The sequence below is a fragment of the Lotus japonicus genome, chromosome 1 (genome assembly GCF_012489685.1).
Source record: "Lotus japonicus ecotype B-129 chromosome 1, LjGifu_v1.2".
NCBI classification, from domain to species: Eukaryota; Viridiplantae; Streptophyta; class Magnoliopsida; order Fabales; family Fabaceae; genus Lotus; species Lotus japonicus.
In genome coordinates, this window is record NC_080041.1 from 948,646 (window position 1) to 1,018,584 (window position 69,939).

General features: G+C 34.5%; 6 protein-coding genes and 2 long non-coding RNA genes across 15 annotated transcripts; 5 read left to right on the forward strand and 3 right to left on the reverse strand.

The window, feature by feature from the left end:
* Positions 1-2,983: 2,983 nt before the first annotated feature.
* LOC130732887 (NAD(P)H-dependent 6'-deoxychalcone synthase-like) lies at positions 2,984-4,370 on the forward strand. The gene is made up of 3 exons (XM_057584889.1): positions 2,984-3,404; positions 3,494-3,737; positions 3,903-4,370. The coding sequence occupies exons 1-3, from the start codon at positions 3,082-3,084 to the stop codon at positions 4,272-4,274; spliced, it is 939 nt and encodes a 312-aa protein (XP_057440872.1). The 5' UTR covers positions 2,984-3,081; the 3' UTR covers positions 4,275-4,370.
* Positions 4,371-10,201: 5,831 nt separating this feature from the next.
* LOC130731483 (uncharacterized) lies at positions 10,202-11,917 on the forward strand. The gene is made up of 3 exons (XR_009016694.1): positions 10,202-10,478; positions 10,647-10,725; positions 11,574-11,917. It is a non-coding gene; the product is annotated as an uncharacterized LOC130731483 (long non-coding RNA).
* Positions 11,918-14,295: 2,378 nt separating this feature from the next.
* Positions 14,296-15,729, forward strand: LOC130732889 (NAD(P)H-dependent 6'-deoxychalcone synthase). The gene is made up of 3 exons (XM_057584893.1): positions 14,296-14,709; positions 14,799-15,042; positions 15,199-15,729. Exons 1-3 carry the CDS (start codon positions 14,387-14,389, stop codon positions 15,577-15,579), a joined length of 948 nt encoding a protein of 315 aa, XP_057440876.1. The 5' UTR covers positions 14,296-14,386; the 3' UTR covers positions 15,580-15,729.
* Positions 15,730-16,107: 378 nt separating this feature from the next.
* Positions 16,108-21,579, reverse strand: LOC130732888 (nuclear pore complex protein NUP96). Of its 3 annotated transcripts, none has more exons than XM_057584890.1 (6): positions 21,429-21,579; positions 18,647-21,224; positions 17,939-18,062; positions 17,382-17,530; positions 16,802-16,899; positions 16,108-16,603 (listed from the first exon to the last, which is right to left on the reverse strand). In XM_057584890.1, exons 2-6 carry the CDS (start codon positions 21,131-21,133, stop codon positions 16,384-16,386), a joined length of 3,078 nt encoding a protein of 1,025 aa, XP_057440873.1. In that variant the 5' UTR covers positions 21,134-21,224; positions 21,429-21,579; the 3' UTR covers positions 16,108-16,383. The 3 variants fall into 3 exon arrangements, with proteins under 3 accessions (XP_057440873.1, XP_057440875.1, XP_057440874.1); XM_057584892.1 differs by having other exon boundaries at positions 18,647-21,117; positions 21,429-21,563; XM_057584891.1 differs by having other exon boundaries at positions 21,330-21,548.
* A 1,906-nt stretch (positions 21,580-23,485) lies between these two features.
* LOC130732890 (uncharacterized WD repeat-containing protein C17D11.16) lies at positions 23,486-28,339 on the forward strand. The gene is made up of 16 exons (XM_057584894.1): positions 23,486-23,679; positions 23,755-23,951; positions 24,050-24,129; positions 24,213-24,308; positions 24,416-24,539; positions 25,083-25,141; positions 25,245-25,316; positions 25,951-26,021; positions 26,120-26,216; positions 26,668-26,742; positions 26,924-27,022; positions 27,255-27,407; positions 27,493-27,522; positions 27,609-27,671; positions 27,783-27,860; positions 27,943-28,339. Exons 1-16 carry the CDS (start codon positions 23,567-23,569, stop codon positions 28,009-28,011), a joined length of 1,476 nt encoding a protein of 491 aa, XP_057440877.1. The 5' UTR covers positions 23,486-23,566; the 3' UTR covers positions 28,012-28,339.
* Positions 28,340-29,147: 808 nt separating this feature from the next.
* On the reverse strand, positions 29,148-31,753 carry LOC130732892 (polygalacturonase-like). The gene is made up of 6 exons (XM_057584896.1): positions 31,575-31,753; positions 31,128-31,442; positions 30,836-30,965; positions 30,603-30,690; positions 30,204-30,504; positions 29,148-29,705 (listed from the first exon to the last, which is right to left on the reverse strand). The coding sequence occupies exons 1-6, from the start codon at positions 31,695-31,697 to the stop codon at positions 29,487-29,489; spliced, it is 1,176 nt and encodes a 391-aa protein (XP_057440879.1). The 5' UTR covers positions 31,698-31,753; the 3' UTR covers positions 29,148-29,486.
* Positions 31,754-33,025: 1,272 nt separating this feature from the next.
* On the reverse strand, positions 33,026-42,203 carry LOC130732891 (FBD-associated F-box protein At5g60610-like). The gene is made up of 7 exons (XM_057584895.1): positions 42,104-42,203; positions 41,874-41,910; positions 41,774-41,792; positions 40,433-41,180; positions 40,116-40,256; positions 33,578-33,890; positions 33,026-33,323 (listed from the first exon to the last, which is right to left on the reverse strand). Coding segments are annotated over exons 3-7 (1,302 nt in total). The 5' UTR covers positions 41,776-41,792; positions 41,874-41,910; positions 42,104-42,203; the 3' UTR covers positions 33,026-33,225.
* A 9,894-nt stretch (positions 42,204-52,097) lies between these two features.
* LOC130732893 (uncharacterized) lies at positions 52,098-55,708 on the forward strand. Of its 6 annotated transcripts, none has more exons than XR_009017180.1 (8): positions 52,098-52,286; positions 52,373-52,467; positions 53,138-53,178; positions 53,330-53,378; positions 53,469-53,605; positions 53,789-53,882; positions 54,354-54,449; positions 55,269-55,708. It is a non-coding gene; the product is annotated as an uncharacterized LOC130732893 (long non-coding RNA). The 6 variants fall into 6 exon arrangements; XR_009017177.1 differs by having other exon boundaries at positions 55,272-55,708; XR_009017181.1 differs by having other exon boundaries at positions 54,354-54,444.
* The last annotated feature ends 14,231 nt before the right edge of the window (positions 55,709-69,939 follow it).

Sequence of the window (69,939 nt, forward strand, 5' to 3'; positions counted from 1 at the left end):
GAAAATTCAACATAAAAATCGCATGGAAGGGTTCACACTTGCAGATCAAGCACTTTCGACCTTGATGAGACAAATCTGAGCGCCGTTGTAGATGGAGGGGGCGCAAAACTCCAGATTCAGCCTCGTGGGTTCTATTGTGACGAGAAGAAGAGAAGATCAATGGTGGCTACGTCAACAACAAGGATAAGAGAAGAGAAGAGAAGAGAATGGTTGAGAGGTTATCTATGAGAGGGGAAGAGAAGAGGCATGGCAGTGGCGGTGGTGGTAGGGTGGTGAGGTGGGGTGGCGGCTAGGGTTGGCTCATGGTGGGAAGGGCATACTGATGGAGAGTGGCGACTAGGGTTTCTGAAGATGGGAATGGAAGATTGATGGAGGCTAGGGTTTGTTGAAGTTAAATGAAAGCTGGTGAGGTTTTATGTTTAAAAGGGCTGTAGTTTTTTTCCCATACCTCTCTCTTTCTCACTCAAACTGGGTTGGGCTGTAGTTTTTTTTTTTATACTACTTCGGTCGGTTTTGAGCCCAAACCCAAACTTACCAAACCAAACCACGGTAAACTGGTTTCTTTCAACCGAGTGACCCGAAAACCGGCCCGACTGAAACGATTTCATGAAAATTGACTTGGTTTAGCCGGGTCCGGTTCAGACCGGTTCACCCTGGACATGCCTATCGTCAGGGACCTAGCCTATCAAAGGTCAGGCGCTAGACCAGACTTATGTGCTAAAAAGGTCAGACTTAGGCTTTTTAAAAAGCTTGATTATCTAAAAAGGTCAAGTCTAGGCTTACAAAAAAGTCTATTAGGCCTGATAGGCTGTCCTATTTACCTAATTTTTTTTATAATTTAATAAATATATTAATAAATTTAATTGTAAAAAAAAAATATTAATAAATATAATATCATGTCTAAAAAGTAAAAAAATACAAAAACAAATAAAAGAGAAGAAATACTAAGATGAAAACCTACATTAAAAAACATTCTCTTCTAAGAAGAAATCCTTTTAGTATTGTTGCGAATGGGTTTTTTAATTGGATTCTCCAATATTCAAAATAGAAATTCAATGATAGTTGTGAAGGCTTATAAGTCTGTTGACCTATTACCTCACGACCTATTAGACCCAAGGTTGATTAGCCTCTTTAAGAAGTTATTTTTAGGTAAGTAGGCTTTCGAACAGGCTCGTAGGTCAGGCCTCCTAGAAGGCCGGACCGAGCCTTAAAATTTGACCTATGAAATTCCACATGCTAAGGCTTGGGCTGCGAGTTTCGAATATAGGACAGGGCTAGGCCTCGCAAAGCCTAGCCCAGCCTAGGCCATTTCCACCCCTACTTGTACATCGTTGAATTTAGTATAACCATGTTTCATATACATATATTGTGAGCAAGTTTAATTATAAATGTATGAAGTTAATATTTGTCCGCCTGTAAGACTTAAATTGTATGTAATTAATTAAGTAAATATATGTCTTATTTATATAATATTTTATGGTTGAACTAAAATGACTCTTTTTGATAGGATGATATGTTTTTTTGGTGAGAAACTAATTTTTTATTTTTTTTACCTCTTGATAATATTGTGATCCTTACTCATCTAAGTTTCGTATTACTATTGCGAATAATCATAAAATAATTATCATTTCATTAATGAAATGGTGAAAATTAGTAATAGGATGCAAGTTAAATTTTAAATTTTTTATTCATATCAACTTAGCCTTCTAAGATGATATAAATAATAAGTTTGTAAGTCTTTTGAGGCTTAGCCCCATCATGTAAACAAAAGAAAAATAAATTCCTGAGACTTAGCTCAAGTGGTATGAGTCAGGGGTCATAAGGGTTGGATGAGATGAAAGGTGAAGGGTCTAGGATTCAAACCCCGAGGAGAGACTAATTCATTAATATTACTAACAACTATCATTTGTCTGTCGAAAAAAAATGTAAACAAAAACAAAATTTATGTATCTTTAAATTTGATTTGTAGCCCATTAAGTAATTTTCATCATTTTATTAATGTAGTATCTTATTACAAGTCATCACTTGTTTTGTGGTACATTTGAGAATATAAATATGAATACAAAATTTACTTATGTGATTGATGATTGTAATATTGTAACAAAAAATAAAGAAGTAAAATTGAAGTTTTTTCACCAATGAAACACATTTATCACTAACAAATAGGATTTTTTTTTCTATTTAATTTCCCATGAATTACTAAGAGCCTCTCCAATGGTAGTATCTAATGTTAAATACATACTCATATGAATATCTATTACCATTGGATTACATATTCAATTCCAACATGGCAAAGATGAGTATGTGGGAATAGATACTCCACACTAGACTTGAAATGTGAGCTTGTATTTATTACAAGCACTTACTATTAATTAAAATGTAGATAAATAAAAAAAATATACAAATGTGATGTTGATGGTGGGATCAACTATAGAAACTTTTAAAAGTTGTTGGGTTGGAGTAAAAAGTTAATAAAATAGGGTAGATGATGTGGCATTATGGGAAATTAAAAAAATAATGTATAAATATTTTAGTGAGTATGATAGATATAGATGCTCTAATGTCACCAAATTGGGGTTATGCCTTCATCGACATAAATCCCTCGTAAATGGGTTCTTGCCGATTCCTGTTACTCATTATTGATGACTTTTGGCATTCGGTAATTGATCATTTCCAAATAGTATTTTTTGGAATATTTTGGCCCTATTTGTGGACTGGATAAAAAGACTCAATATATCATAAAAGAGTTATTTTATAGCAATTTATTCGATTTTTGTTCCCAAATGAAAACTTAAGAAAGATACAGAGGAATGAATGGTGAAGGCTGGGTGGTGGGTGAGTAGTGTCCAAGTCCAACATACAAAATAGTCAATTCAAAGTATTAGCCAAGCCGCCAAGTCATTGCAACAAAACATGATAAAAATGGAATTGAACTAAGCAGCCTTCCACGCAGGAACCCATTTTGGGGTATAAAAAGGGTGCCACCCCCAACTCATTTCATCAAACAACACTACACTACTACTCTCAACTCTCTCTACTCTAAACAAACTTTCAATACTATCCAAACACAGTTCATTCAAAATGGCTGCTATTATTGAAATCCCAACAAAGGTGCTTACTAACTCCTCTAGCCAACAGAAGATTCCAGTGATTGGAATGGGATCAGCTCCTGACTTTACATGTAAGAAAGACACTAGAGATGCAATCATTGAAGCCATCAAACAAGGTTACAGGCACTTTGACACTGCTGCTGCATATGGCTCTGAACAAGCTCTTGGTGAAGCTTTGAAGGAAGCACTTGACCTTGGACTTGTCTCTCGTGAAGAGCTCTTTGTCACTTCCAAGCTTTGGGTTACTGAAAATCAACCTCATCTTGTTGTTTCTGCTTTGCAAAAATCACTCAAGTAAGTATATTATATTCTTCTTTCAATATTGTTTGGTTCAATTTCAATCAGTGGTTTCATGAAGCTCATCATGGGCTTATTCTGTGCAGAACTCTTCAATTGGAGTATTTGGACCTGTACTTGATCCATTGGCCTCTCACTTCTCAACCAGGAAAGTTTTCATTTCCAATTGTTGTGGAGGATCTCTTGCCATTTGATGTCAAGGGTGTGTGGGAATCCATGGAAGAGTGCCTAAAAGTTGGCCTCACCAAAGCTATTGGAGTCAGCAACTTCTCTGTTAAGAAACTTCAAAATCTGCTCTCTGTTGCCAATATCCTTCCTGCTGTGAATCAAGTAATTAATTAACTAACTCTCTCTTTCACACACACACACACAATTGTGATGTTTGAATTCCTTTGTTCTCTTCCTGAATCTTTATTGTGTGTGTTGTACTGTTGTTCATATGAATGATCATGAGATTGATTAGTTTTGACTAACTCAAATTAATCTGTTATATAGGTGGAGATGAACCTTGCATGGCAACAAAAGGAACTAAGAGCGTTCTGCAATGCAAATGGAATAGTCCTGACTGCTTTTTCACCTCTAAGGAAAGGAGCCAGCAGGGGACCAAATGAAGTTATGGAGAATGATATGCTCAAAGAGATTGCTGAGGCTCATGGCAAGTCTATAGCTCAAGTTAGTCTAAGGTGGTTGTATGAACAAGGAGTCACATTTGTGGCAAAGAGCTATGATAAAGGGAGGATGAACCAAAATCTACAAATCTTTGATTGGGCATTGACAAAGGAGGAGCTTGAGAAAATAGATCAAATCAAGCAAAACCGTTTGATTCCTGGACCAACCAAGCCCCAGCTCAATGATCTCTTTGAATGAGCTCTGTCATTTTGTTTTGGGTTTAAATATTTGATGTCGCAACCTATTTTATACAAATTTGTTATGAATAATAATATTCATTATTTTCTTTCTCAAGACACTTGTATTTGATACTTTATATTTTCTTTTCTCCTCCAATTTTGAATCATGACATGAAACCACAGAATGGGTCAACTCCCCATACTTGAGGGTCCAGTTTGTTCTTTTGCAAGCAGGAGATCCAAGTCTCTATATGAAATGAAAGGAAATAGCACACTGATAATGATTAAACGACCATGAAATTAAAGCAAATGAAAATGTGGATTATCCTCCTCCCAGACTTGTTCGTCCACTAGCTGACAGCCCGTGTGCAGTATAAGAAGTGATGATGCAGCGCTAGGACTGAAAAAGAATTAACGTTCCATGATTTGTTTGTGTTTGTTTTCATGTTTTTGTTGACGGGAAATGAAAAACACATATCCTAACTCAACTCAAGGAGAAGTAATCTTTTGACATGTTAAGCAAAAGGGCAAACACATCTCAACTCAATGAGAAGTAGGATTTTGACATGTTGAGTTAAACGTGGATCAACATTAAATTCAACAAAAATCTCACTATACACTTTAGTGTTTAGTGCTCATGATTAAGTTGGCAAACAAATAAAAATAATTATTGTGTTACTATAGCCATATTTAGAGCAGGCTACTCAGACTTATCATGGAAGACCACCATAAAAATCACATTTTTTCTCGGATCACACGCTGATTAAAATCCTGCCTTGCAAACACAATGAAGTAGTATTCCGATTTTACTTAAACACATTGAAGACCACTATAAATGAAAATATAGTGCATTTCGTGGTTAGTCATTTACCGTTTCATGTGAACACGCGCGATAAGGAAGTTGATTAAGCATAAGTGTCATCGTAGATACACTAAAGTTAAAAATGTTAATAATAGATTTCCAAAAGAAAATCAAGAGAAGTGAGAACAAATGCCAACCTACCCTCATGTTAAGTCGCAAAAATTAGGGGAAATATGTTAGGAAGTTGGTGGGATGGAGGAAAGCTCCTCCCATACCCCGACTCGACGGGCCGATGCTAGAGTTTTAAGTGCTTCTCCACAAAAAATCATTTACTGACTACAATGACAATCGGTAAGTGGCACAAAGACTTGGCGGGAAAGATTATACCAACAACTAAAAACATTTGTAGATGGCAGGAAAAGTAGAAGGGGAGAATGTACCGACAGTCATGACCGTAAGTAATGTCACTGGTCATACCCTCGACCAAACCGCTTTTACTCCGACGGAAACGGCTGCCGGTAAACCCTCAATTGGTTTTTTAATTCTATCGTCCATTTTACAGACAATTTAAATCATCAGTTTGTTGAACTTTTTATATGTTACCTGAAACGGCCCTGTAAGACCCAAGTTTTTAAGCTTAGAATAAGTGGAAGAGATTTCCATTTACGATTAGGCTTGACGTATCGTGAAGGAAAAACCTGAACAAGAGTTTATCGAAAGGAATAAATTTATGAAGGAGAAAGTTCAGGAAAAGTCTAAGGATTTCATCAAAGTCGATAAAAGGTATAACACGATCGATATACGCTTAAACCTAGGGCAGAAACCCTAGTAAATAGCTAGTTTTCACTTAAAGGCACAATGGAAGCTAATTCCAAAAAAAATCTTCAGAGAAATGTTAGAACTTCTCTTAATCCTTATATGACAATCGTTTCAAGGCGAAACCCTTGAATCTACGAACGTCCGATTCCAATCCTCGGAAGTTTGCCGAAACTAGAACCCTGATAGTTCAAGAACCCTAGAATCAACCGACGATGAAGACTTTTTCTATTCGGAGCTTCAAATGAAGATTCCACACGCGTACACCCATTTCTCTTGATGTTTTCAATCTTTCTTCAGAAGGAAGTTTCTGCATCCGAGGTCAAAACCATAAAGTGCATTTGAAGCCGGTAAGCATTAAAAACAAGCCTCGAAAACCAAAAATCATACTGATATTTCTTTGAAGAATTAGAAGATTCAGCGGGGAGAATATCGTGTCTAAAATACGTTGGAATCAGTAGGAAAGAATCGGAATCACTCTTATATTTTTATCTTAACTCTATGAGTTAAATCCTCCGATATCTAAACAAATCTGTACCGGTTTACAAAATATCTTCTCAAAATATCTATTCAACCTTATCCGATCTTTACAAATATTTATTCATCCTTATCCGATCTTTACAAATATCTATCCATCCTTATCCAATCTTTACAAAATATCTTCCATTTCATTCACTATATATAGGTTGTGGTAGCTTGAAAAATGAAAAACAAAAACCTCACAAACACACACACACACAACCCGCGGCTTGGAGAGAAGAAGGAGGAGGAGAGCTTTTCGCCGATTCTTGTCTGATCGTCCCACAGTTCGTTGCTACGCGTAGGCCTCAAGGTACTGATGCTAATTTTTACTTCTGATCGTAATTTCTGCCGCTTTTCTCTATGTTTTTCTGTGCTCTAAGTTTTGAGCTTTTTGCAAAACTATCCTAATAACTTCATCTTTTTATCTAAACTTATTCCTTGCGTGCCCCTGAGCATGTTTAGCGGATTACATTTCGCCGATTCTCGCCGAATTGCCGCCGAGTTTCAATTCTGCTCATAATACCCATTTTTGGCTAAAGTTCCAACCTTTGGGCTTAAAACCCTCGCCTGAGCTTAGCGTTAGTAAGATTAGTCGTCATAATCGTCGTTAGTATCAACCCCATCTAATTTGTTTTTCGAAATTTCCAATTTTGAAATTCTGAGCTGAAAATAATGACCAAGATACCCCTGCGACAGTTTTCGATCCGATAATTTTTCCGAGTTTAGATTAACCTTAGTTACGGCTAATGATAACCTAGGAACCAAGTTTGATCGAAGAAAAATCGACACACACAATTACCATGTGTGGCCGAGAGCTACCCTAGGAGGAGGAAGAAAATTCTTTTTCAAAAACTTGTCCTTTCGCGCTAGATTATCGTACCTCGGAGTATATGCTACTTCGTGTAACCTTAGTGAGTATTGATTGCTGAGTTTCTGATAGATTTTGATGGAATTCTGTGGTTTTTACTCTAAGGTTATTTTGAGGAATTTCCTGAAGAACAAGGAGCTGATTGTGTAGGAGCATTCGAAGAGAATCCTGGAGAATCTACAGGTGAGGGATTCTCACTGAACTATTAGTTAATGCTTTAGGTGTCGACGAATTCGACTTGATTTATTGTTTATGCACTTGTTTGTGTTTGATTGGGAAAAATGTTTTCTGAGGCTTCGGCTGACAATGTAGATTATTCATCTACTGACTGTTTTTTTTTAGTTTTGAATCATATGCTATGTGCTACATGGTTAATCTAGGATGTGTGATATCTGCTAATTATGCTAAGTGCTACGTGTTTAAATTAGGATATGTTGATACATGATTTATGATTGTTGGACTGTGCTAATTTAACTATGCCATTACACCTATATCTGTTATGCTTCAGAGTGAGGATAACGGGCATGTCATGCCGATTTTATTTTGAGATTTTGGGGAAGTTGATGGGACGGACCGAGGTTCGTACCCTATTATTGTTTTATGGATCGAGACCTTCTCAAAGGAAAAATTGAGTTTGAAAACGATATTGGAAAAACCCCATTTGAATTCACGTAAGAACTTGGGTTGTTCTGTCTAAGGCAAGAAGGGCTTTTAATGAGGCATTGTGCCCGGCCAGCTTACCTGGGAACTTCTCGGGCCATTACTTGGGTGATGATGGACCTTTTGTTTTGAGACCTTCTCCAGGGAATCATTGGAATTATAGGATCTTGGAAACTAATAGGATTGGAGACGAAACTTAAACAATTTCATAATGAACCTCAATAATGTATTAAACAACCTCAAAACCCTTAATATAATGATAAAATACTCAGACGAAAGTTTAGGGCTTGAACATTAAGTTTTGAAAATGAGAAGTGTCGTCGAGTCCAAGAGTTGAGAAAACTAATAAGTTTCTGAGTATGTTGATACTCCTTCGCTCTTTGAGCAGTTTGTTTAGCCATCCAAGGGATGAGCCGAGATTCTTCACTGAGGCGTGAGACCTTGTGAAAAGCATGGATCTTCACTGAGGCGTGAGACCTCGTGAACAGCATGAAACTTCATTGAAGCGTAAGACTTCATGCAAGTGTGTAAATTCACTGAGGCGTGAGACCTTGTGAAAGCATAAAACTTCACTGAAGCGAGAGACTTCGTGATTGTATAAGACTCCACTGAAGCGTGAGACTTTGTGTGAGCATTGATGACTCGAAGAGTTATCGTGAGTGTTTGCACTCATTTTACGATTAATTGTATTTTGTCGCAGAATCGACTTTTACCTTAGGGTATTCTTTTTAGAGACAAATAAGTTGGTTAGAACACGTGGCGACGTGTCGAGTGAGGTCGGAGACGTTGTTTGGCTAATCACTTTGCATTCATGCACTCATTTTGAGGTATTAACACGAGACGGACTTCGGACCTCGGTGGATTCCAAAATGGTCATAAGACCCGGATTTCCATATAAGAACACTGCAGTGATTCTTAGTAGCAGACGGAAATGGCAGACCTTCGGGTTCACTGCTGATCTGACTACACTTTGTGTGGTGTAAGAGACACGCAAGCGGAAATGGTCCCACCGTTGCTGGTGCTAGGATTGACTCGTTAGTGCCCATCCGTTCCGGAATGCATTTGGTTAACCGGCATTGCATTTCATGCAACATGCATACTCACTTAGTTGCTGAGTGTGATTGATAATTGTTAATCCTATTTGATGCATGCTAATTGTTATTATCGTCTTTTATAATCATTGTGAACTGTACAACCCTAGGATACTATCTCTAACTTATAAGCCTAAGTGGCTACTCCTTATCTTTACCTATTGGATTTATTATTTACATAATTCTTTGGAGTTGACCCTCGCGTCTTCTGTGTGTGCTTTGGCGGACTACGCCCTTTGTCAAATGTCTTTGGCGGGCTGGTTCACGACGGTTCACCCTTCGGGGGGAACTAGGGTTGAGATGCTGGAACAGGAGCGCATCGCGGTCGCGAGAGGAGGACGGATGGTGTACATAGACTAGGTCGTTCTGGATTTCGAATTCGGACGACGATCATGCTAGCATGTAGGTTTTAGGGCTGGTGTGAGCTCCTCGAGATGGGATTAGTGTAGGAGTAGAGTCTTAGCTCTGACAGTTATGTTTTCTTTTGGGAACAGGGTAGTTTCCCGCCGATAGCTTTTTGTGTGGTTTCTCTACGGGAATCACAGAGAGTTGGTTGGGCTAGGAGGTCTTGTTTTAGGCCATCTGGGCTGACTCATTCTCATTTTTGAGGGTTTGTGTTGCGAACACTTAACCTTTTCTTTTGGATTGTACATTTTGCCTACGGGCGTTACACTCTTTTACTTTCCGTCACTGGAGGCTACTCATGACGAGGTTTGCTACTTGCAGCGGGGGCTGTAATTATTATTATATATTAGTTTTGTTATCTTTCGTTTTAGAGTTTTATTTCTTTCAGTCTTGCTTATATTATCAAAAAAAATATATATTCACGTTTTTCCGCTTTAAGTTTCTTTTTGGTTACTAAAGTGACGTCACCGAAATCGGGGTGTTACAGGCCCGTTTTATATAATTATAATAGTTATTATTTTTTTATTTGAATATTGGTAAAGAAAAAAAAAAGTACTACTAACCTATCTTTAAAATAACCCACGCTGCACCCCCACTCCATTACTTTCCCCACAATGATATATACACACCTCATTTTTTAAACACTTCATTTCCACCTATTTTTGTTTCTACCTCTCTCCTCTTATCATCTATCACATCTCATACTTTCTCTCTCTTACTTTTTCTTTTTTTCCTATCTCTCACCTCATTCCACCTCTTCCACCTCTTTTTGAGGTGTGTAAGTAACATTTTCCCTTTCCCCACTCTCTCGATCAATTCCTTTCTTTTCCCTCGGCGCAGACCTAAACCCCAGCGACTTCGTCTTTTCTTCATTTTCTTGTTCCTCTTCACAACTAAATACTACATCAAATTCCACCGTAAAGTGGACACGTTCATGAAGACAAGTTTTGGCATTCACGTGGAGGGCTTTTGGGACAATTTTGGGAGTTAACGTTGGTGCTTCAAAGAAGGGGAGTAGGGTATTCATTAGATCAGGATGACACTATTGATTCCATTGAGGTATACCTTCAACCCACAAATTTCAATAATAATATCGTAGCATAGTTTAGAATTAAGTAGAATTATTTTAGGGTTTTAGTTATACATTTGAGAATTTTATGGTTGCTCATGGGTAGTATGTCAAAAGGGTAATAAGTGCTGAAGGTTTGAGGTTAATTTTGTGTTCAGATTCGACGGCGAGTGGATCGTTCGGTGGTCGCAGGATTGCTTGGATTGCTGAAAGCAATCGTGGTTATTCTTCATAGTTGTGAGTGATTTTTCAATCATTGTGGCTTATTTTTGATAATTACATAACTGCTGATTTGATTATTTTATCATATTGCTTATTTACTTAAATTGGGGGAAACATGCTTTACAATTCTTTAATTATCTGAAAGCTGGTTTGATCTGAGTCTGATTATGAACTGACATGAGCAATAATTTATATTGCTTTGATATTTTTGGAAATTATGTTAAACTGAGATTGTGAACTTGAAAAGTTGATTTTGAGATTTTTGATGAGACTTGAACTGGTTTCAGAAAACGGTTTTGGGGATCCTTGATTGAACCCCGTAGCCGTTAACGGAGGTAACGGCCTAGGTGCACCTAGCTAGATTGATTCCGGGAGGAGAGGGCTATCTGTTAGATGGAGCCGTCAGTGCACGGAGAGGGCTATCAACGAGATGTAGCTTCCCCCGATGATATGATACGATGTGACATGGGATATGAGAGAGGAAAGGGCTATCCGTTAGATTAAGCCGCCCCTATCGGAGAGGTCATCCCTTAGGAGGAGAGGGCTATCAACGAGATGGAGCCGCCTCACGGTTCTACATGTGTGACCCTATTAAATTATATTTCTGATTTTGAAATGGTTTGATATGATTGACATGATTTTTATTCAGTTTCATTGAAATTGTTATTTATAAACCTGACAGTTTGATCATCTCTTATTTGAAATGATTCTTATTAATTTGATTAATATTATAAATATATTATACGCTCTGAATTGATAGTGAAAAACTCGTGCTTCATATGTTTCCCCTTTCCTGTTCATGGTGGTTGTTAAATCCTCACTAAGTCTTTGTGACTTACCCCATTCCTTATTTCCATCCACAGATTTTCAGGAAACTGAGGAGCATACTATTGTCAGATCAGGTCGTTCGGCTTATTTCATTTATAGGCCTCATTTGGAAGGTTGTCATAGTTTTGTCTGTTGTTGGTCTTTGTCATTCTGCAGCTATAGGGGGAGTCTTTGTGGGAATTCAGTTTGATTTATTATTATTCGTTTTAATTTAAGAATTAGCACTTTAGTACTGGATTTGAAGTTTATGTATTCTTGGAATTCTAGTTATATGATAAATCTGAATTGATAGATTTTATTATTTTGGAGATATTGATATTACAGGAAAGATTCCTTTCGATTTATATAAATTATAGGAAATATGTATAATTTTAGAAAATTGTTTTGGGGAGTGGTTTTGGTTAAATAGGCTTGCCAGGCTATGGTCATAGTATGTGCGCCGGTCATGGCTTAGGATTTTGGGTCGTGAGACGTTGTTCCTAATCTATATAAATAAATGTATGCAGCACCTCATTTTCCTCACATTTTCTCTCAATTTTATTTTTGATTTCTTAATATTTATTATTTTCTTACTTTTACTTACTTTTTTCCCTTTATTTTAAAGTATAAGTATTTGTGATTTTAAGGGGCATATTTATAAAGCCTTGTATACTGTTAAAGTTAGTATAGGTGTCTACTAGGGTGGACAACTTTTTTTTTGGTCCACCTGTGAACTATCATTTACCATCGTTAGATTTGAGAATCTTAGAATATTCTTTCATTGAATGGTTCAGATTGGTTGGATGATAAAAATGGTACAAATATAATTTCCTACATCCCCTCCTCTTACCAGCTCTTCTTCTATCTCCGGTGATGTTTCAAGCTCCATAGCTAGCCACACCGCATCCATCAAACTCGTTGATGTTTCCCTCTATGTCACCCTCTGCCTTCTGTAGCCTTTGGGAAAACGAGCAAGCTTTTGGAGAAGCACTGCCTCCTCATCTCTCTAGTGGAAGACACCGCCATCACCTTCTTCTTCCATGGTCGTGCATCCCTTGCTGTTGAGAAGCACCAATAGCCTTCCACGCGACCAGCCACCACCGGGGGTCCTTCTTTCGTCCGGCGAACACGAGGCAGCAAACACCATGGTCTCTGCACCCTGGTACCAGTGAGTACCGCCGCACCACCACCACCCCCATGGACGACGTAAAACAGAGACGACAGAACACTAACCACCGCCACCTTCAAACCTTGATCTCCGGCGAATCACTCATCATTTGGAGAAACCAACACCACCATTGCACTCCCATCATCGCCTGCAACAAAACCCCTCAACCAATTTTCCACCCTCCATTGTGAGTCGCCGCCGGAGGAGATTTCCAGCGAGCCCGCCGACCTGCAACTGTGTTTTCTAGGCAAACGAGCAAGTGTTTGGAGAAACAGATGCCACAACCGTGTTCCGAAGCTAATATTTATGGAGTAGCCACCGCCTTTGGGGAAACGGAGGTGTTGAGGTGGGGAGGGGTGGGTGAGGTGTGGCTGAGATCTATGGAGAAGCTTGTTCATTAGATCACGAAGAGGTGCGGCGGTGCTTGAGGTGGTAGGCTCCAAGATCCGTGAACTACTTCTGCAACTCGCGGCCTCTGTTGCTCCCTTGCGAAATCGCTGCCGACCACCTCCTCTCAACTCGCGATCTCGCGTCACCTATTGGCCTCCCTCTCCGCCGGCCTTCTCTGACGCTCCATCTCCGGCCTTCTCTGATGCGTGAGTGAGGAATGAGGAGAGAAGGTTTTTTTTTTAGAATTTAATTTTTTTATATATTTTTATTTTGTAAATTACTATTATGACCCTTAGTCCACTGGTGGACCAATTTGTAAATTGCCCAGTATAACAATGTTTCATAACATATAATGTGAGCAAGTACAAATATAAATGTATTAAATTAATATTTGTCAGCATGTATGTAATAATTAAGTTAAGTAAATATATGTCTTATTTATATAATATTTTATGTTGAACTAAAATGACATTTTTGGATAGGATGATATGTTTCTTTGGTGAGAAAAACATCAATCTTTAACTTTTTACCTCTTTTATGATAATATGTGATCCTCACTCGTCTACGTTTCATATTACATTCTTTATTGCGAATAATCATAAAATAATTATCATTTCATTAATGAAATACTTATATAATGCTGAAAATTATTAATAAGATGCAACTTAACTTTTAAAAGACTTTCAAATTTTTTATTCATGTCAACTTAGCCTTCTAAGATGATATAACTAATAAGCTTGTAAGTCTTTTGGGGCTTAACCCATCATGTAATAAAAAGTCTTTTGTAGAAATTTATTCGATTTTTTTTCCCACATGAGACACAAAAAATGGATTGGGATTCCTCTCCAGCCCAAAATCCTCTCCAGCCTCTACGGCTTATTTATAGCTATAGATCAAAATAATTAATGGTTGAGATATGTTGAAGTGAAAAATGTAATTTAAACACTAAAATTTTTTAAGTGTGGTATACACTGCTGGACCCTGTAGCAACTGGAGAGAATCCAAATCCAAAAAAAAAATATATAGAATGAATGGTGAAGGCCGGGTGGTGGGTGAGTAGTGTCCAAGTCCAACATACAAAATAGTCAATTCAAAGTATTAGCCTAGCCGCCATCTCTTAAACTCTACTTGCAATAAAATATGATAACAAATGGAATTAAGCTAAGGAGCCTTCCACGTAGGAACCCATTTTGGGGTATAAAAAGGGTGCCACCCCCACCTCATTTCATCAACCAATACTACACTACTACTCTCAACTCTCTCTCTACTGTAAACAAACTTTCAATACTATCCAAACACAATTCATCCAAAATGGCTGCTATTATTGAAATCCCAACAAAGGTGCTTACTAACTCCTCTGGCCAACAGAGGATTCCAGTGATTGGAATGGGCTCAGCCCCTGACTTCACATGTAAGAAAGACACAAGAGATGCAATCATTGAAGCCATCAAACAAGGTTACAGGCACTTTGACACTGCTGCTGCATATGGCTCTGAACAAGCTCTTGGTGAAGCTTTGAAGGAAGCACTTGACCTTGGACTTGTCTCTCGTGAAGAGCTCTTTGTCACTTCCAAGCTTTGGGTCACTGAAAACCACCCTCATCTTGTTGTTCCTGCTTTGCAGAAATCACTCAAGTAAGTAACATCAAGTATATACACACTTCTTTCAATATTGGTTGGTTCAATCAGTGGTTTGATGAAGCTCGTGTACTTATTTTGTGCAGAACTCTTCAACTGGAGTACTTGGACCTTTATCTGATCCACTGGCCCCTCAGTTCTACACCAGGAAAGTTCTCATTTCCAATTGCTGTGGAGGATCTCTTGCCATTTGATGTGAAGGGTGTCTGGGAATCCATGGAAGAGTGCCTCAAACTTGGCCTCACCAAAGCTATTGGTGTCAGCAACTTCTCTGTTAAGAAACTTCAAAATCTGCTCTCTGTTGCCAATATCCTTCCTGCTGTGAATCAAGTAATTAATTAACCAACCCAACTCTCTCACAATTGTGCTGTTTGAATTCCTTTATTATCTTCCTGAGTCTTGATTGTGTGTGTTGTTCATATGAATGATTATGAGATTGATTAATGTTGACTAACTAAAATTAATCAATTGATACATATTATATAGGTGGAGATGAACCTTGCATGGCAACAAAAGGAACTAAGAGAGTTCTGCAGTGCAAATGGAATAGTCCTGACCGCCTTCTCACCTTTGAGGAAAGGTGGCAGCAGGGGAGCAAATGAAGTTATGGAGAATGATATGTTGAAAGAGATTGCAGAGGCTCATGGAAAGTCTATAGCTCAGGTCAGTCTGAGGTGGTTGTATGAACAAGGAGTCACATTTGCAGCAAAGAGCTATGATAAGGAGAGGATGAACCAAAATCTGCAAATCTTTGATTGGGCACTCACAAAGGAGGATCTTGAGAAAATAGATCAAATCAAGCAGAACCGTTTGATTCCTGGACCAACCAAGCCCCAACTCAATGATCTCTTTGATGACCAAGCATAAGTTATTTAAGTTTGCGTGGGAATGACTTCTCTTTTAATTTTAATTCATGAATCTTATCCTGAAAAGTAGAGCTTTGAATGACCTGCCATGTCGCATCCTATTTTACACAAATTTGTTTTGAATAATAATATTCATTACTTTTTTTCTCAAGACACTTGTATTTGTTACTTTTTATTTCCTTTCCTCCTCCAATTTAGAATCATGACATGAACCACAGAACGGATCAATTCCCCATAACTCAGGGTCCAGTTTGCTCTTTCAAAAGCAGGAGATCTAAGTATCTATAAGAAAGAAAAGGAAAGATCACACTGATAATGATTAAACAACCATAAAACTAAAGCAAATGGAAATTGATTAACTTCCTCCCAGACTTCTTGGTCCACTAGCTGACAGCCCGTGTGCAGTACAATAAGTGATGATACACCACAAGAACTGGCAAAGAATGTTCCATGATTTGTGCCTGTTTGGTTTCATGTTTTTGTTGACACAAAAGGGAAAACACACATCCCAACTCAAGGAGAAGTAAGATTTTGACATGTTGACTCAAACATGAATCAACATTGAATTAAATTCACCAAATATCTCGGTATACACTTTAGTGTTTAGTGCTTCTTCATGATTAAATTGGCAAACAAACAAACTTAATGAATATGTTACTATAGCCATATTTAGAGCAGGCATCTCAGACTTATCATGGAAGGCCACTGTAAAAAATACATTTTACAGATCACATGCAGATCAAAATCCTGCCTTGCAAACACATTGAAGTTGTACTCTGATTTTACTTAAACACATTGAAGACCACTATAAATGGCAGATTGTGGAATTACGTAGAGCAATTTCTGACAAATAGCTGGTATACAGACACACTGCATCCTGCAAGTGACCAGAGCGTAGGTCTTCTGGAATGGGAGCACTGAAAGCAGTGTCAAAACAGTTAAACTGCTCATCACGGTTAGCACCCTCACCTAAAGTAGATAGCAGAAAATCACATATCTCGCCTCCCATTTTTGAATATACCACCCTGCAATAAGTAGTAAACATGAATATAGCAATTAAAACACTATCTAAGCATAGGACTAACCAATGAATAGCCCACATGTCAAAAGATACAGGTGCTGAACTTATTGGACAAGATGCGTGATTCAAAGTTGCTGCTAAAATGCAGGTCAAGCAATTACTGAAAACAATTTTTCCAGGCCTAGTATAGGACAACATATACCTTGCATCAACTGGTAATCTGACACCCCAAACTGCCAGAGATTCATTTAACTGACTGACAAAACTCTGACAAGCAGCATTTTTACTTTGAAGAGAATCCTGAAACAAGAAATTATGAGATTTAAATTGATTAGACCAGAAATGGAGTAATGTCTTAATATTTAAAAACTGAATTCACAATATGAATGTCTACTCTGCTGGTCTAGCAAACAAACACTACAAAATACAACTACAACATATATCATGGCTATCCAGCTTTTCATAAAAAAAATTTGTTGCATGAATCATACATCAGAAACAAATCATGACAGTGTACCTACGAAATGATCATCTCAGTAAAAGTTATCAACAACTTAAAATGACTGTCTAACAGGCATTAGTGTCTTTTGCTACTTGTGCGGATGAGCCCCTAAATATCACCATATGGAATGATAAATTCATAGTAAAGCACTTCCATGTTTAAGATTCCAGTTCAAACTTGTTCAAGTTTTAGTCACACTTCACATTCAACTACAAACCATACAAGAGAGAAGCAACCAGTAAATGATGATAAGAAGAACCTATTTTATAACTTCTCATACCATTTCAGTCATGGCATCAGCATCTCCCTGAAGTGAGTTTCTCATCAAATAAAATGAAATATAAATTCCAGCTCCCAACTCCCAGTTTTCAATTTCAGATTTATGGTCCTCCATGTAAGTTGCAATCCGCCATATCTCAGTGTGTTTGTCTGCACAATATATTAAAGAAGTTAACTATAACCCATTCATTTAGAATTAAGAACAAAAATTCTGGTAATTATTTTTCACTATTGAAAAGAAAAATGATAGTCCCTTAATTTCAAATACTTTTGTTTTTACAGCCCAAACCTTAGCTGCTTATCCTTGACGATGTAGCATTTGTTTAACTAAGAACTATCAATGCAACAGCAATATAACGGGTATTTGTGAGAGAAGTTCAAATACTCTTAATAAGTCTAGCTCAATTATGATTTCTTCAAAAATTGCAAAAAGCATTAGAAAAAACAATAGCTCCTCAGAAATTGCCAAAAGGTAAAAGAATAAAGCTTGCAAGCATTCAGTAGTAAAAAAAAATTACAAAGAAATATACATACATATAGGCAAAGCACATGACTTACCTTCCAAGAATAACTTATGTGCAACTGAAGTTATAAAAATGGTATGAGCTTTCTGCCAATTAGCACACTGAAGAAATTGCTCAAGGGCTTCTGAGAGATTCCCATTATAATTATGATAAATTGCCTGCACCACAACAACAAAGTCATTGAAACAACAAAAAGATTCTCAATGAAAAGTTCAGAACTCCAAGACACCTCAATCATTCGCACAACAAAGGACAAGAAATTAATGAAGTTTTAATCAGAAATTGATCCAAGCGCCCCTATGAATTTCATCAGCTTTTATTTGTCTTCAATAAATATAAATCTCATAGGTTTTAAAACTCAAGCCAATAGAAAACATAATAACTAAACTGAATTCAAAGCATCACCACAAAATACTATGTGTTTGGATGTTTTTTCATTAATGGAATGGAAAGGAACAAGAGGGCACAGGCTTAAAAGTAAAGGGAAGGAATGGAAAGGAACAAGAGGCCACGGGCATGAAAGTATAGGGAAGGAATGGAAAGTAACCAGAGGGCATGGGCTTGAAAGTAAAGGGAAGGATGGAACAAAGCTACCATTCCATTCCTCTCATCACCTGTTAAGTTATCCAAATACAGTGCAGAGAAAGATAGAACTAAAAGGGTATAGCAACAAATTATGCACATATCATTAGACTCTTCCGCTATTAAAATATTAAAAAGAAATAAATAATAATATGCATACCAAAGCCTCATGCATCCATTCTGTGGGAATGCCTAAATCCTCGATGAAACGATATTGAGATTCATCTGAACTCCAAGTTTCACAGTATTGGAACAATATTTCCCGAATCAGATTTACGTGAAGATATGGATAATCTTCACGAAGGGGCAAGTGAAGGACCACATATATGGCCCAATGGCATTTGCCTAAGCACAGAAGCTGAGACACAAATCCCATGTCTAGAATATGAAGATCATTAGAACTGATAACACCAACTGCTTCCAAGACTTCGCGTTGATGCCAGATCATATGATAGTCAAGTGGATCAGGGGTTGACGAGAAAGCACTAAACATAGCCTTCAGAGAGCTGAATTCCTTCTCTTCACTAGCATGAAGAAGCATGAGATAAAATGAGATGTCAAAGTGTTTATCTGCTTTCCAACTGACAGCCTCCTCTGGTGTTCCTTCATCAATAAAAAGGGGAACAGGATATGGAGCTGCTCCCTCATCAAGAAAATGCTTATAAGTCTGAAAAGTGATGGATAATGAAGTATCAGGTGGTAATTTGTACCACGTTAATAAACCTAAGAACCTCCTCCAGTCAATTTTGATATCATGCAAAGCATCATGAACATTTCCAGAAAGCAATTCATAGAGTCTCAATCTGTCCTTTTCAATGAAACTAAAATCAAGCCCTTTGTTTCTCCAGACATCAAGTTGCCTTGCAATATCAGAGCGATTCACTGTAGAACCACCGGCCTGACTTAACAAACAAGCCAACCTCACATCTCCTTTCGAAACAGCCAGCTGCACTGCTTCATCCAGTTGTCGCCCAGTCAAGAGCAGAAAAATATGTTCTAGATAATGAGAGTCATTTAGAGAGCTTATTTGATTTTGAACATGATAGGAAACACTCTCACGCAACCAATAACTGAACTCTGCCCTCCTCATAAGAGGGAGTGCTTCTTGATCAACATCTTGACTAACTTCCTTCGTATCCTGCATCATATCTTCCTCATTGTCAGCACCCAAAGATTCTACTGGACTTTTTGGTCTTCTATCAGCAAAAAGAACTCTAATTAACTCCCAGGTCATTACTTGGTGAGTCAAACCCAACCGGGCAGAGGAAGATAGTCCAGGAACACTTAATTGTCTCTCGATGACATCACAGTACTGATGAGAAATCTCTGACAGGGTTGTACGATCAGCTTCAAGCTTTTGAAGTGTCAACTTGCAGTGACCAATTTCAACTTCTTTCATCACATGGTTTATTCCTTTGTGAAAATTTAACGGAGAAACCAGAGCAGAGTCTACAAGTTCCTCACTCACTTTTTTATTTTCATCCCTGACCGAATTGTCAAAAGCAACTTTCTCCAAATTGATAACAGATGATAATAGCGTGTGACTGCCACCACTTCCTACAGGCGCACCAGAATGTACGAGAACCCCATTCGGTCCCCACCCAACTCGAAAGGACTTGCCCATAAACAGACCAGCATCCACTATGTTGTGAGCATAGTTTCCAGATACTGGAGTTTCATGCTTGAGGTCTAGCTTAAAACCTTGTGCTTTTACTGTCCTTAGAGGCATGCCCTTATGTTGCTGAGCCATCAAAATGGCTCCAGGGGAATCTGAATCAAAATTCCCGCGTTTATACTCAAGTAATGGAAATGGAGTTTTTCGAACAGTTGGCGGAGTAGATCTATGGGTCACTTCCTGAGCAGAACGTTGTAAAGGCCTCACATACTCCTTACCAGAAGATGATTTCTGATCTGAGTCCTCCATATCCTCTTCTTCATCATGAAACATCAACAATCTCATTTCTTTCATCTTAACAGGATCAAGTCTAAGATGAGCAGGAAGAGAATGAGAAAGCTCAAGCCCATCAGTATCTATCGGAGATTCCTTCTCAGCGTCATATATCTCAGCATCATTCATAACAATGTCTTCTTCATCATCGTCACCAAACCCAAACCTACTGAAATGTTGAACCATGAATTTCCACTCACCAGTCACAGCATCAAAGGAAACAAACTTTGCTCCTTGCCTCTCTGCAATTTGTTTCAACTTCTTCACCAGAACATCTTCGCCCCACTCCCTAGACTTCAACATTCCACTGTCCAGCACCAAAACCACTTCAGCCGCCTTGTTAAGCCCCTCCCCAACTTCAGGCTTATCATTCTCATCACCATACACAACTACCTCATGCCTATGAAACTCCACAATTTCATCTAGACCTAACCCTCTAACATCAGTTTCACTTAGAAACCTCACGAATCCATAGCCGAATCTTCCAACCGTAAAATCCGGCACACGACTGCAGTAACCGGGATCAACAAGTTCTCGCGCCCTCAGTTCCTTCAACGACGGCTTCGTGTAATAACCAGGCGACAACAAAACAGGCAAGGAAGCTTCAATTCCTGTCATGACGCAGCATTCAGAAACCCTTCTTTTCTTGCAACTGTGCAGAACGAAAGAATCAGAAATGTATCCTGCACCGCATTCCATCACAGAGCTAGTTCAACGCGACACCGTAGCATCATATATTGTAGTTTGAAAGTTGAAATTTCAACGCCAATTCACGAAACAATCTCTAAAACTGAAAAACGAAAAGAAGAAGATCAACTAATAGCTAAGACATAGTATTAATCACTACAAAAAGCAAATCAATCCGGTTTTGAAGAAAAATCGATTTGATCCTAACCTAATGCAACTTAAGTAGCTTTGTAGTGAACTTGCTGAGTAAACGAAAGAGAACGAAATACACAGTCACAACATCGTGATTTCAGAGAGAGAAACTCACAGTCACAGCGGCGGAGCAGGAAGCACTATCGGTGCCGGCGCGGTGAGAACTGAGAACTGAAAACTGGGAGAGAGCGCGGAATGAACGAAAGAGAAAGAGGTTCAGTGTGTAGTTGGGCTTTTCTGAGGCCCAATTGAATTTGGGCATAAATTTCCCACCCATCAACCAATTTCCACTCCACTTTAAAGTGGGGATTGTCCGTAATGCCCCCGATTTTAATACATTCCAGGATTTATAATCCCGGAACCCATACTAAGTTGCATTCCGGGAGCCGATAAAAAAAAAGTAACATTCCAGGAATTTAAATCCTGCAATATTCCGAGATTTATTTGTCTGAAGGTTATGGAATTTAAATCCGTGAATGTTTCAGGAATTTAAAATCCAAAAAGTCACTCAACATGACTTCCAACTATGTAAATAAGTCTATTTTTGTGTTATGGTGTGTTTGATTGTGTTTTCAATTTTTTTTGTTTTCAAAACTGTTTTCTAAAATAGTTTCTAGGAACTACTTTTCAAAACAATAAAAGAAAAAAATCAGTTTGGTAATATGATTTTGAAAACAGTTTTAGAAATTAAAAAACAAAAAAATTGTTTGATAAATTTCTTCCATAAACATGTTTTAGAAATAAAAAACATAGAAAACTTGTTTGATTGTGTGCTAAATTCTTCTGCATCTGAAGATCCATGCCCAACCATTAAATGGAATGGCAATTTTAGTCCTAACCTTGCAGTACTTGTATGCGAGATCAGAAGCATAGCTACCTACCTTCAAACTTCAACCCATTTATAGGAAATTAAGCATCAAGAAAAGACACTCATATCCATGTATTCATAGTCAATTGAGTTCAGATCTACTCTAACTTATGAGTTTGTGGGAGATGTGTGATGCCAACATAAAAAACAGCGGCTCTAATTCCACCGTGCTTTTTATAATTGGAGGGTTCATGTCCATGAGTTATTTGCTGGATGACTAATAGGAATTAAAATTTGGCACCTTACCCTTTCTCATTTTCCCTTGTCCAATGGAACTGAACAAATTATAAAAATACTACAAATAAACTTAGATCAAAATTAGTCCAGATACTTTCAAAAATTTTTTTTTAGCCCAGATGGCATTGTGAACTGTAACCGGAATGGGATGATGTGTTGAAAGCATAGACGGGAATTATGGTGGGCGAAGGGGACTTTTGGTTCGGTGGAGAAGCTTCACGTTCCATAGAAATAGGGAGAAAAATCAAAGAAGCAAAGCAGAGGAGATGAGAAGAAGGAAGAAGCGTTCATTGGAAACCCTTATTTTTCTAATTGCTAATAATTAAATTTGTGCCATTAATGAGAGAACACAAAACAAGTTGTTCTCCGTGTTTTCTCCCTTCCAAAACAGAAATTAGAAAATAAAAAATAAAAACAACTTTTTTCTGTTTTGGTTTATTTGTTTTTAAAACAGAAAAATAGAACAATTTTTAAATTAATTTAAGAAAAACAGTTTTATCAAACAGGTTTTTTTGTTTTTTCATTTTATAAAACAAAAAACTCTTTTTAAAAACAGAAATCAAACAGGCCCCGCTTCCGGTAAATAAATTCCGAAACTAAAATTTCAACATTCAACTTTTTTGGGCCTGTTTGATAGCAGATTTAGTTTTCAGTTTTTAAAATAGTTTTCAGAAACAATTCTTAAAAACAGTTTTCAGAAAAAGAAAACAGTTTGAATGACATGTTTTCGAACATTTAGAAAACTGATATCTGAAAACTAAAAACTGAAACTGAAAACATCTTTTACCTGTTTTGGTTTTTTAGTTTTAAAATCTGAAAATGAGAACTGTTTTCAAAAAGTGTTTTTGAAAACAGGTCTTACCAAACAAGTTTTCAGTTTTTAAAAACTGAAAACTGTTTTGAAAACAGTTATCAAACATGCCCTTTGTATTCCAGAAAATGGAGGGTATTTTAAGGTTTTAGTATTTGGTGTGCAAAATTTAAGACCCATTGAATTATTCAAGGAAAGGTTGGGCTGAATTGGGCCTGGGCCTCTAAACCCTTTCTCTTTATTTTTCTTCTTCCTTCACTTTCTCTCACTTTATTCCAAACCCTCTCTGTTTCTCTCTCTAACTCGCCGCTGCCACCGTTTCCTTGCGGCGCCAATCATGATTGCGGCAATTTCATGGATACCGAAAGGTGCATCGAAGGCGGAACCCGTTCTCGCTGCACCTCCTTCCAAGGAAGAAGTTGAAGAACTCATCACCCTCCACGCTCAGAGGTGAAGCCCTTACCTCATCTTCTTCTACTACTACTACTTCTTGTTCTATATTTATATTTGTATTTTTATGTACAGTGTGATGGAGGAAGAGAGTGATAATGAAGATGAGATGGTGGATGAAGGTGATACCAGCAACAACAAACACAGTGAAGAAGTTGCGCAGGCATTAGCCGTCGCGAATGCTATTGGCAAAACCTCCACGGATCAATATGACGATATTGCCCTTGCCCTCAAGGCCCTCAACATGGATAATTATGATGATGAGGAAGATGGTAAAATCTATCTATCTATAAATAGTGTTTGTTCATTTTGATTGATGCTGCTTTATTTATTATGTTTGTTGATAATTTGAACATTCTGGTTATATTAGGAGTGGAGCTATTTAGTTCTGGGGTTGGTGATCTTTACTATGGAAGCAACGAAGAGGACCCATATATCAAAGATAAAAATGTGCATATTCCCAACACTTACTTTATTTAACTTGTCTTGCACTTACCCTTTTCATTCAGCATCAACAACATTTGTTTTTTCAGGATGATGATGAGGAAGAGCTTGAAGATTTGATCATTCATCCGACTGATTCGGTCATTGTTTGTGCGCGTTATGAGGATGACCTCAATCTTCTTGAGGTAACTGCTTAAATTGCCTGCTTTTAAGTGATTGGTGGTGTTATACTCCAACCTTCTTATCTATCCTGTTACTAGGCTTAATAACTGTTTTCTTTCTGCCCTGGCAGGTTTGGATACTAGAGGATGCCGGTACACCTGAAATGAACACGTATACTCATCATGATATCATAATTCCAGCATTTCCCCTCTGCACTGCTTGGCTTGACTGCCCCCTTAAAGGAGGAGAAAAAGGTCAGAACTATGGGTGCTTCCGAACCTCTGGTGTCTATATTTGTCTTGATTATGTTGATTGATTCATTGCATGTTTTGTCCAATTGTATGTTTTCTTCCTTTTCATGCTCCTGTGAACTTTCTAAGTGATGTGCTATGATAATTTCTACCTTCATTTTAGTGTGCCAAAAACATGATCAGTACATTTTTCACCGAAAGGTGAAGCCAAAAAGCTTTAGAGAATGTTGGTTTATGCCATGGTATTAGAGCCTCTAAGATGATCTGATGAAGTGAATTAGAGTTTCCCCATATTTCAAATAAAAATTAGCTAGGTGAGCCAGTGATAAAAGATATTTCAGGTGTCTTTACAATGCAACTTAAGCTTTTGAGATAGTTGATTCATGACAAAAAGATTTCTTCCAGGGTTGGCTAATTGTTTCTGTTACTGGGTTGCCTAAAATCACCTCCGTCACTCTTATAAATATGTGCTTAAAATTTGTCTCGATATTTACTTGATGCCTTGCATTATCTTATTATCCTAATATAACTTCATTATGATAGCAGGGAACTTCTTAGCTGTTGGATCAATGGAACCTTCCATAGAAATTTGGGACCTTGATGTTGTAAGTAGATTTAGAACATAAATCTAACTTCACTGTCTGCAACTTCATTTACGCAAATAGATATCTGTTTGCAGAATACCTTACAACTTCTCTTTGTTCTCAGCTTGATGAGGTTCAGCCATGCGTGGTGTTGGGTGGCATTGAGAAAAAGAAAAAGGGGAAAGCAGGGACAAAGGTTTTTTCTACATTCTTGTCAATGTCAATTACCTCTTTCATTTTCAAATGGCAACATGCTTAATTATGATTTATTTATAGAAGTTGCTTGTGTTTTGCTATTTGAAAATTTAACTGCAGCAAGTTGCTATTAACTGTTCATATTTCCAAGTCATAGACCCATTATTTATGGGAATTATTTGGTGAATGGTTATACATAATTGAGAGCAGCTGCATGCTATCTGTGCATGTATGTACATTTTTACTTTTTAGCCTATTCTTTCCAAAATAAAAATGTGATTCCTGAATTTCCTAACTATATAATATTTCAATTTGGGTAGCATTAGATGAAACTGAAAATATAGATGTCTTATGCTGTTGTGTATATGAGGATCGAATTTATTATTCTCAACTTCTCTCACTTGCTTTGCTTGACAATTTGGTTGTACCTTCTAAATTTAGACACCCGGCATGTCCCATGTGAAGCTTTCAAAGCTATATTGATTAACATTTTGAAAGAATCTGCATTCTTCATGATTTTCTTTAATCCTTTTAGACTTGAACCAAACTACTCTGCCCATTTCTTTTGATTAAAATTTGAGTTGAAGCCTTTATGTAAACCTCTTTTTCTGATTCTGCAATTCGTTTTGTGGTAGAAATCAATCAAATACAAAGATGGCAGTCACACTGACTCAGTACTTGGTCTTGCATGGAACAAGGAGTACAGGTTTGTTAAATATTTAAATTGAGTTCTGATTTTATTTATTAATTTCTTTTAACTATCTTCCTTGACACTTTTCTTGATATCATTCTTAAAATATCCAGGAATATACTTGCAAGTGCCAGTGCTGACAAGCGAGTAAAGATTTGGGATGTTGTTGCTGAGAAGTGTGATATTACGATGGAGCACCACACTGACAAGGCAAGAATTAAGCTAAAGCACATATCATTTTTATTATGAGGTCATGTTATTGAAAAAATAAAAAAAACCTCTTCGAGTGCACATGCTTTTTTAGAATCATTACACATGTGAACTTTCGAAACAGGATTTACACATAAATAGATTTTGGTGGTCTTTTAATACACAATTATAAAGCAAGCTTGAGCAGTTGTGGTATGTAATCATCAGCTTCAATTTTAAAATGATTTATCAAATATGGATATGTAAATGTGGATTAAACAATTTTTTGAATTTATCTTCGGGCTTTGTTGAGCAAAGCTCCACAATGCTGATAAGGGAAAATATGTTGCATTTTCTTAATCTAACCATGAAATGTCATATTTTTTTTCTGTCATCAACTAATTTAAATTATTTGATTCAATATGTTTAATGATGCCTTTCAAGTTTATCTCATGCCCACTTGTCCTCACAGGTTCAAGCAGTTGCTTGGAATCATTTTCAACCCCAGGTTCTTCTTACTGGTTCGTTTGATCATACTGTTGCCTTGGTAATGATCCGTTGGTCCTTGGTTACTCTGCTTTTCTTTATATTCCTCTGGCATTTGATTACTTATTATACATTTATAGTGTACTCTTTGTATATTCATGTGCGCAAAGAGATATTCCATTTAAAAATGAATATATTTGAACTTTAAAAGTCTTGGCTTTTAATTCTACTACACTTTGCAGAAGGATGGAAGGATGCCATCACATTCTGGCTATAGGTGGTCAGTCAATTCTGATGTAGAAAGCTTGGCATGGGATCCTCACACAGAACACTCTTTTGTGGTATGTTTTTGTAATTAACACTAACATTATTTTTGTTTTTCAATTTCTGATGAAGCATACTATTTTTTTTGCTGCTTTGATAATAGAAACTGCTTTCATTCTGTTGGCAACTAACTTCCTCATATGTTTTTTTAATTTACTTATTCTTATTCTGTCATATGAACTCTTTATTTTTTTCTCTTGTATGCACAGGTATTAGCTTTTACTAATTGTGATTTAATTGTTCTGTTAGGTGAGTCTTGATGATGGCACTGTCAAGTGTTTTGATATTCGAACTGCCCAGTCTAATCCCACATCTGAGCTGAGTTCTGCAGCTTCTACTTTTACCCTCCATGCACATGACAAAGCTGTTACCTCAGTATCCTATAATCCGTCAGCACCCAATGTATGTATCTTCAACATTTTTGTGATAATAGCTACTTATTATGAACTTGAGATTAACCCTTCCCTATTCACATGACCCCATGCAGCTTCTTGCCACTGGATCCATGGACAAAACGGTAATAGTCTGCTCAAATTACTATTCTCCTTTAAAATGCACTGTGGATTGTAATTCATCGTATTTGACTGCTATTACTTCTCACAGGTAAAGCTTTGGGATTTGTCGAACAACCAACCATCTTGTGTAGCATCAAAAAATCCGAAAGTAGTAAGTTTCTTTCTCTACCTAACGGATGCATGTATCTCTGATGGGAAAGTTTTCTACGAATCATGACTTTTTTACTTGATGCTGATGACTTTTTTTTATTTTGTTTGTTAGGGGGCTGTGTTTTCTGTTGTTTTCTCACAGGATAACCCCTTCTTGTTGGCTATTGGAGGCTCGAAGGGAGACTTGGATGTAAGTGAAAAGGGTCAATGAACTTTTATTACTTTTGTATCTCTTTGCATGAAATTGACTGCTGTAACTAATCATTTTGTAGGTATGGAACACCTTATCTGAATCCGGGGTCTCTCAAAGATTTAAGAATAGAACTCAATCTGCGTCTTGATTGATATTGAGTTTTAGTCTCCCTTCCCGCCCTGACCCTGAAAGAAAATATTCAGGCTGATAACTGCACAAGTTGTGTTGTAGGTATCAAAATTTTGGAACTCCGTAAAATGCGACATTTGCACTCTCCTTAAGAGAGATATGATGATTTATTATAATGGTTTCTATTCCCTTATTACGTCCCTTAGTGCATCTAGTAGTTTAGAATTACTAAGTTTTATTAGTAGTAGTTGTGAAATAGGTTGAATGGATATAATTAATGGAGTGATACTGTTTTCTTGCTATATTTCCACGTCATTATAAATTCCAATTTTCTGTTAATTTTTATTTATTTACTAACCAAAGAGGAAAGAATTTAAACCTTTCTCCATCATAGCATATGCCTATCGGCTATCATCATAGCTCTGTTGACAAAAAATAAATTACCTTAGAATTCTTTTTAATGTTATAGAAGTCACGTTGATTTATATAATACATAGTGCTATTTGCTAAAAATTAGGAAGGCCACATAGAAATTTTAACTAATAGTAAAATTTTGTTATTTTATTTTTTGAAATTATAATCTCAAACATTTGAATTTTTTTAAGTAACTCAGTCTTAAGTAGTGTAATAGTGGTTTTAGGATCTATTGGTATAATTGGTGGGATAACACTGTCTAGTTTTTGGGATGAGATTGTCTCTAACATGTGTTTAGCATAAACATATTTATAATTTTGTTTGGTTTATTCAAATTTGAGTGAACTATTATCAAAAGGTTCAAATTTATTATCAACGAGTATTAAATAGTGGGGTTATCAAAAGCATTATTGATGTTGATTAAAAAATACAAATAGAGTGAAAATGGGTGGTACATACATAGAATGAGAAGATAGGATGTGGGGAGAGGAAATCATCTCAAAATTGAAGCAGAGAGTCGAGTTAGTATGAAGGAGTTCATTTAAACATGTCATATTTTATTAAATTATTAATTGATTAATTAAATAACATATTTTTAGTTTATATAATATAATATCAAATGGTTGGGCAGGAAGAACCCATAACGATTGCAACTGGCATGGATTTTTTTCTTTATTTGAAATAATTCTCAAATATTTGAAACACTTCATATTACAAGAAAATTAAGTAAAAGAAGTGAAATTGCTCTAAAACAAAGCCTTCATACTTAATGTGACAATACACTAGTCATTACCCAATTGATTATACATAGGGATAGAGATTACAAATAATAGTAACATTCTAAGGCTAGCTTACTTTCAAAAAAAGGCTAGCTTGTGAATCTATAAAGAGTATGTTTGGGTGGACGTTTAGAATTTCAAAACTGTATTTCCACCGCTTGAATCCCAACGCTTCAAATTATAACTTTCTTTAGAACATGCAACGCTGCCACAGCTAAAGCAAACATGCACTAAGAGGGGCGAAATAAGAAAACAAAAGGCTAATATAGTAAACCATAGGACATTGAGTCCATCCAAGACTTCAAGCCCTACAACTAGGAGCTTTTCCTATAATAATGGGTTTCACATTTGCACATTTAGCAACTGCTGGAGCTCCATCGAATGTAAGAGAAATATCACTTAGTTCCACACCCTCACATGGAACCCCACTGCTACAATTAAGAATCACTCCTTCCTTGGTTTCTGATGTGCCCTTAATGTTCTTGAATTTAACATTGCTTATCTTGATTTTTGATGGACTCTGAGCCATCACAAGCATGGACAAAACAAACATAAAATATGTATTAGTTTCACTGCATCGATTATTAGATGCTCAGACAAAACGGTTTAGCACATATTTGAAAATATTTCTGTAATTAATTGTGAAGTTAAAATTAATTATGTGAAGAAAAATTTAGATGCCAGATTTGATTCTCAGGACATAAGTTGATATAAACATGTTATAACTTATAAGAGTTGAATAAAGGTTAGTGATTTAGATGATAGCATCTCTATCATGACTGTACAAAATGCAATAAAAGGAGGATTAAGATTCTCTCATGTGGGTACTTCATCTTATATTTTCATGATAAAATTTTGTGTTTATTTCTCTCTATTAATACCTACTAAATATGTGGAATGCTTTAAATACTTATAAAGAGAGATAAACACAAATTCTCACATAAAACACTACCATGTAACATAAGAGAATCCTAGAATAAAGATATAATTAAATTTAGAGTAACTTTTGACTAAATACCTGTTTTGAGCATATCTCAAAAGGACAATATTGTTGATCTATGATCACCGGGTTATAGACATTAACCATGGTAATGTCTTCAAAGGTCAAGTTTGTAACAGGAGAAGTTCCTGGAGCATTAGGCCATGTTTTGATCCTCACACCATTTTGGGTATTTGTCAAAGTACAATTCTTGACTATTAAATTCTCAACAGGCTCTTCATTTGGGTTCGTTCCCAAGCTTCCAACACTAAAGCCATGTCCAGGTCCACATTTCACATTTTGGATAGTAATTTGTTTGTTGCCATCTCCCAATGAGACGCAGTCAATTTTTTTATGGATTCCACAGTGTTGATGCTTCACCTTAAACAAAACCAGAAAAAAAAAATTGGAGAAAGTTTAACCATTAATAAAAATACACAGTCATCTCCGGTGGCAATGTCGCTGTTAAGAATTTTCACATCAGTTGATTTTGCAATATGGATTCCATCAGTGTTGATGCTATCACCTGTAAGGACAAAACCAGAAAAAAAAATATGGGACGAAAGTTTAACACATTAATAAAAATATCACTTATTTTAGGAGTTTTTTTTTTTCTCTTAAGAGGGACGACTGCCCCATTTTAAAACCTATGGAGTTCCAACCGTGGTTACCTGGAGCACTGATCTTGAAGTCATCAAATGTGAAGTCGGTGCAACCCAAAAGGCTAACATGAAAAAATTTGCTGTCCTTTGAAGTTACACTCCGAACAACTGAATGTTTCATGAAATTAAAACCAATGTTCTGTTGTATTCACAAGAAACCAAATTTTGTTAGCATTGTTTTGGTACATGTACAAGTTAGGCCTACAAGTTATATATATGACATGACCTCTTTTTAATAATACATTTTGTTTTATAAGAGAAGAAACAAGTTATATGACATTGTAAAGGCCACATTAATTACCATGGAACGCTTCGTGCAAGCTGGGTTTGTTCCACATTCTTCTTGAAGTTTCCAAGCAGTTGCACCTCGACCATCAAAAGTACCTCTTCCTGATAAGGTAAAGTAGTCAACATATCCAATTGTAACCCATTGGAAAGCCCCATCAAGTGCAAATGGGTTTGTTGGTGCTTGAATTGTGCCATCAACTTGAATCTCTATGGGAGCCTTACAAGGACCTTTAACATCTACTGCATTCATCTCGTATGTCCCTTCAGAAATCACAATTTTGCTTGGTCTTGTTGATGCACATGCTTGTTTCCAAGCACTTAAGAAAGCCTTTCAAAAGAACATATAGATACAAATCAATTACAAAATAATAACATTTTTTATAAGCTACAAAATAATAACATGATATGGGGAGAATATTCTGCTTCAAGACTTTTAGTGGTAAAGTAAACATGATATTACCTGTGTTATGTCCGAATTTGGTGCTCCACCAAATGTTGTTATATCAAAGACAATGGAATGAGCTGAACCAGAAAGCAAAAATAAGAATAGAACAATTGCTGTGGGGCTCAGTCTCATATCCATGTTGTTTGTTATTGAAACTTTGTCTTGCACTTTCTAACAATGAGTGTTGTTTTCAAAATACGAAAGAACAATATTTATAATGGAGTTTGCCTAGCCTCAAAAGTCAAAACCATTAAAATTAAAATGTGAATAAATTACCATTTATATTTTTCTATCAAAACCATGTATACATTGTTGCACTAAAATGGGGTTAATGAGAAAATCTAGAAATTGACCCTGTATGGTAGATTAGATTCATTAGAAGGCCAATTAAGGCAAGTTCGATACGGTTGATTAAAAAATTATTACTACTATTAATTTAAATTATATTATTGTTGTATTACTTTATATTAATTAGAAAAAATATTAAAATTAATCTGAGTCAATTACAAAATTGCTGAACAGAAATTATTGCTTGATTGAAGATTCATGAAATCCGGAGCGATCAACGAAACTGAGGAGGCGTGTTGGTGAGAGAATCACGGCAGAACAGAAAGGGTATGCGGCTTGTAGAGTTTTCTCAATTAAAAGGGTATTTTAGTAAAAACGGCATGTGAAGGTGTGTTGAAGATAAGAGAAATGCCAGACAAAACATAGACGAATGAAAACGATCGAATTGTTTCTATTGGTTACTTTTTCCTAAATTTTCGGGAGTTTACCATGTATTCTGCTTGGTTACACATATTTGAGAGACAAGGTGTTGGTTCTTGCAATTTGTTTCGTAAGATAATCCCCATTACTCAAACTTATTTGAATGAAATTAAGAAAAACATGGTAGGAATTAATCAACTATTGGTATTTTAAACCTAATTCAATGAAACAAAAAGCTAGGGGGTTCACAATATTTATATTTTCGAATGGTATTACACAATTAGCAAGTGTCACCCCAAACCATGGAGAATGATTCAATGATGGGAAAGCTCGTCCCACAATACCAACTAAAATCATCAACAACATCAAAATATTGGAGGAGCAACTCAATTTTCAGTTATGATATAAAACTTGACAACTCTCAGCAAACCACAAGATTGTTATATATGCAACTAATTGACAAAAAAATTAGTATTTATTTATTGAGTTCTGAAAAGAACCGTCTTCAATAATTAGTGTTGCTTAGTAGCAATAAACATGAAACAATTGAGCTAATTGAGGACATTTGAAATGAAAGGTTGTCTTGCTGATTTTTCAGTTTTTATTAGTGCACATTGTTATGTATCCTAAGTATTAGGTATAGTTCTTAATATCATGATATATGTGATAGGATATGTTTAAAAGCAAGTGAAATTTCCTGTCAGATAACAGATCATTAAAGAAACCTTGGTTGAAATTTTCAACTGATGTACTGAGGATAGAAGAAAATAATGAACTGTGATAAATGTGAAGTGTCTCTAATAATACCCAATAATTGTAATTTTTTTTTCTCACCAAAGTAACAAGGCGGGATCCAATTGCACCATGGCTCTTCTAGGATTTTCTCATCTGGGATTTAGGGGAAGAAAATTAAGCTGACCCTAACAAACAACTTGATGCACTATCTTCCTTCAATTCTCTATCTTTGAACTAAATATAGAAAATATAACGAAGCTGCTATAAACATAAAAGGTCTATCCGGCGCCCACCATGGGCTAGCTTCATTCTCTTTATTTCCTACATCAAACAAAGATGAGGCACAAGAGATGCTTAATAAGGGTTGAAAATGTGTGAAGGATGATTTAGTATATATATAAATAGTATTAACATGTTTTTTCACTTTATTTTAGAAATGGATTAAGCCAAGTCAACCTTGACATAATCTATTTTCACCCGTAATCATGTGCAGTGAATTTTCTTTGTAAAATTTTATCAATAAATAGAATATCTTCATTATCATCATGCATGATATGAGAGGTGAGTTTTTTTACCTTTAGTAACAACTGAAAGTTCACATGCATGAGAGATCTTTGGGTAGGAGGACAATATTTCAACAAGTCGGCGGTGATAGCTATTACAGTAACACATATCGAAACAATGGATTGTCATGACCTGTAAAACCCTCGCCTTTTGCAGGATGTATGCTGCAAATCGAAGATCATCTTCCCAGCCTCCATAGTCACTAAGGGAAATTATTCTCAGGTGTGACGAAACACATTCAGGAACATAAGCCGGATATTCCCAATCCTCGCGGTTAGGACCCTCATATCCCCAATCAAATATCCAATCCTCCTCACGTTGGCCCTGTTAAAAAAACACGGTCTTCATGCAAATTAATTTTAGCACATTTAGAGTATATTGTAAATAATATCCACTAAATGTTCATAGTAGTAGAAATATATGGTCGACCATGGGTGAGTAAATGACATAGTTTTATATTAATTTGCTTTCATGCAAATTAATTTTAGCACATATACAATATATATTGTAAATAATATCCACGGAATATTAATAGTTACAAAGTTGTTAAATTCTTGAATAGACTCTTAAACTTGACGAGTCTACGTATCGAGGTCTCCAAAACGATTTTACACGAGTTTGACATTTTACATTATGAGTCTACGGGTTAACTCTTAAAAACGAGTTTACCTCCTCAAAACGAGTCTGCTAAACTCTCCAGTCTGACGACCTTAGTTGTAAAAACATATGGTCGACCATGGGTGAGTAAATGACATAGTTTTATACAATATTATTCTAGCAGAAGCATTCCTAAAAAGACACTTGGACTTAAAGTGTGAAAAATGCATATATATATATATATATATATATATATATATATATATTGACATAATTCATCTATCATGGGTTTGAAAGAAAGTACTGCAATTTTCTAGAACTAGTTAATATAAAAAAATAGATAAAAAGAAGTTAGTGAGTGTGTCATGATAATTCCAAAATTATCAGGTCTAGATAGTTCTAATTATTAAATATTACTAGCCGACATTAAGATGTTGGTAAGCTCAAACCTAAATAGGCACACTTACAATGTAAGTAATCATCAAGAAATCAATCTCGTTTCCTCCCGTATGCTCCTAGTCTCTATTTCAAATACATCCATTTCCAACTAGTTCTATACTTCCACAAACCACACAGTTTCCCTTCCATATCCAATACAATTTCCATCTTATAACTAATCTAATACCCTTAGTGGTACATGTGCTAAGTTCGGTCATACACTGAGCGTAGTAATATTACCTCCTCTTTCTATTTCAAAATTATCTCAATTACTTCCGAAATAATTAGCCATAGGCCTCTAAGACTTAAACTCACACAAAAGGAGCACAAGCCTACAAAGGCCTTTGAGGTTCCGCTTGAGTATAAGTCAGGCAGAGAAAAATTAGCTATGGGACGCTGAGACTCAAGTTCACACACAAGGAGCACAAGCAAACCATGATGGCCTCTGAGGTTCCTCTTGAGTACAAGCCCACACAGATAACATATCCGACAAGACAAGGTCAGTTGGACTTGAGGAGGAGGATAAATTAAAATTACTAGAAACTATGAAAGGTAGATGGAGCACTAGATGCATCCCAACACGGGAGTTAATCAGTCTTACTGCTACACGGCAGGACCTCATGTGTCTAATCTATCGGATAGCTACACGGCAACATATCACGTGTCTACTCTATCAAACAGGTACACGGCCATACATTATGTTTGTAATGAGTTTTCTATCAAGATTCATGCGGAGCTCAATTCAAATATCACTTCACTAGATAAGCTGACAATTAAAGAGATAAAGCTCGACTACCGCAGTGTTGTTAAATAGCGGCTATAGCGGCCGCGACCTGCTATAGCGTAGCGGGAATTTGCCTCACCGCAATCGTTATGCCGCTACATCGCGGCCACCGCGATAATCGCGATCGCGGCCGCGAACGCCATAGCGGCGTTATGCCAGAAACGGAAATAACGGATTTTTAGGAATTCAAACGTTTTCTGGCTAGTTTTTAGGATTTTAAATAAGGAATATAATGGGCCACCGTCTATTCCCAATTTCCCATTAATTACCCTAATTCCCTAATAACTACTCTCTATATTAACGCTTCAACTCTCCTCTCCTCTCTTTCAAATTCTCTGATTTCTCTCTGGTTCTCACTTCTCAGAGACTACACTCTGACTCTGCAGCACGGTTGCAACTTGCAAGCAAACCTTCTCAGAGTTTCTGCTTTATGGTGAGTAGATCGTTTTCCGCATCCTATTCCTCTGTTTTTTGTTGAAAACGTATACTCTGTTTTTCATTGTTTCTTCCTCCTCTACCCTGTTTCACGGTTTTCTTCTCTGTTTTTCAATGTTTTTCCTCCTTTAACAGTCATCTTCTCTTCTCTTTTTCTTTTATTTTTGTTCAAAACTCATGCTCTGTTTTCCATTGTTTCTTCCTTTACTAAACTTATAATATCTTCCTGTTTCACAGAATCACAGTTTACTTCTCTGTTCAAATTTCAAAACTCATGCTCTGTTTTCCATTGTTTCTTCCTTTACTAAACTTATAATATCTTCCTGTTTCACAGAATCACAGTTTTCTTCTCTGTTCAAATTTCAAAACTCATGCTCTGTTTTCCATTGTTTCTTCTTCCTTTTCTCTTAACTTATCTCTTACGTAATCTTATCTCTTACATGTACTGTTTTATTTTGAAAACTCAGAACCATGGCTGCACAAGGTTCCAATGCAACCCCTGAAGTACCTCAAAGAGCTGATCCTGGCTGGAAGTTTTGTAAGCCATATGATGCGCATGATACCAGCCACTGTATTTGTAATTTTTGTGGTAAAATGACGAAGGGGGGAATTACAAGAATGAAGGAGCACTTGATGGCTAAGCCAGGGAATGTTGCACCTTGTCCTGAGTGCCCGAAAGAAGTTCGAGATGAACTGTGGGCAATTTTGAATGACAAGAAAAAGAAAGACAGCGAAGCATATGAAAGGGTTCGCCTTAATCTTCTTGATGATGACTGCCTCCGTGGTGATAGTGATGAGGAACGTGCTATGGATGAAGGGCTGGAGATTGCAACTAGAGAAAATAAAAATAAAAAGGTTCTGAAGGGCCAGATTGATATGTACCTCCGAAAACCAGAAAGTGCCATTGCAAAGAAGAAGAATGAGAAGTTAAGGCAGGAAAGCATCAGAGCCTCATGTGATAAGGAGTCTACAGCAAGAGTTCATCAGTATATTGCCCGCTTTTGGTATCAAGCAGGCTTGTCTTTTAACATGGTTAAGTTGCAAAGCTTTCGTGACATGCTTGCGGCTGTTGGAAGCTTCGGACCTCATTTAAAACCGCCTTCATATCATGACATAAGGGTTCCACTTCTTGCAAAGGAGGTAGACTACACTGAGAATTTGTTGAAGGGCCAGAAGGAGCAATGGAAAAGATTTGGTTGCTCTATTATGTCCGATGCATGGACTGATAGAAAACAAAGATCAATTATTAACTTCATGGTGAATTGTTCAGCTGGAACAATGTTTCTTAAATCGGTTGATGCCTCTGATTATGTGAAAACTGGTGAGAAACTATTTGAGCTGCTTGACTCCATAATTGATGAGGTTGGGGAAGAGAATGTAGTTCATGTTATAACTGACAATGGCAGCAACTATGTGAGTGCGGGAAAGATGCTAGAAGAAAAAAGACCCAACTTATATTGGACACCATGTGCAGCTCACTGCATAGATTTAATGTTGGAAGACATTGGGAAGATTCCTCTCATAAAGAAAACAATTCAAAGAGCCATATCACTTGTTGGTTTCATTTACGGTCACACTAGTACATTGAGCTTGTTGAGGTACTATACCAAGAAAAGAGAATTGGTAAGGCATGCTGTTACAAGATTTGCAACATCCTATCTTACATTGAAAAGATTGCGGAAGGAGAAGGGGAAATTGAGGGAGATGTTTGTGTCACACACTTGGACAAATAACAAGCTGTCCAACGAGCCAAAAGGAAAGCAAGCCACAAAAACCGTTTTGATGAACTCTTTCTGGAACAGTGTGTGTTTTATATTAAAGGTAATTTTGCTGTTTTTGTTTTTCTATTTTTTTCACATTTTACTGTTTCTGTTTTTCAGTTTTTCTATTTTTTTCAAATCTGAAACTGTTTTTTCACTCTCTTTTTTTCCATACACTCAAGGTCATGGGTCCATTGGTATGTGTACTACGCTTAGCGGACAGCGAGAAGAAACCCGCTATGGGTTATATCTATGAGGCTATGGATAAGGCCAAAGAAGCAATCAGAGCTTCCCTTCATGATGACAAAAGCAAATATCAAAAAATCTGGGACATCATAGACAATAGGTGGAATAGCCAACTACATCGACCATTGCATGCTGCTGGCCACTTCCTAAACCCAGAGTACTACTACAATGATTCAGAATTGGACTATGATTTTGAGGTGCAGAAAGGAGTCTATGATTGTGTAGAAAGGTTGTCACCTACTGATGAGCTAAGGAAGAAGATACTCACCGAGCTACCAATTTACAAATCTGGTGGTGGTATGTTTGGAAGCAAGTTTGCAATTGAACAAAGGGGCACAATTGCACCAGGTGAGCAGAATTGAATATCTTTATATGTTAAATTGTTAATGCATTTGGATTGCATAACATTTGACTTATAATTGGATTTTGAACTTATGCTTTTGTAGCTCAATGGTGGAGAATGTATGGACAATCAACACCAAATTTGACAAAGTTGGCAATAAAGATTTTAAGTTTGACTTGCAGTGCTTCAGGGTGTGAACGGAATTGGAGTGTGTTTGAGCAAGTAAGCTCTTCAACTAATCAACTCTACTATTTGCTAATATTTATTCTTGTACTTGCTAACTTTTATCAACTCTACTTTAGTTTAGATTTTAATTTTATTACCTTATCATCTTTATAGATTCATACAAAGAAAAGAAATAAGTTTGAGCATAAGAGACTTGAGGACTTGGTGTTTGTCAAGTATAATCAAGCACTAGTAAGAAGGTACAATATTAGAGATGAGTTGGACCCTATCTCCTTGGATGACATTGATGAGAGCAATGAATGGCTAGTGGGGACAATGGAAGAGGATGGAGATGATGCTGGAAATGATAGGGTATTTCCGGAGGACGACCTCACTTGGGATGTTGTTTACAAAGCTTCGGGAATTGGAGAGCCTAGTACTAACACTAGGCGAGGAACTAGAAAGAGAAAAGAGGTCACAACTGCTGCAGGTAATTCATCTAAGAAGAAGAAAGGTGCTACTGCTTCCAAGAACGGAAAAGAGCCGATTGTTATTGAAGATGAAGAAGAAGAGATTTCAGATAATGATTTGGAGGACTCTGAAATAGAAGCTGATGGATATGTTTCACTTTCTGATGAAGTGGATGATGAAAATTCTGGGGAGGAGGAAGAGGATAACGAGTAGAATTGACTTTTGTTGCATTACTTTTACTGTTTTGAGGCTTCAGTTTAAATTTTGTTGTTTTAAGTACTTCTGTTATTTGTTTTGAGCTGCTGGGCAGCCTTGAATTATGTTCTTTTGAGACTTGCGTTAAAATTGTGTTGTTTTAAGTACTTTTGTTATCTGTTTTGAGCTGTTGGACAGCCTTGAATTATGTTGTTTTGAGACTTTGAGTTAAAATGATGTTGTTTTTAGCTGTTTTTTTGTATAATATTGTACTTATTTTAACCGCTATGCGGTAACGGCTATTTGCCCGCGACGCGATCCGCGAAACGAAATAGCGGATTTTTGCCTCGCCGCGATTTTCCGCGATCGCGATTTGACAACACTGGACTACCGTAGCATTGAAGATTAAATTGCAGATATATTTACGAAGGCACTGCTAAAATCAAGATTTGAAGAGCTACACACTATGTTTGTAGTTTCAGAAAATTGCATCAAGGAGGAGTGAAAGAAGGTGCTGCAATTTTCTAGAACTAATTAATATAAAATAAAATAGATGAAAAGAAGTTAGTGAGTGCATCAAGATAATTCTAGAATGATCATGTCTAGATAGTTCTAATTATTAAATATTACTAGCCGACATTAAGATGTTGGTAAGATCAAGCCTATAAATAGGCACACTTACAATGTAATTACTCCTCTTGATTAACAATCCCGTCTCCTCTTGTATTCGCCTAGTCTCTATTTCAAATACATCCATTTCCAACTAGTTCTATACTTCCACAAACCACACGGTTTCCCTTCCTATTTCCAAATTCCAATACAATTTTCATCCTATTTCCAATACAATTTCCATCTTATAACTAATCTAATACTAACAGGGTTGAATTTTATTAGAAATTAGGAGGTATAACTCAACCACAAAAGCTAGCTAGAGATTTAAGGGTTGCACAACCTTTATAAACACTTGATTGGCTTTATCTCTAGCCAATGTGGGACTTCTAACAAATTTCAACTTTTTCATTAGAGCACAATAGGGCAACAAGGATTGGAATGAAAATGAAGAGATAATTATTTTCTAATAAAAAAAAAGTTAGAAATATCAATAGACGACAAACCGTTCTCATGTTAAGAATTTGAAGCTTGGGACATTTCTGTAGCACATGCACTGCCAGATCCCATCCACGAAATGAAGTTTCGTAGATGTTTAAGTGGATTAAGTTGTTAAATGTTGGGAAGGCATCGCCATTAAATGTACCCTGCATGCATATAAAAGATAAATGATTTAATTAAAAATATAATAATGGAAAAACATGGGTATGTAAGAGATAGAAACGTAAGGATTGGGGGCAGAATGGTACTAATTTACTAACTTTTTTTAGAGTAATTTAATAACTTTACTAACAACTAACATTGACTTATAAAAAAAATATACCTTGGTTATGTCAAGAAACTCGAGATTTAGAAATGCGGACATGGGAAGAGGAAGATGGGTTGTGGAAAATATGTTTGCTTTGATCAAGTTTTTGTTGGGTAAGGGTGTAAAGTATGTTGCATGATCATGTTGTCTAAAATAAAAGTGTGCAGCGTGGAAATCCTCTAGAACAGGACACAGAGAAAGAAGCCTGAGTGGATCATGAGGGCTGTCGAAAGTAATTTGTTGCAAACGAAGGGTTTTGAGGGACGGAAGATGAACGGAAGATGAAGGTTGAATAAATAAAGAAGTGAGATCGAGGAGTACGAGAGTTTGGGAGGTCAGAATGCAAGGCGGCAAGTGAAAGCTTGGCAGTGAGAGTGTCAAATCCTGAATGTGACGTTGTTTCGCGGCGGCCATCCACTGGTCGAGTTTGAACCGTGACAAAAGATGTGAAGAACCGTTGTATTTGAGGTGCAGGGATGTGATACTAATGTGTTGGTTGTGATGGGAGAGCATAAGTGTGTCCACTAGGCTTATGAAGGAACGGCAGCGTGTGGGATTAGAACCATCTTCATCAAGGTGAAGGACTTGCAAAGGCCGGGGTAGGTTAGCCCACCTCTTGGAAAGAACTCCGGTGGCCAAAGCTTGTTTCGTTGGGAGAAAAGAGAGTATGTGATACAATAACTCATCTGGTAAGGTGCTGATAACATCAACATCAACCATGTTTCGATCACCACCAGTGGCGGAGCCAGAAATTTTTTTAAGCCTGGGCAAAAAAAATTAAATCGCAATTAAGCATGTTAACTACAAAAAATATTAAAGCACAGTAACGGCCTAGGTGATATTAAAAGGTAAAAAACAGTACAGTAGGGAAATCAATTTGTTAAGCATGAAGAGAGAAATGGGTAAAATTAGAACTCTAGCAACAAAGAACATTTCCCTTCCATATGATCTCAACCAACTACATCATATAATGGAAACATAGATACTAACTTGAGGCTTCCAAGTTTAACAGATCATTTTCTGTTCACAACCTGCAACCCAATCTAGGCGGAAAGATCTAGCTAGACATCATAAACTAAAATATCCCTGGCTAAGCAAATGGTGAAACCAGATTTGGGGGTGTTCAACAGAAATTCCATAAAAGTACAACATTCAAAAGCGTACAAGCTCTCACTAAAAACTAACACAAATGGAGCCATAACACAGACAAATTACAGCAGTCCAAAGATTTCATTGTTTGCATGGTATTTAAAGCATTAGCAAAAATGGTAAAATTAATTAAGATAATACACGAACAAATTGCATAAATGTATACAGAAGATGGAGAACAAGCATTAAAGGGATATAAGAACTTACATCTTCCTCCATTGGGCGGCTTGAAAAGAGAAAACAAAATGTTAGTATATAATTAAAAAGCAGAAAAATTTGATACAAAATTCAGCAAAAAAAAAAATACCTCATTTTGGAAGAAACAGCAGAGCAGTTGCAAAATCCTTCAAAAAAAAACCAGCACAAGAGAGAAAATCAGTCAAACGGAAAATATTGCAAAGAATAAGAAACATCATGAGAGAAATTTGGAAGATGGGGGAGAAAAAGTGGGAAGCATCTTGAGTTCAGGTCTCCATGAAATTTCCGCATAAACAACTCGGAAGAAGAAGAAGAATGGGAGTAGGAGGAGGAACTCACCACAGCAAGAGCGAGAGATGTGCAGAGTCGAGAAGAAAAGTGAAGAAGGTAAGAATTAGGGTTTATATTGACCAGAAACAACTTAGAAACCGAAACCGGGGTTTCTGGAGTAATGGACCACTTTAGCCTTGGGCCGGTGTACTTTTAAAGCCCGTTTGGTGGTCAGGATAGGATATAATAGGATATGATATGTGAACAGGATAAGAACATGATATGATAAGAGCATGATAGACTCTTATCATATCCTGTGTTTACGATGCACAGGATAAGGACAGGATATGATAAGGAAAAAAGTATCAGATTTATATTTAAATAAAAAATATATTTAAAAATTATTCATTCTATTAAATTTAATTTCTTTACATTTTCATGAATAGTCTATATTTTAAAATAAATACAATTAATTTAAATTTTATTAATTAGCCTATTTTATTGTTTTGAAGATAACATATATTTTAAATAAAATTATACAGTTAACCAATTGGTTTTCATTTAGTCGTGACACGTGATAATTAACAGTAAAAATTAACTAAATTAAGAATATTATTATTTCAAAAGTACTATATATTTAAATTATAAATTTATAATTTAAATATAAATTACTTTTGAAATAAGAATAATTTATAAGTAGTTTTAAATAATAGGAGATGAAAATAGAAAATTAATCTATTACTATTAAAAAATCAATATTCGTAATCAATGTTTTTCACTTAGTTGTGACACGTGATAAACAATAAAAATCAACCAAATTAAAAATATTATTATTTAAAAAATAATTTATATTTAAATTATTATATAAGTAGATACATGATTTTTAAATAATAGAAGATGACAATATAAAATTAGTCTATTATTATTAATAAATCCATATTTGTAAGTGAGTAGTCTATTTTACTATTTATGAATAATAATTTTATTTATTTTTTATTTTAGTTAAATTAATATTATTATAAATTATATAATATTAAAATAAATTAATTTGAAGTTAGGATACTAAAAGAAAATATATAACTGATATCCTATCATGTTTTATCCTAGCCCCCCTTAGGATAACTTTTACACATGATTGACAGGATAGGATAGGAGACAGTTTAGTGTTATCCTATCCTGCTGGCGCAACAAACGACAGATAACAACAGGATATAATTATTATCATGTCCTATCCTATCTTGTCCTGGTCACCAAACGGGCCCTTAATATACATCATTGATGACCATGTTCAATTTCTTTATCTATGGAAGGTATTTTCATACTTGATTTTCACTAATGTCTGATGCTAAGGGTAGCAATCCAGTGAGTTTTTATTTACGTAGGCTAATAACTTAGTCATGAGTGGCCTCTTACTCCAACTTGATCTTCTGGTATGAATCTTTGATGTCGCTAAATCTTTTGTGAACTGCTTTGGTTTCTACTTGATACACTATTTTTGTATTACTGCCTTAAATCATAAATGCTAAAATTTCCTTTTGCCAGTAATAGGGAGTTAACTTTCATCATCCTATTGTTAGGATGAACCAAGAAAGATGAGCATATAACGTGAAGAGGCGGCGATAGATACTCTTATTTAATGCCTGAGTAGCATATGGAATAGAATGAGATGGAAGTAGCATCACAATAAGAAATTGAGCAGTTTTCGTTTGAGAGAGAGAATGGAAAAAATGAAGAAATGTGAGTCAAGTATATATTTGTACTCATTTATCTTTGTGTAAAAAACACAATTAATTGATCATTTTTTCCCCTTTATTTTGTATAAAAATCCCAATATCTGTACTTTAATTTGGAGCTTTTTTTTTCCAGCTCCCACAAACGGTTGATTGATTTTAAATAAAAATGTATGCTTCATGAAATCTTACTCTCAGCTAATATGAACATTATTTTGTATTTTTTTTGAAATAATTAATGTGAACATTATTGTGACAATCTTATATGCAATGAATGTCTGAATTTGACTCTTCTTTTGATAAGTCTATATACCTACTATTGATACCCCTTAACTAAACTTGTCTTGCCTTCTTGAGTTTTTGAGATTTAGCCATTTTATCGTGTAAATGTGTTTTAGTACTCATGTGATCTTCCACTATTAAATGTGGGCTTATTAATCTTAATCTATATATATATGTAAAGCACACTTGTGTTTTTTGCATGCAATAAATGCATTAAATCATAAAACCTCACATACTTTTATATTAAATACATTAAAAAATAAATAAATAAATAAATTAAAAACTGAAAAAATTTGTATTATAAAAAACTATTCAACTACTTATATTAAATAACAACATTCATAGACTTAAAATTGACTTGAGCTTTGCATTTAACAAATTTAAAAAATCAAATTTAAAAAAACTATATTAATAATTAATTTAGATAAAATACTTTTAAAATAAAAAAAATTCTATATATATATATATACATATCTATCTATCTATATACATATGTAAAGCAGACTTAAAAAAATAACATTAAACACATAAAAAATAGTAAATTTATTTTGAATTAAAAACATTAAATAAAAAAATTGAAAACTAAAATAAAAACTACATCAACTTTATTATTCATTATATTAATTATTAATTGTTAAACTTTTCAATTTCTCACATTTAAAAGTAAATATTAATATTTAAAACTTTTCAATTTCTCTTATTTAAAATGAAATATTTAAATTATTTAAATTTTAATTATCCATTAAATCATACAATCTCACATAATTTTATATTAAATACATTAAAAAATAAATAATTTAATAAATTAAAAACTGAAAAAAAATTGTATTATAAAAAACTATTCAACTACTTATATTAAATAACAACATTCATAGACTTAAAATTGACTTGAGCTTTGCATTTAACAAATTTAAAAAATAAAAATAAAAAAAAAATAATATTATTAATAATTAATTAAATAAAATACTTTTAAAATAAAAAAATTTATATATATATATCTAACTATATACATATGTAAAGCATACTTGAAAAAATAACATTAAACACAAAAAATAGTAAATTTATTTTGAATTAAAAACAGTAAATAAAAAAAATGAAAACCAAAATAAAAACTACATCAAATTTATTATTCATTATATTAATTATTAATTGTTAAACTTTTCAATTTCTCACATTTAAAAGTAAATATTAAAATTTAAAACTTTTCAATTTCTCTTATTTAAAATGAAATATTTAAATTATTTAAATTTTAATTATTCATTACAACTTGAGGTGAATTTTTAAAAAATAATAATAATTGAAATTGACTACCTTACATTAATGACAATAATAGATTGTTAATAATAATTTGTTTATATTATTTACATTATTGTTAATAATAATTATAAATCTTATTAGTTACTAATCAAAAGTTGAGAAATTTTAAAAAAATAAAAAATAAAACTTATTACTATTTATTACTTATAAAAAAATATTTATTAATAATTAATGTCGAAAAAATGGTTGAAAATTAAAAAAAATGTCCCTATAAGATATTATTATTACTATATCGAATGTGTATATTATTTTTTAAAAAAATTAAATATGATTTTTGATCTATTATATAGAAGTAAAAATAACTTGATGAAGCATAATAGAGAAAAATAATTATAACAAAAGTTGAATAAATTTAAATTTACTAAATAATATTTTACGATACTAGAATTATAACTTATTATAATTTTTAAGTTAAAATTATTTCAAGTTCAAAAAAAAGTTAAAATTATTTTATTGTTGATAAAAAAGTATAAAAAAATATGTTATTATAACTTATATTAAAACCTTATTACTTGATTTAAAATATTTTAAATTCACTTAAGGATTTTTCAAATTATTAAATTGGTTTTAAAAAATTAGTTATGATTGAAAAATAGAATAACATATGGGGACAATAATTGAGTATCAATGTTTACAACCGGATATATGATTAATCAGCACATCTGTAATTGAAACCACAATAATAGACCTAAAAATAGAGAACCCAAATCAATAAAATATATTACAACCAAAGTTTTTAAAATTAATTTAATACTAATACAAAAGAAATTTAATTACACTGTAATAATTTTTATACTATATTAAAAAAATAGTGTAAATAAACCCGTGCAACGCACGGGTATTATTTCTAGTAGATCCTATTACTGCCTATTACACCCACGATAATGGATTCATGAACAATAAATTCCCCTTTACAATATAACCACAAATTAAATTATTGATTAATTGTATTACAGCTAACATGTATATTATTGTTTAACTGTATAAATAAATTTAATTATATTTTCTGCTACATTTGATACAAAATTTTTATGATGGAAAAATTTTTATGCACGGGTTAAGTATTTTTTATTTTATTTTTTGTAGCATATTCCTGCAGGTGTTGTTACTCACCATCTCCAGCACTGTCCTCAATCAGTAAACATGATATTGTCGGATGGGAATACAGAGGAATGGACAATCAAATGGGCCACAGACAGGCCTTGACAGATGCTTTTGGTGAAGGCTGGTATCAATTCTGTAGGGCGCAGAGATTTCGCGTTGGGGATGAATTGCTCTTTTTTATAATGTCAGATAACACTACCGTTAAAGTTGCATTCCATCGAACCTAAATCATGGCGTGTTCAAGTGTTCCATGCTGAAGTCGTGCAATTTATTTCCGGTTCCTGTACTCAGTTTTGATCAGCTAGAGCTGGTTTTGAAGGTATGAAAAACGGTAGAAAGGGGGGGTTTGAATAGCGTTTTCAAGATAAAGCTTCCACCTTTAAGATTTTGACAAATCTTTCGAGAACTTAAGTGCTAAAGATAAGAGATAGAAAAGCACACAAGGATTTTATCCTGGTTCACTTGATAAATCACTCAAGCTACTCCAGTCCACCCGTTAAGGTGATTTCTTCCTTCTTAGAATGAAGGCAATCCACTAATCAGGTAAGAGTTACAACTGCACTTGAAACCTACAAGTGACTAACAATTACACTGACTTAGCTCACACTAAGATTCACTCTCTTAGTCTTCTCTAGGATCCGATCAACCTTGATCTCCTAAAGGAACTAAACAAATTGTTTAATCAAAGAATGTTTACAAGAGATTTGCTTCTAAAAAGCTAATAGTAAACACAATGAATTTTCAGATGAAAGAATGCTTGAAGATATTTGAATATAGCTTGTGCTTATGTGAATTCTTCCAACCGCATCTTTCAGACTTCAGCCTCTATTTATACTCCAAGGATTAGGGTTTGAGCGCTGCATAGAAATGCTACCGTTGGAGGGCAGTTCTGGAAATTCCAGCTTCTGCTGTGGCTGAGAGCGTTAGGTAGGTCGTCAGGATGGTACAGTTGCTTTTGTACTTTGAAAGTGACTTGACCTTTAAACCTAGGAGACTTCTGATCAGGGGAAGGCTTCATGTTGGAACTTGTGAAGCCGGTTGATCAGAGTCAGAGGGAAAGCACAGATCCTCTGACCATTGTATCTTCTGATTCTGAACTCAGAGGGAAGTACATGGTCTTCAGAGTTTCTTGCTTCTGGACTTCAGAGTTTCCACTATTCAGCTTCTGTATCTTCAGAGTCTTCTACACCATCAGAACATCTGAACCTTCAGTGTTTCTAGGTTATCAGAACTTCTGGATCTTCAGAGCTTCTAGTGACTGAGTCCACATCAGAGTTTGTGTAGCTTCAGAACTTCTGAAGCTTTTCCACTGTTCATGTTGAACATGGTCAATGCGAAAGCGTTGCTTGGGTCACTCTTTAAGCACAGTGCTTCTGATTTGTGTGAGATTGAATAGAGGTCAGAGCCTGTAAATAGCACACTCAGAAAAACACGTTAGAGTACCACAATTGTTCATATCAAAAGGTTAACATGTAATCATCAAAACATAGAGTTGTAGTACTAGATCAAAACTTGATCTTACAGGTTTTGCATCTCCTTCGGACCTCTGTGCCCAAACGAAAAATCAGACATCCTCCTTCCATTCTATTCTTACACTCAATCATTTCTCTCTCATTTTCTAAGAACATCTTTCTCTAATAAAAACAACGCCGTTGAACTTGAAGCCATTCCTCTACTCTCTTCTTCCAATGCTCCTTCTCGAACTTGAGTTTTGCTTAATTGCTCGCTTATTTAGCTACTTTGAGTCCAAGAGGATGTGACATTTTTATACCCGGAACATTACGAATTTGGATTTGTCTAATGTTCCAAACCACTGATAATTGCAATTTTGATTATTTTAAAATATTTCATTTTTTGCCAAAAGATGAAGCGATGGTGAATCTGGGATTGTTTTCTTCAAACTGGGATTTTTTGTGAGTTTAGTGAAGGTAACCTTTTAGATACCTTATTTTACCTAATGGGGTCAGAGCTTGCTGGTGTGTGGCTTTGTACCATTGCTCGGTTTCGGGAATGTGAAGAGGGGTGTGTTGCTCAGCCCATCTCCTCAAGTGTATGAGCTCGTTTGAATCAGAAGCATAACAGTGCCAAGAGGGTTCTAATGCCAGTATAACTATATTGTTGTAGATTATAATAAAAATATTATGATATGGGAGATGGGTAAGAAGTACGAATTGAACCTTTCTAAAAATATTCAGAATGACCTGGAGGTTAAGTTCTGTGATCTGTGGTAGGTACTCCCTTTTTCTCTCACCACATTTCTCTGTATCGCTTTCGATTAATTCTTTCTGAGGTTGTTTGTTGTTGCTTCTGTGAAATAAGCCTTAGTTTTACTTCCATTCCTAATAAATTTAGTTTCATTTTTTTAAATGATATTATGCGCAGTAGTAGACAGAATTATGGTGCTTGAGTCATGTTGGTCAAATTGTGTAGATTCTCAGCACACCTTTAATGTCATTCCACTTGAGTTCATTAGATTCACAAATCTAAATATCAAAATCCAAAATTCAAAATAAAACATCAAGCAGAAATAAAAACCGGTTAATGGACTATATAAATTTATAATGAATAAAAATAGACTAAATTATTGAAGAACATTGATGACCCGGGTTTATATGATGTTTTTAGGGTTTTTACTTGTAGGTTTTGAGTCTTTTTCTTGTGTCTCATGTAGTGTTTCATGCATTCTCATGCATTTTTATCTTTTCTTGAGTCTTTGTTTTGTTTTGCTAATTTTGTAGTTTTATAGGGAGTTTTCTTGCATTTTAAGTTAAGTTTAGGACTTGCATGATTTTCTTTTGTTTTATGAAGGACCTCTTGTGCTAATGAGCTCTTGGAGCTTCTAGAATCTTCCTTGACTTGTTGGTTAGGTTTGGAGAGCAGAAACTGAAGGAGAAAGAAGGCCAAGAAGCATGGAATTGATGGAGAACTTAAAGAGGATTGAAAAGAGGAGTTTCAGAAGCCAAAAAGTCCTTTTCAGGCGAGCTTAAGCGCCTAGGCGCTGGGAATGGGCGCCTAGGCGCCAATTAGGGTCCAGAGGCATGTTTTTCACATGCAATTGGCGCTCAGGCGCTCTGAATTGGCGCCTGAGCGCCCAGACTCGTATTCATTGTGTATAAATAGGATTTTAGTCATTTTCTTTGGCAATCTTTGATACCCATTCCATTTTTACATAAGTTTAGAAGGAGAGGAACATCTAGGAGAGTGAGAGAAGGCTTCCAAGCTTGTGTTCAAGGTTCTTAGCCAAGCATGGCTCTGCCATGCTTGGCTAATCTCTCTTCTTTTGCTTTGGATTTCTTTGTAAGACTTTTCATGTTTAAGTTATAATCTTAAGTTCTTTCCCACATGTTCTTCTTCTTCCCTTGAATCCCATTTTCTGAATTTCAATCTAAGCTTGTATGCATGCTTGCTTTATACTATTCTATAATCAGAACGGAAGTTTGTTATAGATTAGGGAACTGATTTGGGATTACCCCTTCTATGCTTGCTACTAGGAATAGAGGAAGGGTTGGGGTTTGATGGCCTGAAATTGCATGATCTAAAACCTCATATAAATGACTAAGTACACAAGGAATTGGGCTTAGCTTTTAGTATGGGAGAATTGCTTATGTGAGGAATCAATAAGTGAGTAACTAGGCTATATCATCAAGGAGAGATCCATGAGAACATGTGCTTAGAATGATGTACTTGAATTGACTAGTTGAACAAGAACCCAAAGCATGTTATTTTTTTGAATTGTCTTTTTATTTTTCCTTTTCCTTATTACTACTTCAGCATATCTCTTATTCAATAATACAAACCTTCATACTCAAGGCTTAAGCTGAATTTAGTCACTCACAATCCATGTGGTTCGATATTTAAAACCGGGTGGATTCCGTACACTTGCGGATTTACCAACAAACATGCATAGGTTCACTATGATCAGCACTACAACAAATAATATCGCATATGGGGAATAAGGCGTGACCAACCTGAAACCATCATAAAAATGCAAATATGTGAGAAAGAACGGTTGGAGAGAAGATTTGGTTGAATGATAAAGTAAAGATAAGATGAAGAAGGAGACATACCATAATCTTTGAAATTAGTGCAAAAATTGAAATAAGAAAAAATGTTAACATGGAAAGCATGAGAATGCAAATAAACCATTTAAAAAACTACCTCTATCGTCATTGTATCTTTCTCAATTCAAAATTGTTACCTCCACTACCGCTAGGACTCAAAACAACTGTATTTCAAGAAAGACAATCGCATCAACGCATGTGGATATCAATATGGAAAAAAAACTTTTTTTTTAGAATGGGAATTGCAAGACAGTGTGATACAAAATAAACTATAAAAGGAGACATAATTCATTGATTCAAAAGAGATTACAACTACTGGGAAAAGAGGATTTGGGTTTGGGTTTTAGTTATCACCATAATTGAAAATTAACCGAATTAAAGTGATAATATGTAAGGAATAATGCTATTTGAATGAAGAATGAAATTAAGGTATTTAAATTTCTCACATTTTAATTTAAAAAACTTTATTTTCTAGTTCTATATTTTTAAATTTATTTTTTTATTGCAGACTACTGTCTAAGAAATTTCTCAAGTATTATTAGTTATTTAATTATTTTCCATTTTTTATTAATAGTTATTTAATTATTCCAATTTTGTTTTATCTCCAATCCTAAATTTAGAATATTCTATTGAGTTTAATTTCTTTGCACTAACAGTGTCCAAATTTAGAAATTTATTTTATAACTAACGGGAAATTTTTGATATATTTTAGAATTAATTCATTTATGTAGAATTAATCAATTCATTTTAGAATTAATTAACAGGTCTCTTAAGGTTATCGTTACTTAGTTAGAATTACATAATTAACATTAAGATCGGGTAATTAATTAGAAAGAAAGAGACGATAAATAAAAAAAGAAAGAAATTAATCTTAAATTAAATTTTTATCCTAATTTGAAAGTTGCGATGTTTATATTAGAAATAAAATTTAAATTATTTCTAATTTTGGAAGAATTAAAAAAACAATTGAATAATACTAACTAAAGAATATATTTTTTGGTTACTTGTGGAAATAAGCTAACTAAAGAATTTAAAAGTCAATGGAAGAATTAATTTAAATTTTTATTGAATATTATTGTCTAATAAATATATAATATTTTAATTTTATAAAATCCCTATTAAAATATTTAATATATCATAATTTAGAATTTTAATTATTTTTAAAATTAGTTATTAATTAAAGTCGTTTTTTAAACTCAGTATTAATTAAAGTTGCTAATTTCTATTATAATTAGAGTAATGATGAGCTTCTTAAACAGGAAATATTTTTTTGATTTGAAAATTTTCAAAAGAATCAAAATTGAAAAATAATGATCTTGAAAATTGATAAAATAAATCTCTAATTGAATTTTAAATATTTATTTGCTCATCATACCCATTTTATAACCAAGGAAATATTAATGAGATATTAAGCAATTATCAATATCAATATCAATCAATATATATTATAAAAGAACAACTTCTAGCATGATGTGTCGCTCCCACAGGCCAAGTTAGTGACGTGTCGCTCTCAGATTAATTCTCACTTAATATTTTACACGTCAGCTCTTCCACCTTGGCCCTACCCTATCTTTTCAATTGCACGGCTCATCATCTTCTTCTTATTGAATTTGTTACACACCTACCACCTTTCTTCCCCAATCTGTTCCAACCTCTGGGTCGTGCTTCGCCGGTTTCTTTCTTTCAAAAGTGAATCAGTAAGAAGAAGAGTGGAATACCTACTGAGGAGATCTAGAGTTTCGGTGGGCTGGTTTATGGGTAAACCTCTTCTCCCTTATCTTTCTGCTTGACCTCCCGTGTTCTCCTTTTCACATAATTTTTTTCAATTTTTTCAATTTCACCAGGCTGCAAAAAATTGATTGTATTGGTTGATGCTGAAAAGAGATAAGTTCAAAAGAGATAGATGACATGCCCAAAGCAGTATTCATTTGCTTTCAAGGTTTGAAGCTTATTGAATTCAACTTCAAAAATATGTCTCTCTCAGTTTTAGTTTTTATCGAGAAAGAGTCTACATCTTCTTTTTACCATCTTTAATTTTTGTAAGCCCTCTATTGAAATCTTACTGAATAGTAGAACTGTATGCTACTGCCTGATGCTTATTTAATTTCCTATCTTGCGATTAAACTGGCTTCAAAGGTAGTTTATATATAGATTTTCTAAAAATCCTAAAATATATGGTGATGTTATCTTTGATGAATGCGTGATATTTAAATCCACAACCTCTACTATGTGAAAAGTTCATCAAGGACTGCTTAAAAGTAAGCATAGTCAACTGGCAACAAGGTCATATCATAAATCAATTGTATTCAGAGAGTAACAATCTTGCAGAATTGGCTTGATTCACTTTACTGTGACATTGTTTAGATCATCACTGAAAATGAAAAAGAATCTGAAAATTATATTTTGTTCTCTCTCTTTTTTGAAGTCTCATGTTGATAATTGTGTATCATTCACATCCTCTTTAATGTACTGTAGAGGGTGAGTTATTAATTGAGTTTGGCTTCCTGGATTAATCATTCTAATTTGAGTAGAGTCATTAGTTGTTTGTGGTGTCTAATGTCCTTTAACAGAATTTGATCCTCATCTTCTCTATATAATTGTTTTTTCAGAATTGGAGGCAAGGATAACTTCTTCCATTGCAAGAGATGTGGTGAGTTCACCAAATGCACTGAGAGGAGTTTTTTACCTTAAAACTTTGCATTATTGATTACTCAGAACTCCCTCTACAAATGATTTTCTTTCTCAGTTCCCAACAACATTCATGTGTGTCCTTATTTGTAAATTGATTTTTCTTTTTGCAGCACCTGAGAAGAAGCACCGTCTCCCATATGCTTACAATCGTTTCATGAAGTGAGCTATTACATTCTCTATTTCTCTTACTCTATTTACTTTCTTAATACTATGACATGTATAACATATATGGTTGATTTGATGTCGCAGGTTCCTTATCTGAATATTCTCAGATCAAATATTAATCAGGGGGTTTATTTCAGCTTCTGAGTTCATGACACATGCTGAATAATAAGGATTAGATTAAGAGAAGAAGGTGGATGATGGAAACAGAACAATAGACCAAGGTAGAAGTTCTGATTATTCATATGAAAATTAAGATTAGAGCTGCAGAATCTGAGTTTAGTGTCTTATTAATCTTTAATCAATTATTTTGTGCTGGAAGGGGAGAAAAATTTGTATTGGAGGTGTTTGATCCGGCGAACTATGTTAAGAATGGGACTACTTTCTACTTTCCTTTGATTCTGTAGGTTGTAACTGAAGAATAAACAGGAAGGGAATGATGCTGCTACTGTTGCAAAGGAGAAACACTCAGCAAAGGAAAAAAATCATAAAAGGAAAAAGGTGATAAAATGTATATGCAGTATACATTGAGATTTATTAGAAACATGAGATTAATACAGTATGTGAATAGTGCATATCTAATCATCTCAAACAACTTTTTCTCATTCATAGGGTTGGTTACTGTGTCTTTGGGTTTATATTGAATTTTTTTTTATCTACCTAATAGAACTAGAATTATGGGAGTTATATTCATGTCTTTTGGCCAAGATTTGGTTGTCTATAGTTATTTGTTCTTTTTTCTTTCAATGTTGATAACACTTATTATGTCCAGTATATTCTTATATATGCAACTTGATTATCATCTTTCTATGGTGTCTCACTTTTTATCTCCATTGGAAATTGGGAATGAGAACTTTCTTAGTATATTTTAACCATTTCTAGGTTTGGCATGCCTGCTCAAAGCATCATCAGTGCAAGCTTATTGTAGCTATTAGCTAAATCTTCTGATTTCTTTAGTTATCTTTATTTCAGGGCTTTTCCATGGGAGATGTATGATGGAGACCATAGTAATAGAAGATTTAAGGAAGATTTTGGTTTCATCTATTATAAGGCAGTGTTACAAGTAAGGTATATACTCTCTTTTTACAATCTTGATGTTGTGTTCCTGAGGAGTGAGGAAGAATACCACTGATATGTATCAACCTGAATAGAAGTAACTGCACAACACTTAAAAACTAATATTAGAAGAAGTTTGAGGTGTAGAAGCTTAGATAAAGTGATTTGCTGATTCTAATGGATTTGATTAGAACTCTAGATTGTGTTTATGGTAAAAAAGAAAAGACAGGGTATTTTTGAATCTTTACATTCCCACTACTTTCTTTCCACCCCATGTGACAGTTACAACCTTTTACTTCCAATTTCCAAACAGCTGCACCGGTTAAAATGCACCCCTTCATATTCTAGCTGCTTATTTCCAAGAAATTTTGTTTCAAAATTCAAATTTAATTGCAATTTTTTCCTTTCTTGCCTGTCAAACAGTCCCATTATAAAAATTCAAATTAACAAAAATCCTTTTGTTTTTGCTTCTTCTATCTGCACAGCTCCTCTTTACATGGCTGTTTTTGCATACTTAAGAAATTGCCCTTTCTAGCTGCATATTGCAGCTTATCTTTTGCAGCCTATATTGAGCAATAATATAAATGAAATTATATACAGCTAAAAAGTAGAAAGTTGAATGTCTTGCAAGAATGTATAGTTGATAAATACTAAAGGTATCTTGGCTGATATATTTATCCATGTCAGAACAGTTTTGGGGAATTAGAAGGTATCTTGGACGAGAAGTAATATTTTTTCCTTGATTTGTTCCCTGTTGGGTTTTTATGAATTTTATGTTTTGGTTTTCATTTCAAGCTATTACCATTCTTACTCTTATTTATTTATGATTAGCAGTCAGTTTTATATTGTTGGCATCGGTATTAGAGCAGCAGTGGCATCAAGTTCCGGATGGCTTATAAATGAAACTCTAAGAGCCTCTATTTCTTTAGTCTTTTTTTTTTTCTTTTCTACATATTGATATGCATGAATAATTTCTGTTAAAATCTCATTTACATAATAAAAGTCATATGATCCTGGGGTACATGTGGTCTTGGAAATTATTTTTAGCTTTTATCTTTCCGCACCTCTTAATTATCTTCAGATTGTCAAGTCTTCATTTACATGTTTAGGCTTTACATATCTCTGTAAAAAATGGCTCCCATGGGGCGTACTTTCATGCTGATCTCTTTTCCCTTTTGAATTAGTTTCTTGCTGTAATGTTTTGACTTGAAAATCTTTGGATTATGTTCTACAATTCAAGAAGTCATGATAGAGGAGAAGGTTCACATTAACATTGTTACCATTGGAGATTTACCTTTATTTTATTCCCATTAAATAATGTATTCACTTTTATTTGTTCACTGTACAAGCTAATTTTCCTTTTAATGTTGTTTACAAAGAAGTTTTTGAGAACGTGTGAGCAGAAATTGACGCTCATGATCGCGGTCACTGTAGAGTAACTTAGCTACTGTTTATTAGACACCGTAAAACTGTCCCCTTTTATGTTTTGGTGAATTTCAGGTTTCGCTAACCAATCTTCTTATTAGTTAATCAGTCGTTTGCTTCGCATTTTAGACACTTCTATTTCATATTTGTTTATTAGTTATTCTACGGCACGAATTTCAAACAAGTGATTCAATTTAAGACTTTTCCGCCACTATGCTCAGCGTATCAGACTCTTCAATTCCATCCGTTGTTTAATATATTTAAAATAATCAATGTATTGACTCACGTATAAAAAAAACGTATTGATTGATGTATCAAATACGATAAATCCGTCCCCTTATATGTTTTGTAGAATTTGAGATTTCGTTAACCAATCTTTTTATTAGTTAATCAATCGTTTACATCGCATTTTAGACTCTTATATTTCATCTTTGTTTATAATATTTTAAAAAAATCAACGTATTAATTTACGTATAAAATACGACATATGTATTCCCCGTGCATCGCACGGGTTAAAAAACACTAGTTATATTAAAATAAATGAAAAATTAAAATATATATAAACTGAATTTTCAACTCAGAATTTCAATAAACAAAATAAATTTAAAACCCCTAAACAAAATGGGATAATTATTTAAATATTTTGATTATTTAAATAAATTCAGAATTTGAATAAATCAAAATTATTTCTAAATATTTAAAAAATTTCAACTCAGAATTTCAATAAACAAAATGAAAAAAAAAACCCTAAAAATAAATTGAATAGTAGATTAATATCCGTGAAATCAAATTGATCTCTTGAAAAAAAAATTGCAATAGATTCATTTGAAAGTGAATATAGCAAAATAACCCAAGAAAAAAAGAGTCTAAGAAATTCACTTACTTACTTATCTCGAAATTGATGGCCATAGTGGGTGCATGTGTAGAAATTAGTTTTCCCTTCGTCTGTTGATCTCATCTGAAATTAGAAAGATTCAACTACATATGTTAAAGTACTCATAGAGCTACAAATAAAATAGGCAAAACAATAACATAAAGTTCTCATTGTACCTCTGGTCACCTTTAATATGAAGTCTCTGAATCGATACATGTTTATTCACCCATAAGGATTCCTAAACAATAAAAATAATTTAGGCCAACCAAACAACAAACAAAGAAACACATGTCTATATTATTAATCCAAATTAAAAAAAATGAAGAAAACACCAATTTTTATATCACTCATGAACAAAATAACATAACAATGAAGAGGGAAAATACCAAAACACAAATTACAGAGAAATCATATAGATTTGACTATTTTACAAAAGCAAGAGAATGAAAAGATTCAGCACGGGGAACACCAATTTCAATGAAAATTAATTTCAAAGAGTCATCAGTTGAAAAAATTTACTCAATAGAAGATAAACACGTAATTAAATCTCTTCTCCCTATTTTGGTATGACCTGTTTTTTTTCTTCCTCACACTGTGTATTGCACGCTTCTGTGCTTGACACAATTTATAGCACTCTTATAATAAAATTGATATCGTGGTCAATCTATAAAAAAATTGTCTTAAATACATATAATTAAATTATATGTACACAATTTATAGCATCATCAATATCAATATCAATCAATATCAATATATATTAGAAAAAAACAACTTCTAGCATGACGTGTCGCTCTCACATGCCAAGTTAGTGACGTGTCGCTCCCAGATTAATTCTCACCTAATATTTTACATGTAAGTTCTTTCTCCTTGGCCCTACTTGCCACATGTGCCCTCATTTTTCCTTACCTTATTTCTCCTTAATAAAAAAAATACATTTTTTAATTTTAGATTTGATTAGGATTTAGGTTTTTTATTTCTTGATTTTATCTTAATTTATTTTTGATTTATTTTTAGAGTATTAATTAATTTTTATGGTATTTTTATTGAATTTTCGGATTTTTAATTAATTCCGGATTTTATGAGTTTTTTTTGTGATTTGCTAGATTTTGATAGTTTTTATCTATATTTATTTAGTACATTTTTAAATTTTAGATTTGATTAGGATGTATGTTGTTTATTTCTGGATTTTATCTTAATTTATATTATTATTTATTTTTAGAGTATTAATTAATTTTTATGGTATTTTTATTGAATTTTTGGATTTTTAATTAATTCCGGATTTTATGAGTTTTTATTGTGATTTGCTAGATTTTGATATTTTTATCTAAATTTATTTAGTACAATTTTTAATTTTAGATTTGATTAGGATTTATGTTGTTTATTTCATGATTTTATCTTAATATAAAATATGTGATAAGTGATTTAAATCAATAATAAATCCCATCACCAAAAACCCTGCCTACCTCCACCATCTCCTTCATGGAATTCATTTCCTCCATACAATTCTCATCTCATCTCTCCACTGAACGGAACCACCCCTACAAAATCGTCTCATCTCTCCACGGAACCACTTTGCCATCGACTTGCAATCGCATCCCTCCGATTTGCTACCTTGGACTGATTGGGAAGGTTGCAGATGAAGGTTTCAAATTATTTTCTTCCTTTGCTTGCATAATATGTTATGGTTTTTTTCAATTTTATTTTACTTTACCTTTAACTTTCATTCACTCATGTTTGACTTCAAGGTCAATTTCGTTCATCACTTTCCATGCTAATTTCAAATTCTTTTCTTCAGGTTTTTTTTTATAGATATTCCACCAAAAGAGATTCTTTGGAAGCCATGGATGGTGAATCCATTTTATATTCTATATGAAATTTTGCAATATTTTGATTTGTTTTTTATGTTTTCTGATTCTCCTTTGTATGTGATTCTATTTTATTCGTTTTTCTTAATTTGCATCTAAAATTTGTGTCCTATGTTATAGGAGGTGAAACATTGATCTGTGTATGTTTTGATTAACCTAATCATTGTCATGAGTGAAGTGGATTGAGGGAGTGCATGTTTTGATTAACCTAAATCATGTTATGATTAACCTAACCACTGTGTATCTTTGTTCGCTCAAGCTATACTATTGAGGTTAGGCTTTTAAAACTGGTGCTATCCTTTATAATATGCTAAACGCCTAAACCAATGTTCTAACAATAAATTGATTTCCTTGGCTTCCCTGGAAACATTTGACATGAATTTATCCGTAGGTACAGAACGGCAATGAGGTGCATACCTCTTTCTAACTACACTCTCTGATTCTCAGCTAGCTGACGATGAAACATGATTTATGACTCAAGATCTTATCTTGCTCTCATTTCAAGTAAGCCACGAAACATGTGAGACCAGTACTCATGGAGGTTTTTCTCAGTCCATTATATGTATATATTCACCAGATAAGAGATAGAGATATGTGTTTGGTGTTGCACTACTGTGATGCATATATAGTTTTACTGACTTAGTTCATCAATTCTACATCTATCTATCATCATTACATATATTAAAAGTCACTTTTCGAAGGCAATATTAGATTTTATAATTAATCATTGTTCTACTATGGTTCAATTAATCAAACTTTAGTGTGATTGGAAGTCTTGCTTGCATGAGTGTGTAATTATCACATTACGATTTAGTATCAGCATATGTTTTTTATTTGGTTATTGTACTTTCAACAACAGTGCTACATAAAGCAAATAGTTGTTTTAGCCGTTCAACAAATATAATGGGTCTAAAATTTCTAGGGGGGTTTTCTTCCATTCATCTTCTTTAGTAGCATGTGATTAGTTTCCCCTTACAAATACATCTGATTGGTTATGGAAACCACCGGAAGGCCATAACCATCAATTCATTCTTTGGCTTTCATATCTGTCTGCAAATTTGATTGCTATCTTTGCACTATCATAGCTAGATTGATGTTGCACATATTGCTATTATGTTTGGTGGTCTTTAGTCTATCCTACTCTAACATGTCTATCAATCTCACTTCATGAGTTCTTGATTTTCTGTTACTTAGAATGCAGATACGGCTGGAAGCTACTGATTTGGAAGCAAGTTTCATTTGAATTAGCATGAGTTCATATTAATTCATGTTAAAGTTGGACAACAATCATGAATAGCACCTAGGATTGCTGCTGATTTAGAAGCAAGTTTCATTTGATTTTTTAATTAGAAATAAATATTTTAATGATTTAAATTCAAAATGTGATACCTTCTTACTTTATGAAGTGCTTTTTTATGCCAAAGAATAGACTCTGATTGCAGTGAAAACAAAATTTGCATATGATGTTAGGTACTGTGTGAAATTTGTGAGTGTGTTTGTGGATAATTTATAAGAAAAGTGGTGGTGATAGTGAGGTAGAGAAATCTGAGAGAGATTTTGATGTAAATGGAGATTTTTCTTTCTTATGAGATTGGACTTTTAATCCTTATCCACACCATTCGAAATTTCCATTATTAATACTATTATTTTCGACACTTATGTCACTAACAAATAATAATTAAGTTCTGATGTAATGTATATTCTTTGTAATGGAGAATTAAGTAGTTGTTTTTAAGAGTCTTTTATATATAATTCAGATGTAAACAGTATGCACTCAGCTATCACTTGAGCACTAGAGCAAGTAAAGGGAGCATACTACGACTGCTTTACTATTCTGAATTTTTTTATCGCAGAAATGCTCCGGTAAGTATAACAAGCTCAAAAGCAGAATTGCATGATGAAACTTCTAGATATTATTAATGAACCATACCTTTCAGTTCCAAACTGTCAAGACCTTCGCTAGAAATTTGTTCTAAAGTACGCCCATTAGTACTACTATAAGAGCAAAGCAACATGCTTCTTATATTGGGAGATAGACAAAAGCAGAGGTTGCCTTAGTAAGCTTTCTCACCTGGATCAACAGAAAAAGCAACTGAAACTCGATCGATGAAAGTTGGAATAGCAAGATTTACTCTTAAAGTCTTCGGCAGGAGGAGGATACAAGAGATCGACCTTGAAGCAAGCAAGGTATGGTGGGTGTCATCATCTTCATCGATATTACCCACCAGATAGACTTGAGAAAAGACTTTCAGGCATCCTGAGAGTAAGGAGAAGCTGGATCTAAATGTATTAGAAAGAGCCTAAAAGCTTTTATATATAGGAAGAATATTTTACGTGAAAATACTTCTACATAAAAATAAATGTTAATAAGATTTCATCGGAATTTTTTTTTGTTACAAGAAAAACATAATATAATATAATTTGATGTTAATTTTTTACTACATAATAATATAGTCCACTTTAATTTTTTTGTACAGATTATTATAGGAGTTAAATTCTCCTACGAGAAGAAATATATTTTAACAAGAAAGTACCTTCATTAAGTATTAATTAATTTATCAAATACAATAACAAATTTCGCGGTACATTCTTTTTTTTCTAAGATTAAAATGTGTTCTAAATGCTTTATTGGTGATTCTTCATATCTATAATTTGTGTTATTGTCTTTAGACTCATGAAGAATGTGAAACGACTTCATGTTAATATGGGTCAAACTTAGTTTATTTTATTGTGTAAAAAATGAACTCGCATAATCACGTACATAAAGAATATTTTCTCTTTTTTTCATTGTAGATTAAATCAGCTATTGTTTATTAGCCATCATTAAACCACATCCCCTAATATGTTTTGCATAATTTGAGATTTGGTTAACCAATTTTTTTATTAGTTATTCAATTGTACGAAGTTCAATCTATGCAACAAGGATTTTAATTTAAGACTTTTTATCCACTTTGTTCATCATTTCACACTCTTCTATTTCATCCGTTGTTTATTATATTTTTAATGGTCAAGGTATTAATTGACCTATCAAATATAATAGATGTATTCCCGTGCAACGCGCGGGTAAAAAACACTAGTATATTAGAAAAGAAGAACTCCCATCAGACTGATTTAGTGACGTGTCGTTCTCACGTTAATTCTTAGTGACGTGTCGTTCTCACGTTAATTCTTAGTGACGTGTCGTTCTCACGTTAATTCTCATAAAAACTTGATTTTATCTTAATTTATTTTTGATTTATTTTTAGAGTATTAATTAATTTTTATGGTATTTTAATTGAATTTTCAATTTTTAATTAATTCAAGATTTTATGAGTTTTTATTGTGATTTGCTAGATTTTGATAGTTTTTATCTATATTTATTCACTAGTATGTAGCCCGTGCATTGCACGGGTTTTTACAAAAGTATTTATATTTTTATACTATTTGTTCATATTTTATTTTAAAGTGATTGCAAAAATCTAATCATTATGTTAATATTCCAAATATGAGATGATTTTTAGAAATGTGTAATATATGATATATTGAAGTTAATATAATTGTCCTGAATGTGATTTTAAAGTAGAACACATGACTATAAAAAAATTTAATTTATATGCATTGATAGTGTAAATAAGTTTTATACAATAATTTAGCGGAAGTCAGAAGTTTGTTGCATCAGAATTGGGATGTATTTCTCCATCATCAGCCTAGAGAGCAGAATAAGCCTGCTGATGCTCTAGCTAAGTTAGGTTTGAGACTTAGGCTAGATTTCTCTATGTGGTCCACCCTCCTCCTGATATTGCTCCTATGGTGGGGTGTGGCTAGTTTTTCTGTTTTTGGTTCTGGTCTTTCTTTTGTGTCTTTAAGCTTTCCCATGTACCAAAAAAAATTAATTAAACACATTCTTCCATTTTGCTAATAATTAATTTAGAATTTAATAAATATTTAAAATAAGAAATGAAAAGGTGTGATTGAATGGTAAACTGTGAGTCCATAGAATTAATATTCAAAAGAAAATAGAACACATAATTAATATTAAAATGAATATGACAAGATTTTATCACATTAGATTTACCATAATACAATCTGAAAGCGCCCAAAACAAAAACCAGAAAACTGGGATCAACATGGTGGAATGGCCAATAAAATCTATCTATTAAAATCTTTTGGCCTATAATCGTATTGCAGCAAAAATTAAAAACAGGAAAAAAATCAAGACACAGGGAGGGAGAGAGTGAGTATCAAGGTCGTATTCATCTCCGATCATGGGCAGAGTTGTGGACCATTATTATATTGTCGAAATTCGAAATTGATAAGTTTTCAAATCTAACAGATTTAAAATTCGAAATTGCAATTGAAATAAGAATTGAGAGTTGATTCAAGAATTTGGATTTGGGAGAGTGAAAGAGATCAAGAAAATGAAAGAAAAAAAAATCAAAGAGAAGAGAAGCACTGATTTGGGAGCTAGAGTGAAGGAGATGAGGAAAATGAAAAGCAGGAAAATTCAAAGAAAAGAGATGGTTTTGCTGCATCTAAAAGATAATCTGGGATGGTTGCTGTTAGTGAAAGAGATAAAAAAAATAAAATAAGAGAAGAGGAACGAACAGATCCGAGGACGAGGAGTGAGAAAAGTGAAAAAAAAGAACAACCATATCAGGTGAGCGCGCGTGAGGAACACAGTTTAAATCTAATGAGAGAGAAATGTATATTTTAATTAAAAATGTTGACGTGTTAATTTGTGATAGAGAGTGGGTTGTTTGAGTGTCTCACTCTCCAAAGTGAGGTCTCAAAAATATTAGATAACAGGGTGGATTACCTTTTTAAATTTTAGATTTGATTAGGATTTAGGTTGTTTTTTTCATTATTTTTTCTTAATATTTATTTTTAGAGTATTAATTAATTTTTATTGAATTTTCAGATTTTTAATTAATTCATGATTTTATGAGTTTTTATTGTGATTTGCTAGATTTTTGTAGTTTTTATCTATTTTTATTTATTACCTTTTTAAATTTTAAATTTGATTAGGATTTAGTTTGTTTATTTCTTGATTTATCTTAATTTATTTTTGATTTATTTTTAGAGTACTAATTAATTTTTATGGTATTTTTATTGAATTTTTTTAAATAAAGATAATATCTATTTAAATGGAGGTAGACTTAAATATATTTAGTTTCTTTTGATCTCTTTGTTAGATTAATAATAAACTAAATCTTAACAGATATTCAACATGGTCCTTATATATCTTTGGCTTCAATGCATTTTCAGGACTTTTGTGTTGTATAACATTTGTGATTTTTTCTCCTTGATTTGTAGGTTGAAGAAATTATTCGTAATGACGGGGTTAATCTCATGGCAGAGCGGTGTGATTAACTTTGAGACTCACGATATTACCCAGGTTGATTTTTTTTTGAAAATGAAAATTTATTGAATATGAACCAAACATGATACAAGAGTTCTCAAGACAGAGTGCCAGACTGATCTCCTCTCAGGCATGACTAACTAACAAACACAAAGTTGGCAAATAACATCTAAGAGAGTGCCTCATTAAAACCTTGCAAGGCAAAACCCAGTGGGAAAAAAACCAAACAAGAAAAAAGAATACAACCCTCTTAAGAAACCAATTTTGCACACCTAATAAAATGCCTCATCCAAAAAATAAATCAATCCCAGATACATGTAAACAACCACAATCAGCACAGCAAGGCCTGAATTTAATTCACAGGTGCAAATGCATAGCCACAGCAGCTCAACAAAACAGCACCAGCAGCTAAAACTCATAACAGAAACAACAGCGAAATTCCACAGCAAGCGAGGTAGCCACAGAAGCTTTTAATCATTAAAACATCATCCAGTAGCAGACAAATATATATATATCAAGGTTCTCAGTTATATATAATTGTAAGCATCTTGTCAAGCATCCTTCCCTTGACCAAAATAGTTATAATCCACGCACAGCAAGCAACTTTTGCATGACCAATTACCTATCCATACTCCTTAAATCAACATACAATGAAACTTCACGAGTAGCCTAGATGGTCATTAAGGCTTATATGATTTAGACCTACAAAACCCACAACAGATTAGTCACAAAAACATCCTTCACTCCATCAGCACGCACCACCCTCCCCAATCCCAGTAAGCCACACGCCTAATCCCCGACACAACACCTTAACCAGACGAACACCACCTTCAATTTTCAGGCCACCACCCACCGACAACACCTTAGAATGTCACTCACACCCCCGTCATCCCCTACTGCTAATTTGATTAATCAAACCCTGCACAGCAACCTCTTCCTCACAATAAAAAATTAAACCCGCATTCTGACACCGAATCAATGCTCTTCTAGCTCGAGTCTTTACTCCCTCCTCGGAATGTAAATCAGCATGTACCAAAGACCATTGGTTACCTTCTGACCTCAGTCTCCTCACCTCTGGGCAAACTGCATGTTTCCTTGGCCTCCCACGCTGGCGTTTGGGTGTTACTTCCCGCACGTACGAATTATGCTTCCGTGGTCTACCTCTTGGTCTCCTCACGTTAATGGCCTCCTCCACGTGTGCAAATGAATCATGAGTTCTTGACTCCTCTATATCACAATTATCTTCTGTCAAATTCTCATCATCAGACCTCGCAAGACAATGATAAGTTCCAGACGCTGCACTCTCAATTTCCTTAGCAGTTTCCTCTACAGACTTTAAATTATGCGGACCCCACATTAAAGTAAAGTATCTCACTCCATTCTGACTTACTTCTCCAGCCGTGGATGCCCAAAGCAAATTAAGAGTGGAATCCACGTGGGTAGCAACATTTTTAGAAGTAACAAATTTAGCCCACCCAATCAGACTCTGAAATAAATGCTCAGAGTCTGTTAACCTCCACCTTTTCCACAAAAAGCTTTTACTGTCCCCATAACAAAAACCCGCAGCTATCTCCACATGTTGTATTTCCACCTTTTCAAACTTTGCAATACCTTTAATTTCTTCCCAGTCATAACCTGATGAAAGCAAATCACACGCCTGGGACGCGACATCAATCATATTCAATGATTCCTGATTTTCTGGCTTCCGTTTCCAAGTTCTTCCTAAAAAATCGCCCCCACCCTCACCTGATTTACGCTGAGTCCTAAGCTGCCGTAACGACACTGAATGATTTGAATTGTTTTGAACCCGCCTCCAAACATTAGACCGGGTCCAAGCTTTTCCCCCGAACCGGAGCGGCCAGCCTATAGGGCTAGCCGGCGACAGCACCAGTGGCTGTATCTCCACCGCCGGCGATGTATCACAATCCTGCACACAGTCTGCATCAACCTGCACATCATCGACGTTATTTTCATCAACCGCAATTTGATTTCCTACAACGTTATCCATATTTGAATTTTGCAAACCAACTGGGAAAACTGTCTCCCCCAAATCACAATCTTGCCCTTCATCTGCCACAAACACATCAGCCAACTTCCCTTCCTCTTCCCCTTCCGAGCTGCCCATGTCGGAGTCCAAATCAACCTCCACTCTTTCCCTGTACGATGGAATCGAATGTTCCACCAAGACAGAAATGTCCAACAACTCTCCATCCACCGACACGGAGACCGTTCGATCAAACAAGTCTTTTTTGTCCAAGACTACCAACATGCGAGCAACATCAAATCTGGCACCTTCTCTAGTAGCATCATCTAAACATACTAGCTGAGCAAAAGATCCTATGACTCTGTCAAAGAAATCAAACCCCCACGCAGCAACTGGTACATCAAGCAACTTCACCCACGCCAGATGAGACCTCGAACAGGAACACAAGGAACAAGGTTCCACAGACACAAACTTCTGAAGCAAAATATCCCTGGCAAAGTGCAAATCTTCATCCCTGTCCAACTGAGACGGAAATTGCAGAATAAACTCTCGTGCTCCCAACAATCTGACACCCACGTAACCCAAACTGCTTGACACTAAAAACTCCTGCACCGCCTCAATGGAACAAACCCCATCAACCGTAGCCACTGCCAAATTCGAAATATCTCGACAATCCTCCCGCTGTACTATGATAGCACCCTCATGTTCTCTCACCGGAATGTTTTCTTGTACCACCAAATGTTCCGGATCCTGCCTCTGTTTAACCCTCCACTCTTTCCTAACCCGATCTTGGCTCCTTTTAGTCTCCTTCATTTTTTGTTGCCAAACTTTACGCCCCAACGGCTGGCGCAGCCCAAAACGAGCAAAGTTTGCATGCAAATACGAATCCCATAAGGTCGCCCCATGAAGCTGATTGATCGCTGCCTGAGCATCCAACCGATATTTGAAACGTACAAAACCAAACCTCGTACGCCCTTGTCGTCGCCGCTGTTGAAGGAAAACGCCAAAGATCTTTCCAAATTTCAAAACCTCCTGTTTCAGCATCCAATAAGTAACATTATCACCAAAACCATCGAAGAACACCGTAAATCCCCCGACCGCTTGACCAACAACACCCTTCTCCGGCGGAGCCCTAGCAGAGCTCGCCATATGGAATCTGCAAATCAATACTATGTGATTATAATTTTGCCCAGGTTGATGCTACGATCTATGATGGAAAAATTGATGTATAGTTTCTCATCATTTATTACTTTTTCCCTTTTTTTAGATTTATGGTTCTGGAAAGTGATATCATTTTCTCTTCCTATTTTCAAATTTTTTTGATGGCTCAAAGACAGGTCAAGGTTGATGGGGATATCTAGAAGAAGGAGAATGGGATGCTATCATTGAAAGGTTTGGAGTTTACATGACATTTATTATTTAGTTTTTAGATTCATATCATGCCTTAAAAGTAGTAATCTCCTTAGCACATGTGAGAGAGAATTTGATTTGGGTTTCTGGATTATGCTTATATGTTTCCTTTTTTTCATACCCCTATCTGTTTGACTGCAGTATCTAAAAAAAAAACTTATCACTCCTTATATGCTTCTCAAAGAATAACATGATTATCAAGTAGAAAAAGTCTATATTGTTAGCTTCTCAATGAAGTTAATTTGAAAGTTTGATGCATAAGAAGAAGAATATATAGTTGATAGCTTAATTTCGTTGTTTGTCTCATGTTTTCATGTGTCCAATTGTCTAACATTTGTGTAGCAAAGATCTGATCTTTCAGTTCCAATTGGAATTGTTATTATTGATTCTTATGCTGGGGGATGAAGGATACTTATCATTCATCCGAAAGTTTTGAGATCCATTTATAGGCATTTTTTTCTATGTTTCTGGCCATTTATATTGATTGATTGTCTGTTCCTTTATATGCATCTTCTATAAACAGTCTGCAAATGGTTTAGTTAGTAATTATGGGTACTAAGGTAACATATGTCCTACTATATGATGAGTGTCTGATTCAGATTGTAGGCTTAGACTTAATGTAGAACACCGATGTTGTTATTTGGTAGAACATAGATGAAATATCAACCATATTGCTGTGTTTTTGGATGATTTTATGATATTTTTCTTGCATTCTTACAACGTTTTCTTCAACACATTGAATGCATTATTTCCCTATGAACAATAATTTTAAATTAAAAAAAAATATTAACTTTCAATTTTTTTTAATTCAAACAAAAAATTAAAGTTAATTTTTCATCCCACAATTTTGTATTGAATCTAAAGAAAAAATTTATGTTTGTTTTTCTCTTCTGTTGTGAGTTTTTTATTTTATTTTTAGATTATTAATTAATTTTTATGGTATTTTTATTAAATTTTCATATTTTTATTTAATTCAGGATTTTATGAATTTTTATTTTTGATTTGCTAGATTTGGGTAGTTTTTATCTATCCTTAATTAGCACCGTTTTAAATTTTAGATTTGATTAGGATTTAAGTTGTTTATTTCTTGATTTTATCTGTGGGTCTTTTATTTTATTTTAGATTTATTTTTAGAGTATTGATTAATTTTTATGATATTTTATTGAATATTTGGATTTTTATTTAATTCAGGATTTTATGAGTTTTTAGTGTGATTTGCTAGATTTTGATAGTTTTTATCTATATTTATTCATTACCTTTTTAAATTTTAGATTTGATTAGGATTTATGTTTTTTTTTCATTATTTATTTTTAGAGTATTAATTAATTTTTATTGAATTTTTGGATTTTTATTTAATTCATGATTTTATGAGTTTTTATTGTGATTTACTAGATTTTGGTAGTTTTATCTATCTTGAATTAGTACCTTTTTAAATTTTAGATTTGATTAGGATTTAGGTTGTCTATTTCTTGATTTTTTCTTAATTTGTCTTATTTTTATTTAATGTTAATTCTAGGAAAAGGGAGTTGATCTGATGTTGACGGTCCACAGAGCTACCATGGACACGCAGAGATTTGATGGTTGCTAGGTGAATTTGACAGAGTTTCTCATTAGCTGCGGACTGCGGTTGTTCCTATATTATTTCCATTTTTCACCTAAGAGATGTGTGTTTACTTAAATTTTTAAACTCATGATGTAACATAATGGAAAATTAATCAGGGACTGCAAGGTTAGTTAGATGTTATTATAGTAGTTACTTAGTACTAAGATGGGATGAGCTATAAATAGAGGGAAGTCAAATTAGAGGGACGCATTATGTAGCATTATATATCTCTCATTAAGTATCACTACAAAAAAAGTGTTTTTTAGAGGCATTTATTTTGTTAAATTGTGGCATTTAATAAGTGCCACATGTGCTGTTACCGGCATTTACTTAGAGTGCCCCTATTCCAGATGCCACAACTTGTTTGTGGCATTTTTTGCTTAAATGCCGGTTTTACATGCCACAAATGGTATTGGCATCTTTTAAATGCCACAAATGCAACAACCATTATATAAGACTCAAACTTTTCTGGCAGCTAGTAAATGCCACAAAATTCAATGTTCAATTTCAATAATATTTTTCAATAATTGATTATACTTCCTTATTTTTTTCCATAGACAAATTCATGATTTGTGCTAGACCAGCACCAGTTCCGATACAATCTCATAGACACAACAAATAAGTTATTTCAAATTTAAACCAAAGTCAGCAAAACTACAGTTTCGATACAATCTCAGACACAGAGGATAGATTAAGTCAAACTTAAACCCGAGTCATCAAAATTAAGCACATATAATAGAAACGCAGACAACTGCAATATGTTCCTTTCAATAATCTCTCTCAGGAGAATTATTCTTATAAACATAAGAATGAACTATGTCTATGTCTATTCCTATGAAATAAAAAATAGTATTGAAAGCAACAAGGGGCCACCCATCAACTGTTGAGAAATCAAATCCCACATCAGACCCAAATGCCAATAGGTGCCTTCAAAGTTGCCAATCTCAATGCTACATCAACAAAAACCAAAATTGAAATCAAAACAGAGCAAAAGGGTGAGGAA

What these genes read in the sequence shown, in the direction of transcription:
- LOC130732891 (XM_057584895.1), bottom strand. An exon ending in AGTTTCTTGACATAACCAAG is followed by an intron (nt 40,257 to 40,432) that starts GTATATTTTTTT and finishes ATATGCATGCAG; the next exon opens with GGTACATTTAATGGCGATGC. An exon ending in AAATTCTTAACATGAGAACG is followed by an intron (nt 33,891 to 40,115) that starts GTTTGTCGTCTA and finishes TTTTTTTAACAG; the next exon opens with GGCCAACGTGAGGAGGATTG.
- LOC130732889 (XM_057584893.1), top strand. Translation starts at nt 14,387, where the DNA reads ATGGCTGCTATTATTGAAATCCCAACAAAGGTGCTTACTAACTCCTCT. An exon ending in GCTTTGCAGAAATCACTCAA is followed by an intron (nt 14,710 to 14,798) that starts GTAAGTAACATC and finishes TATTTTGTGCAG; the next exon opens with AACTCTTCAACTGGAGTACT. An exon ending in TCCTTCCTGCTGTGAATCAA is followed by an intron (nt 15,043 to 15,198) that starts GTAATTAATTAA and finishes CATATTATATAG; the next exon opens with GTGGAGATGAACCTTGCATG.
- LOC130732888 (XM_057584890.1), bottom strand. Translation starts at nt 21,133, where the DNA reads ATGGAATGCGGTGCAGGATACATTTCTGATTCTTTCGTTCTGCACAGT. An exon ending in CTGATGCCATGACTGAAATG is followed by an intron (nt 16,900 to 17,381) that starts GTATGAGAAGTT and finishes TTCTTGTTTCAG; the next exon opens with GATTCTCTTCAAAGTAAAAA. An exon ending in AGATTACCAGTTGATGCAAG is followed by an intron (nt 16,604 to 16,801) that starts GTATATGTTGTC and finishes TACTTATTGCAG; the next exon opens with GGTGGTATATTCAAAAATGG.
- LOC130732892 (XM_057584896.1), bottom strand. Translation starts at nt 31,697, where the DNA reads ATGGATATGAGACTGAGCCCCACAGCAATTGTTCTATTCTTATTTTTG. An exon ending in CTTCAAGATCAGTGCTCCAG is followed by an intron (nt 30,691 to 30,835) that starts GTAACCACGGTT and finishes TTGTCCTTACAG; the next exon opens with GTGATAGCATCAACACTGAT. An exon ending in TTGAGATATGCTCAAAACAG is followed by an intron (nt 29,706 to 30,203) that starts GTATTTAGTCAA and finishes GTGATGGCTCAG; the next exon opens with AGTCCATCAAAAATCAAGAT.
- LOC130732890 (XM_057584894.1), top strand. Translation starts at nt 23,567, where the DNA reads ATGATTGCGGCAATTTCATGGATACCGAAAGGTGCATCGAAGGCGGAA. An exon ending in AGGGGAAAGCAGGGACAAAG is followed by an intron (nt 25,317 to 25,950) that starts GTTTTTTCTACA and finishes GTTTTGTGGTAG; the next exon opens with AAATCAATCAAATACAAAGA. An exon ending in CTGGATCCATGGACAAAACG is followed by an intron (nt 27,523 to 27,608) that starts GTAATAGTCTGC and finishes TACTTCTCACAG; the next exon opens with GTAAAGCTTTGGGATTTGTC.
- LOC130732887 (XM_057584889.1), top strand. Translation starts at nt 3,082, where the DNA reads ATGGCTGCTATTATTGAAATCCCAACAAAGGTGCTTACTAACTCCTCT. An exon ending in GCTTTGCAAAAATCACTCAA is followed by an intron (nt 3,405 to 3,493) that starts GTAAGTATATTA and finishes TATTCTGTGCAG; the next exon opens with AACTCTTCAATTGGAGTATT. An exon ending in TCCTTCCTGCTGTGAATCAA is followed by an intron (nt 3,738 to 3,902) that starts GTAATTAATTAA and finishes TCTGTTATATAG; the next exon opens with GTGGAGATGAACCTTGCATG.